We start from the raw sequence: 72,089 nt of genomic DNA, 5'->3' as shown, positions 1-72,089 counted from the left end.
CGATTTTTGGTTAACCTATAAACAACGAAAAAGTGTTTACATTTATGCCAATTTTTGCTGGATACTCATTTCATATTTTCCAATATCCTGAGTGTCTGTCACTTTTGAATCTTGGCACTAAATAATAGAATTTACATTAAATTTGAACATTTCTATCAAATAACAAGCGGGGGCGGGTAACGACTGAAAAAATGGATAGCTCCTGTCATGCTTTTGGGATTTCGTATTAAAGCAAACAAAATTTTCCTCGGGCACACACTCCCAACCCTTAAATCCGCCTCTAGGTGTAATACCACCAAATCATGGTACGTCACATCCGGTTGCATACGAAAGTAGGCCTAAAAAAATATTCCCTTGAATTTGACAGTTGTAGAAAATTAACCCTGCATTTCAATGCACTTAAATTTTTATGAGTCGTAAATATGTATGTTGTGTGTCTGAAAGCATCATTCTTTTTTTATTTGATGGTCTTATAAAATATTTTGGAACGTTACGGTTACATAGTTACCAAAGCAGGTAACCAGTAAATAACAGTGTAAAAATTGGGTTGTCTACACTCGGCGGTGGTTACTTTCTTATATGCAATGAAATGTAGTGTGAAATTTTCACTGTATCACTGGAAAGGATTGAACTTTACACATGCAAAGTATTTCTTTGGTTGAAATAAAGGTAAATACTGTACGATTTTTTTAAAAGTGCCAATTTAACAAAGACTAATAGGGAAAAATCAATGGTGGTATTACACCTATTTAGGGAAACTAAATGTGCACTCGTGACCCTATTGTACTTTCATTTTTAAAAGTTATTAATAAACCAGTTCATACATTGTAAACATGGACTATTCGGAATGGATTTAGACACAGAAAGTACGTTTGAGGTAAAATTGCATTGAAATGGGGGTTTACGGGTGTTTTCTTAGTCAAATGGGTGGACAGACGAAGCTGTATTTAGATTACTGTGTTATATTTTAAATTACCCTTACAGTTTTTGTTTTGTTTATACAACATGTGAATTTTTTATTTCAGTGTTAACCATGTTCTGAAGAGCATTCTGTTGAAAAATCTTATATGTGAATTGGTCTGCAGATGACACTTCAGCATTAAAGTATGTATCAACTATCATCATGTTTTTTTTTTGTTTTGGCCGCAAAAGTTTACAATTTGCCATTGTGCCGTCTACATTTTGCACAGACAATAACTCATCTAAACACTTATTTGTCCTGGATTTATAAACATCAGAATCCAGTCTCACATACTTAAACTTTATAATTCTTACCAATTTTTTTTTGTACCAGCATTCCAAGGGACATAACCCTTTTTAAAAACATTTTGAGGTATTTTTTTATTACTCTTTCTCCCCATTTTCTAATGTAAAATACAAGAAAGTGGACTTTTTGTGTAAATCTATTAGAAATATATTGTTATGAGTAAATAAAAAGACTTTGATACCAGTAGCAATAAATGATTGACTGAAAGGGAACCGTTATTTCTCACACTAGGGGAACAGACCAAAAACTCAAGTTACACATAAGGGCTTATAGAAACTTCCGTGTAGACTGTTAACATTTATAGAGACAGTTCTTTCAGCTAAAACACTTAAATCATTGATTTAACATTACATTTATTTCAGTTTTGTGGGAAAATAATCACATTTTTTTTATTTTTAGACAAAAGATATCAAGTTTTGATGAAAAAGGAAGGAAGGAGGAAAAATGGACCAAAACAGACCAAAACAGACCTTCAAATGAACTCTAAAAGGTGCAATAAAATTGTTTATCATCTTATAGTTGTCTTTTGTATTCTATTTAATTGTTTGAATGCATATATCATGAGTTTATGATCAGATATTAGTCAACACTGCATTTTATAATGATACACTGAAATTAGGATTTTTCGAAGAAATTGGACTGAAATTGCCGTAGGATATGGCCTTACATTATAGTGATTTTCTCTGAAACTATAGTTCTGACTGAGACAAAACTTGACAGTTATGCTTGAAATAACTTGCAATTGGAGGGGAAAAAATTGCATTAAGTTTATTTGACATTTAGGTGTTCTTTAGGGAAACTAAATGTGCACTCGTGACCCTATTGTACTTTCATTTTTAAAAGTTATTAATAAACCAGTTCATACATTGTAAACATGGACTATTCGGAATGGATTTAGACACAGAAAGTACGTTTGAGGTAAAATTGCATTGAAATGGGGGTTTACGGGTAATTTCTTAGTCAAATGGGTGGACAGACGAAGCTGTATTTAGATTACTGTGTTATATTTTAAATTACCCTTACAGTTTTTGTTTTGTTTATACAACATGTGAATTTTTTATTTCAGTGTTAACCATGTTCTGAAGAGCATTCTGTTGAAAAATCTTATATGTGAATTGGTCTGCAGATGACACTTCAGCATTAAAGTATGTATCAACTATCATCATGTTTTTTTTTTGTTTTGGCCGCAAAAGTTTACAATTTGCCATTGTGCCGTCTACATTTTGCACAGACAATAACTCATCTAAACACTTATTTGTCCTGGATTTATAAACATCATAATCCAGTCTCACATACTTAAACTTTATAATTCTTACCAATTATTTTTTGTACCAGCATTCCAAGGGACATAACCCTTTTTAAAAACATTTTGAGGTATTTTTTTATTACTCTTTCTCCCCATTTTCTAATGTAAAATACAAGAAAGTGGACTTTTTGTGTAAATCTATTAGAAATATACTGTTATGAGTAAATAAAAAGACTTTGATACTAGTAGCAATAAATGATTGACTGAAAGGGAACCGTTATTTCTCACACTAGGGGAACAGACCAAAAACTCAAGTTACACATAAGGGCTTATAGAAACTTCCGTGTAGACTGTTAACATTTATAGAGACAGTTCTTTCAGCTAAAACACTTAAATCATTGATTTAACATTACATTTATTTCATTTTTGTGGGAAAATAATCACATTTTTTTTTATTTTTTAGACAAAAGATATCAAGTTTTGATGAAAAAGGAAGGAAGGAGGAAAAATGGACCAAAACAGACCAAAACAGACCTTCAAATGAACTCTAAAAGGTGCAATAAAATTGTTTATCATCTTAAAGTTGTCTTTTGTATTCTATTTAATTGTTTGAATGCATATATCATGAGTTTATGATCAGATATATGTCAACACTGCATTTTATAATGATACACTGAAATTAGGATTTTTCGAAGAAATTGGACTGAAATTGCCGTAGGATATGGCCTTACTCTATAGTGATTTTCCCTGAAACTATAGTTCTGACTGAGACAAAACTTGACAGTTATGCTTGAAATAACTTGCAATTGGAGGGGAAAAAATTGCATTAAGTTTATTTGACATTTATGTGTTCTTTAGGTGTAATACCACCAAATCATGGTACGTCACATCCGGTTGCATACGAAAGTAGGCCTAAAAAAATATTCCAATGAATTTGACAGTTGTAGAAAATTAACCCTACATTTCAATGCACTTAAATTTTTATGAGTCGTAAATGTGTATGTTGGGTGTCTGAAAGCATCATTCCTTTTTTATTTGATGGTCTTATAAAATATTTTGGAGCGTTACGGTTACATAGTTACCAAAGCAGGTAACCAGTAAATAACAGTGTAAAAATTGGGTTGTCTACCCCCGGCGGTGGTTACTTTCTTATATGCAATGAAATGTAGTGTGAAATTTTCACTGTATCACTGGAAAGGATTGAACTTTACACATGCAAAGTATTTCTTTGGTTGAAATAAAGGTAAATACTGTACGATTTTTTTAAAAGTGCCAATTTAACAAAGACTAATAGGGAAAAATCAATGGTGGTATTAAACCTCTAGATTTCGGATTTGTGTCACTTGAAGAGAAGCAGATCCCGTAATATTAAAAATTTAAAAACAAATCTTTTTAAAGAAATTGTTTCTTCAAAAGCAGGGTTAAATATATTGTCTTTTCATAAACAGTTAGTTTTCTTAAATCGAAAACGGCATAAAACAATTACATGCCCTGATATCTAATTTTGCTTGTTTCACCATGTCATCCTTATTGTTTCTGAGGTAGTAGTTGAAGTTTTGAAATGATCCTGTACAAATCAATGCTGTTAAAACTCTTTTAAACTCCAAGCCATTTGCGTAAGTGTCTGTTGAACATTCGCTTTAAACTTTTAACTTTGGTAAGAGGCACTTGAACAAAAGGTTTTAAAAGAGCTGAGAGATGTCCACAAGGAAAGAATACAAATGCTGAGGAAAGCAGAGTACCTTTGAAAGAACCGAAAGGAAAGAGCAAGAAAGATATGAAAATTTACAGCTTATCCATTTGGCTTTGTAAAGAAGCTTCTCCGGTTAGCTATAGATTTCCCAAAAGAAGAGGTCAAACATTATTTTAGAGATACTTACAGTAATCCAGACAGACAAAGAATGATTGGCGACCAATACATATTGATTAATCAAGATGTGCCAACAATAGAGTTTGATGCCAGAACCCAAACTTCATGAAATGATGTCAACTGTTGAAGAAAAAAAATCAAAAGAAGAACATATTTTTGTGTGCAAATATTTTTGACAATGTATGGTTTGTTTAAAAGTCTATGCACACATCTAATAAACTCATCATAGATACTGGGATTAAAATTTTATATTTACAACAGACGCGCGTTTCGTCTACAAAAGACTCTTCAGTGACGCTGGAATAAAAAATGTATAAACAGCCAAATAAAGTAGAAAATTGAAGAGCATTGAGGACCAAAAATTCCTAAATGTTTTGCCAAATACAGCTAAGGTAATCTATTCCTGAAGTAGTTAAAGTAAAGCCTTAGATTTTCAAAAAATCAAAATTAATTAACAGTTAATTTATAATTATGAACATATCAAAGATAACTCAAGTCAACACAGAAATGCTGACTACTGGGCTGGTGATAATTGAGTCAGATATCTTTATTTTTATGATAAAACTTAAATATAAATGGTTTTTTTTGTTTTCTTTTTTGTTTTCGATTTGTTTTGTTTCTAATTTTGACTGAGGCTTATGGTTTAGTCCTATTACAAAGGACTTCGCATTATTATTCAACATTAACATTTTTATACTTATATTTACATTTTTTCATTTTATTGAATGCGAACATTGATAGTGAAAAAAATAAAAGTAGTGAAAGAAAGTATTAAAGGTCATATGTTATAGGACTAGCTTATGGTTATATCCATAGTATATACATGATTATAATATCTTCTTCTGGTTTTTGTTATACCGATTATTTGATTACCATACTAAATATTTCATGATAATTAGATAATCTAGGACTGTACTGTTGATTATTTAATTATCTTGTTTTAAAATGATTAATGATTACGTGATTAAATTTGCAAAACATTTGTGATTATGTGATTACTAGAACACTTCCATGAGACAAAACCTGAAAAAGTTTATCTTCAATCATTGCATCTGTTTTATGATTATATGCTATTTATCTATTCCATTCTATTTTATAGTTGCCAGTTTAACTTTTTATTTTCTAATTGGGGTGAAATATCATTACCTGTATGCTCATATATATTTAAGACGATGTTCCACACGACCATCATGACCTGAGGTTTAGTATTTGATTTGATTTCTTTTGAGACATGCATTTAGAGTGCCGTCGTCTTTTTTGAGCAATCAGAAATCTTTGGCCTATTTTTTTTTAATAAAACAACCAAAATGAAATCAGTTAAACACATTTATATGCCTATACGGCGTTATTTTCATTCAGGACGATAGATCTTTCTTTTGAAGAATCAACCTGGACGATACCAAGTTTCAATGAAATTGGCTTCAATGCATAAAATATTGACCTGTGTTTGGTTATTATTTTCCCTGATAAAAATTCAAACTATAATGTACTTTTACATGTAATTCATTTAATTGCTAAATGGGGGTTTACTTTTTAACTTTGTTAGATTTAAAGCAGAAACAATCATTAATGCTTCATGACACGGGTTATGTTCTTCTCATATATTTTATGATAGTATGATACTAAACCCCTAACGGGAGGGATTGTGCCTGATATGCATATGATGTAGACATAATCTTTCAATCAGTTTAATTGAGGTCTTGAGCTGGCATATCAGTTAACTGCCAGTAGTCATTTGTTATTTATGTATTATTGTCATTTTGTTTAATTTTTTTTTGTTACATCTTCTGACATCGGACTCGGGCTTCTGTTGAACTGAATTTTAATGTGCGTAGTGTTATGCGTTTACTTTTCTACATTGGCTAGAGGTATTTTGCGCCTGTCCCAAGTCAGGCGCCTCTGGCCTTTGTTAGACTTGTATGCTTTTTAATTTTAGTTTCTTGTGTATAATTCGGTGTTTAGTATGACGTCCATTATCACTGAACTAGTATACCTATTTTTAAGGTGCCAGCTGAAGGACGCCTCCGGATGCGGGAGTTTCTCGGTACATTAAAGATCCATTGGTGGCCTTCGGCTGTTGTTTGCTCTACGGTCGGGTTGTTGTCGCTTTGACACATTCCCCATTTCCTATTTGAGTTGCTTATTTGACTGAAATAACAAAAATAATGTGAAGTTTTGTTAATTTATCGCTACAATACAGGAACATTATTCAAAATGATTTAATAATTCTTAACTTTTTACAAAACTGTTAAACAAACCGGATTTAACACATTCGTGTGAAGGATTTTAAAAATTCATTAAGCTGTAGTAGAAACCATACTTTGACCTATATATTTGTTCCTTCCATAGGACATAACATATTTCTTTGTGGTCTTTAAAAAACTTCAAAAAACCTTCTGTCTGTACAAAAAAAGAACAAAGAAGCCAGGGCCGTAAATTACTTGGAGGCATTTAAGAAGTTGCCTCGTATTGCGGCCCGATAAAAAAAGGAAAAATAAATGAAAAAAATGGTTAAAATCATTAATTATTTTAATAACACTGGTGGTTAGTTAACCAACGAGGTGATTAATCATAATGGCATGGTGTGTTCGATATCTATATCTGGTACATGTAAATATCGCTGAACGGTACGCAACTCCTTTGAAAACGCAAATTTTTCGGCAATTTTGTGGCACGGGATTTTCCTGTGGCGCATTCTCGGGCAAAATAAAAACAAAACCTGCTATCTCGTCACATTAGTTTGAGGAACAAAATGCGAGGATGAAACTGGTTCTGTTTTTTTGCCACATTAAATGGTAAACATAGAAGAGTCGTCATAATTTGTACATTGACTAACCAATTATTAATAATGATATATTGGCTCTTAATAATGACGACTTCAGTATGTATACTAAAGAAATTTACCATGTTGAACTTACTTTAAATAAAGCTAATACTAACAATGACCACTGTCCTTCCCTCGATCTTGATATCTATATCATAAACGGAATTCTTAATAGTAAAATTTTTGATAAAAGAGATGATTTTTCATTTCCTATCAATAATTATCCATTTCGATTGTGACGTTCCCTTGTCACCATCTTATGGTGTTTATATATCTCAACTTGTACGATTCGCTCGTGTATGTAACAACATATTAGATAATAGTGAGAGAAATTTTAGGTATTACTGAAAAATTAGTACACCAGGGTTTTCGATATCATATACTAGTCAAAACATTTACTAAATTGTATCATCGGTATAAGGACATCATTCGTACATATAACTCAACATGCAGACATCTTATACGTTCGGGTATTTCACATCCAATCTTTTATGGTAATATTGTTTACAAAGCACAAAAATGTCAGTATTCACCTCAAAAGCTAACGAAACCTTTAAACATACTTATGTAGAAGGAATAAAGTTACAATACTGTTGTCAGGTCATTATAGATTGCATATGTTGGCTTTAATATTGATTCATTTATAGGGTTTTGCATCGGAATTTAACACATTTATTCCAAAACCCGTTGTTGGCATGACACGGGTTATCTTCGTCTCATATATTTTATGATGGTATAATACTAATCCCCTAACAGAAGGGATTGTGCCTGATATTCATATGATGAAAATATAATATTTCAATCAGTTTATTTGAGGTCTGGAGCTGGCATGTTAGTAACTGATATTAGTCGGCTGTTATTTATGATTACTGTCATTTTGTTTATTTTCTTTTGTTTCCTATCCTCTTAAACTGAGTTTTACTGTGTGTTCTGTTGTGCGTTTGTCTTTTCTTCATTTGCTAGAGGTATAAGGGGAGTGTTGATATCTCAAAAACCATGTTCAACCCCTCTGCATTTTTGCGTTTGTCCCAAGTCAGGAGCCTCTGGCCTTTGTTAGTCTTGTATCATTTCTAAATTTAGCTTCTTGGGTATAATTTGGAGTTAAGTATGACGTCCATTATCCCTGAACTAGTATACATATGTGTTTAGGGGCCAGCTGAAGGACGCATCCGGGTGCAGGAGTTTCTTGCTGCATTGAAAACCCATTGGTGGCCTTCGGCTCTTGTCACCTCTATGGTCGGGTTGTTGTTTCTTTGACACATTCTCAATTATAAGTAAAACTATTAATTGTATGTCAAAAGCCACGGTTCCATGACACATTGGTTTATATGATGATAATGACCGGTCCCGATCAGTGTCGAATGATTTCTCTCTATTCTCAGACATTTCCAAAAAATCGCTGTTATGTTCTCATTTGTATATTTGAAGTCCGCCCTTAATCCCGTAAATATATAACTCCAACCAAAATAAACTTGTCGTGTGTGGATGTATTGCTATGAGATCACAGTTGCTTATTACCTTAAAGTTGCTCGACAAGCGGAAAATGAAGAAACGGGAGACCTCGATGAAAAATCGGCAGCTATTAATCTAATCCCAAATGAAATTGTGATCGAAGCAAAACCTGTGCTAGCATACAGTAAAAAACAAGCCTTCAACATTTGAGATACTATTATCATCAATCGATAACATTGATCCCGTCCAATTTTTGAAAACAAGAGCTCTCTATCAGATAAAGATCGACAGAAACTATTCAAGACAAAATGGATACGAACATCTAGTTCCACACTAGATATATATATATATATATATATATATATATATATATATATATATATATATATATATATATATATATATATATATCGTGAAAGCTCTTTATAAAAGTGGACTTTTACTATCGGTTCCAGATCAGACCAGGCTATCTTTAGTCCAATCTTTTAGAAAAGCATACAGTGACAAGGTAGAAAAAACTTGAAATAGACTAAGTCTTTTATCTCTTATATACTTTATATTCACCCTAAGTACATTTTGAAGGAATTAGACCAAGGAAACATCAGAGGAAGATTGAAATTTCATGTTCTTTGTGAATCGGAAATCTTCTTTGGGCTTGGTCCTTATTACAAACAGAAATGTTCTTATGGTAAATTCTTGTCACCTTTGTCCCAGAAATTTCATACATTGTTGCGAATTTGAAATTAGAAGAAGGTTTATTCAGCCAGGAAAAACGACTACTGCCAACACTCGATGGACAACACGAAATGATACATTAACTTGGCTGTTGAAATACCATGACAAGATTCTTGACACTCTTGATGAAATGCAAAGCCAAACGGTCGGCAAGTCAGATGTTACATCTTACAAAACGACTCTTCTTAACTTTGACTGAATATATTAGTAGTAGCAGTCGCATTAGATTACGGCATTTCAAAATAAAAGCTTGATATTAAACAGAAAAAAAACATACAGTCGAGGTAGGGGTAGTTGAGAAATTTAGTGAAAGTTTAAACTCTTAGAAGTTCGGGGCATATAAACGTTGAAAATATGTCGCACATCCCCTATAATTTGACCTTTGAAAAAATATTAGTGCATATGAACTTTCCATTCTAGGATATGATTTTTTTCAAAACTTCATAAATAAAAAGTGTTACAGTTTTAGCCGTAAGGGAGTGCCTATGGGAAATTGCGTTGTCAATATTTACAGAAATGCAAGACGTTGTTATAGGAGCATTGATGTAACACTGCTATCTCACCTGCATTCACTCATGTTGAATCTTGCTGCCCATCGTTTTATAGATTCAATGGCTGTAATACTTTGTTTGGTTGAATAGTTCCAAACAGTAAACATATTTTCAATCTTTGGGCGAACTAGTGTCTTGTAACTTGGTTATTTACTGAAATGCAACACATTTTTTCATGCATTGCGGGATTAACAATTTCATTTTCCTATATGTTTGTTACAATATAGCTACATGATATATATACATTTTGTATGCCTTTAAAGGACCACGGGTAACTTAATATTATTTATGCATGTTTAATAAGTCATGGACAAAAGCTCACTGTATTAGAGCTTACCTTTAAAATGAATCTAAACTGGGGGTTTCCATTCTTTCATTAAACCATTAAAATCCCATGGAGTTCCACATGAAATTTTGTGTTTTTTTACATAACAATCCTAGATAATATAACTGTTGTCATTCAGTCAATGTATTCTTTGATTCACAGGATAGTCACATTTCCTAAACCCTACTTTTTCGGAAGTGTGAAACTTTATTATTTGGAAAGGAAAACTGCATCAATATGTGATATAATGGGGGACCTCGGGTCCAATTCGACATGTTCGAGAGATAGATATATTGTTCTTACTGCATACACTAACTCTACATGTGCATTTAGTGCATCTGGGATATCGAGACTAATGAGGGTCTTGCAGTAGCCGCACGATCGGTGCCGCGATGACGAAGAAGGAGGGGGTAACAACATTACTAACCATGAAAGTCTTTCACGGTCGGTTTGATGCCTTAAATTCCGAAACAAATATGAGCGTCCTGTATCCAAGTAATTTAAATGCTAACCAATCAAAATAAAGAATTTCTTCTGAGAAAAATGTAAGAAGTGATTTACGTGACATTTATCAACTTTTCAATTTAAAAATTTTACAACAGAGAATGCTAAATATAATATGATATAATATAATATAATAGGGTGTGTACAATCATTGTTATTCGGTACGAGTTTTAAGTTATCAAGGATTTAGGAATGATAAAACGAGAACACGTATTATAGTCAGAAGTTTAATTTTATTTTGTCCAATTTTACACGCTGAAACCCATACTGAAGGGATTCCTACTGTATTTGAGAAAAACCTACTTCACCAAACACATTGTAGGGAAATTAAAGGAATGTAACTGACGCAAATCAGAATAGAAAAAAAAAGTGACCGTAAAGTTTAGACGACAGAAAGTATACTTTCTTGTAGAAATACCCGGTTGTAGTTTGAGCTAAACATTGACACTTTAGACCCTTTATATATGGCCTTAGGTTCCATTCATATTTCAATAATAGTCTAATGTTGTTCATTTTGTGTTTAGGTTGGGAAAGTTCACGAAGAAGTGAAAACACTTTAGTGCATCTGGGATATCGAGACCATAACTGAGAGAGGTGGAAGTTCGTAGGTAAATATCAGACGAGGAAACGAGTTATTTGGAAGACGAAAGGAACCTTCAAGACGCAGACAGCGGAGCCGTTAGAAAGACAAAACAGGTAACATGGACATCGGGGAAATGATTCCAATTTTAGAGGAACAGCTTTGCAGTTTTCAAAGAAACTCTGGACATACCACAGGTATAAAACTTACAACTTTCACACGTTTTTTTGAATATGACGAGTTAATCTTTGACCAAAGTCTTACGTACATTTGTAAAAGACTGGACAGCTGAAACATTACTTTTTGGGAAAGTGATTAGGGACTGGTAATTTTCTTTCATTTAGGGGTGTTTCTCTACTATTTTACGAGTCTTCGCCTTTAGGAAGGAAAATAAATCCAAGATCGAATTCATAAGACAGGAAAATTCTCCCCCATCCCTTAATTTTTTTTTATCAAATACATTTATTTTTTATAACTAAATACATGCATGATTTCTAAGTATATGATTATTGTTCAATACAATATTGCACCAGTTATTGGGCGGAACAACAGCTTAAAGTAGGGGAAGTTGTTTCAGACTTAAGGAAACTTTATTTGGATACAATACATGCATATGAAAAGTATATGGCCGTAAGCAATTATAGGCCTACGCACGAAATTCAGCAATGAGAAAACCCCATGCTGTATACATATATAGCTATACAAGGGTTGAAATGCAATACTGTTAATTGAAACGACAACACTACCAGATTTATTTATAACAAAACAATTTACGAAAAACAAATACCGTACATGTATAACAGACCTGAACCAACAACAATCACTGTACTACAAGTCTCTGACTTGAAGAATGTGGCAAGGTTAATCACCCTCCTTAAAATGGGACAGCGGTGTTACATCCCAACATAGTCAAACTGTCAACAAAAATCGAAATTTGCAGCACAAAAAAAAAACGATAAGAGAACAAAACAATAAAAACAAAGCTTAGAAAAAATGTAACTTGCAGTTCGGTTAAACTACAACTAATAGATAAATCATGTTTTCCCCAGACTAAAGTATCAACCAGTACAAACCCAACAGATTTAGAGTAAAGACGTTATAAACAGTCTTGCAAGCACGATGTGAAATTCATTATCTCACCTTCAGAAGCATGGTATGGTCGCATAGACATTTATCACACCTTCATTAAATTTCAGAACATTGTTTATATGGTAAATAAACCTTTAGATAAAAATATATTTCTAGAAGAAGATTTTTAAAACTTGGATTTGAATCTTTAAAAAGCCTGAACAAAGATGTTTTTGTACCAATAACAATTTAAATTTTCTTTGTAGGTAGAAATGGGTCGCCAAATGTTTTCGAGTCCCAAAACCCCATCTAAGTACCCAAAAAAATAGACACTACTTTTCCATTCCCTAAATTTTTCTAGCCCTCCTACATGTTTCAAATGACCAATCCCTATACTACTCCCGATTGTATTCTAGATAGTAATTATTAGGAGAAAAAATAAATTATTAATGAATGAACGAACGAAATGAGTTAAATTGACCTGTGTAAAATTACAGTTTTGAAAAATAATAAATCATCTTTAGATGATACAAATCGAAAATCGTGTTGATAGCCTTTTAAACTATTTACCTGTACCGATTAGTAAATCAAATAAAGGTCGTTTAACATGTTTAATGATTTATATATTGATAACAAATAGAAGTGTTATAGGGAGATTATTTAGTCTGGTATTGGTTATTATCATATACTTAGACTAAATAACATATGATTTTTACCGTATGATAATAGCATTAAATTAAAGTATTTTCCATATTTTTCGAATTGGTGCTTAGCGGGCTGATATGAAAAGTTGATCACATGCTTCGATTGTTATCACATGCCTTTCCGTAACGTTATCACATGGCATTCCGGTGATACTCGGCAAATTCCGGAAAATACACCTCAATGCTACGTTTTCAGTGAAAAACATTACAAAGTAGTGTACAAAACAATTATTTGAATACTGGAAAGTATATTGTGTAAAATAATTAAATTAAATTAAAAAAAAAATTAAATTAAATAAATGCATTTTTTAAGTTTTTCTGAAACATAGTTTAGAAAGTTACTTTAAAAAAGTTGACTTTTCCAAACAATGTTCATTATGTATATTGTTGAATTATTTTTTTGAAGATTCGTCCATATTAAAATGTGTTTTTTTTTTCTCTGTTGAGGCATGTTATAGAAAGATTTCATATTGAATGTATCAAATTTTGGTCCGACGTCCGTGAACTTTTTACTCTTTCAACTTCTTTTCGGGAACCACGTAAAAGGATCAATATATGAATCTGTTATTTTTCTCTACTGTTGAAGCATATGATAAAAAGATCATAACATGTCATTTTTCATATCGCATGTATTATCAGCCCTCGGTCAATATCAGCCCTCGAGCCATGCGGCTCTTGGGCTGATATTGAACCTAGGGCTGATAATACATGCGATATGAAAAATGCCATGTAATAATCTGATAGTATTAAATGATATGAACAAATCAGCCATTAAAACGACAAAATCAGCATGTACAATACAGATGACATTGTTCTGTCAATATATAAATCGGGAGTTAATATTGCTTTTTAAACAGGGCCATTAGGGGCCCCGGGGCCAATACGGAAAAAGCCGCATTGGCCCATGGGCTAATACGGAACGTTTTTCTTTAGGTTTTCAATAGTCCTTCATTGACCTGAAGATTATCTACAGTTTTGCACATCGTGGACTATATATATATTTACAAAAAACACAAAAATAATTGAAAATGAATTTGAAGGGTGTATATTTTTCAAATTGTGGTTAAAACTATGTACATATGCTATTTAAAAGTTGAATGAATTTGTGGAGATAGCTGGTGTGAGCTGTTCTCTGAAGGTGTCGACTGTAGCGACAGCGACTGTATGGGCTGGCATTTATTCTACTGAGTGATGATCGTATCCGGAAAAAATGAAAATGTATACATCTGTTTTGGTAGATTATACTATGTTATGCACAAATAGTTGTTGGAGTATAGATCAAATATCCTACTTGGGGATGTTTAAAGCTGTTGAACTGCCAACACAAAGTGTTCAGCATTCATTGTTTATTGTTTAATAGTTTGGTTTTGTTTCTTTACTGAAAGTCAAATTTGTTGTTGGTATTGATCATACAGGTAGTATATTACACGAGTTGCAAACGTTGGCTTTATTCATTTTTAGTATTTTATATCTGATTTTACTTAATTATATCAAAAATGTATCCCGAGTGAGCATTTGAAAGATTTGCCAATATAAACTACACGAAGCTTATAAATTTGGGTTTACGAATGGTAGAAGTAGGCCTTTTCTTGTAATTCGAAACAGCAACAATAATTAGTAAGTCGTACTGTTAATAGGAATAGAAAAGACACCAATCATTTGATTAAAGAAAAGACAGAATACACATAAGTTATTCTGTAATGGCCTGATTGTTTGTGCTTTGGTCGCTTCTATTTAGGATAAATTTAGATGTTCAGTTTGTGTAATGCGTTTTATAATTTCACGAGGTTGCTAGAGTTTGGTTGAAGGCAAAATTATTACCTCAATATTGGCAACAGGAAATTTGAATGTTTGTTTTTTTTTATTTTTATATACAGTTTGTTAGTAAAGATGTTTCACCACTGTGTGTTTTATACTGTGTATCCTAGACAGCCTTACATGACACTGGATCGGAGAAATTCAGATGATACTAGACTGAAAACATTTAGAGGTGACCGTAGACACTCAGAGGTCATCAGACTGAAGGCATTCGGAGGTCACGGAACCATAGACACTCAGGAAGTCACTAGACCATTTTGACTTGATTATGGAGCTGATAATCTATGAGATATTTTTTTCATATATAAATAATGTTGGTCACTGGAATGGATCGAAATTATAAAGGTATGTATCTTTTATATGTCAATTTGAAGCTTTTGTAATCATGGAAAATCTTTTCTATTGCATTTTGGTCCAAATCATAAAGTAGTACACCCAGAGCTTTGTCTTGATAACATAGTTTATCGGCATCTGTTGCATGAGCTATATCTTCATTGGATAAATACAAGTTGAATTTTACCATCCAAAGAAAATGTTGTTGGTATTTATCTTCAACATTTGAAGGAATATAGCAAAGCATTTACTAAACAATCAGTATATTTAAGTTTACTTCTTATAGTATAATGTGGGGACACATTTAACTGGAAAACAAAGAAGTCACCAACCGCAACGGTTTGTGAGACTATCAAGAAATGGGAACCTGTGTTTTGTATATCATTCAGAGTTGTTGCTAAACTAAGACTCTTAGGGAACAACCATTAAACTTCAAGTGGGGCAATGGCTTTTTTCTAAAAATAAAAATCGGATTCCCAAATCTTAGATATAAGGAGATGTGATATTAGTGAGACAACTCTCCATCCAGGTCACAATTTGTAAAAGGAAACTGTTATAGGTCAAAGTATTGTCTTCAACACGGATCTTTCGCTCACACCGAACAGTGAGCTACAATGTATAAAAGGCTCCTATAATGTTAGATTTTGTACAAAATAATATTATTGATAGAGTTGATTTAAAAAATGTTCTGACAAACAAAATACACCCTTGAAGTTAAATGGTTGTCCCCTTAATAAAACACTCAGACTGCGTTCTATCAAGAACAGCATAATGGATGGTTAAGTAAAGGCAACTATATTACGGAAACAGGGCTTGGCTTTTGTTGTTCATAGACTTTTAAATGTTAAAGATGTAAGTAGTATAGATGCGTTATGTTTCTAGTTGAATTTAGATCGATATCGTTCTTTGGTCCCAAGTATGTTCATAAAGAAAGGAAAATCTATTGGTGGTATCCTAACTATTTTCGGGTTACACAGTGAATAGCTATATGATGTTTATTTTCAACCACTTTGTCGATGCCTCTGCTGGTGGAGATATATTTCCCCGAGGGTATCACCAGCCCAGTAGCCAGCACTTCTGTATTGACTTGAGTTATCATTAGTATGTTCATAATTATAAATTAACTGTTAACAAAACTATCAATTTTTGAAAACCCAAGGCTTATCACCTCAGGAAAAGATTACCTTAGCTGTATTTGGCAAAACTTTTAGGAATTTTTGGTCCTCAATGCTCTTCAACTTTGTACTCTATTAGGCCTTTTAAACATTTTTTTATTCGAGCGTCACTGATGAGTCTTATTAAGACGAAACGCGCGTCTGTCGTAAATATCAAATTTCGATCCTGGTATCTATGATGAGTTTATATGCTAGTAATGATACTGAAATATTTTTTTGCATGATAATCATTGGAAATCAGATAGATTTCACAATATGTGTTCGAAAATTTACATTATCTTTTATCAGATACTATGTATTTTGGAATATAGCTTCAACTTCGACTGCTTTCTTTGTGCGTCGAGCTGGTCACTGCGTCATTCAGTACCCACATTTTGTGTTTGTGTTTCATTGAATTTAGTCAGAAAAGGGAGCATGATTCTATGTGCTAAATTTTGTCGAGATGTTTTCAAAGTAGCTGGAACATTTTTGCACATACATAGATATGTTATATTTGTTTAAACGAAGATATTTAAAACATAAATACGCGTTATGCAGAACGACAGATTGTGCAATGATTATATTACAGACAGTTTAAACTTGTGTAACAATTGTTATTATTCCGTTTGACGGTCAGTATATAACATGTATGCACGAGTTTTCAGTTGAGTTGTTGAGGATTGCATCTCATTTGCAAGCAAAGGCCTTCGCTCCAGTTCCCTCCTCTTTATAAGGATAAAGGATGGGACATGGTCGTAATCCTAGGCTAACAAAGATGAAACTGCATGGGAAGTGACCAAACCAGCACACGTGTTATAGCAAGAAGTTTATTTATTTCTTTTTAAAAAATAGTTTATGTTTTGTTTTTTCCATGTTTAGTATCTTAAACAAGTTGTTTTTATGTTGTAGATTGTTTCGTTACAGAACACATGCAATATCTTTCGTATTAAAGAGGACTTTATTATTAAGATTGGACTTTGAAACAGAGGAGATGTTTTATTTATCTAAAAAATGTTTTGAGTTGGTTACTGCGCCATTCAGTACCTGAACATCGTGTTTGTGTTTCGTTGTTTTCAGAAAGAAATAAGTGAACATACTTGCATGTGCTTAATTTTGTCCTCATGGTTTCAAAGAAGCTAGAGCAACTACATCATATTTTAATGTTTTATCATGTCAGTATTGAATTGTTGTATCAAGTCTGAATTGAAAAATTTCAGAACAAGCAATAAGTAAGACTAATATATAAAGTTTCAAATGTTAGTATTTTTTAAACTTATGATATTAAGAATAAAACCACAAGTACATGTAAGCAATCGCTATCATGAAAGAAAATATTCAAAGTCATTGTACGTTTGTACGAGAAAATAATTTAAGTGCGATTTATAGTGTTTACAACATTGATGTGTGTGTGTGTGTGTGGTCTAGTGGTTATGATAGATGGCTACAGTGGTAATGGAGTTGGGTTCTAACCTGACCCGAGGCTCTCCCATTAATCCTGCGTTAGGATTTGTACATAGATACGACCCTCGTATATTTCGAGTAGGGTCCGAATAACGTAGGGTTCAAATAATTAATATATACAATAGAAATAGAAAAAATAATTGAATACTTTATCACCAAACACAATAATTAAAACATGGAACAGAGCCACAAAACAGACATGAAATGTGCAATTTGCAGAGACTTTATATATATACTTGAATTCTTGTGCATGAATTACAATTGCAAACACGTTTTTCATGAAGCATGTATCGAACGGTGGCTACAAGAGAAGACAACTTGTCCAATATGTAGGGCAATATGGACAAATTTAATCTGTTGATATTCAAAAGAGGGACGAAAGATACCAAAGGGACAGTCAAACTCATAAATCTAAAACAAACTGACAACTCCATGGCTAAAAATGAAAAAGACAAACAGAAAAACAATAGTACACACGACACAACATAGAAAACTAAAGAATAAACAAATGTACTTTAACACATTACAATCAAAAACCCTTATCAAATGGCAAAATCAAAAGCTCAAACACATCAAACAAATGGATAACAACTCATATTTCCTTATCCATGTTATTATCGCAATAGAAAACGGTGGATTAAACCTTGTTTTTTACCTAACTAAACATCTCACTAGTATGACAATCTCATAGAATTCTATTAAACAATGTATAAACGACAATGTGTGAGCAATAATATGTTCTTGTTTCATGTATATACTTGTTAATATTGTGGTATACTACATATGCTTCTGTTATAGTTTGTGTTTTTTGATTGACCAATGTCGGTGTAATTTGTAAATAGAACTATTATATTCAATGCATTTTGTTTTGGTGTATTCTATGTGTGTGTCTAGAGGACGGATAACCTTTGTATGGTAATTTAAAGATTTAAATTGTAGTTTATACGATTAATAATTCCTGCCTATGTCAGGTGGGATATTAATAGAATACAAATTGAGAAACCAGAGAGAGATATTTTTAGAAATTAATGAGAGAACCGAGATATTTTTAGAAATTACTGAGTGAACTGAGATAATTTTAGAAGATTGGTTAGCCAATCAGATAGGAGATATAAGTAAAGTATTAATAAGCTCGTTTTAAGCTGCCAGTTCATCGTAGCATATTTTAATTTTGTTTTTACAAAAAGTTATTATTACAAAATAGTTGTTTCAGTATTTAAACTGCTGTGCATAAACTTTAAGTGTTGGATTATTCAGACTTTATATGAACTCAAATAAGTTATCCCGTGTGATAAAATATATCAGGAAAAGGAGCATGGAATAAACTTTGAACAATCCACGTGTTTGTACGGCGAGAAGTCTTCATTCATACGATATATGCTCTATTTTATATTTGTTTTGGAGTTTTATTATTCATAGATCTGAGGTCTGTTTATTTATTTATTCACCTATATTGCATTTGACATTACATTTATATATACACATGCACGGACGCAATGGGTCCGATTAGGAAAAAGAAAAACAATAACGCAGTCTATAATCCTACATTACTTGAAAATTGGACAATTGCTAGACTAAAAGCAGAGTTAGAAAGAAAGAATATCGCTTTTCCTATAAATGCAAAACGTTTGACATTGGTACGAATTTTGAAACGATACGAAAATTCCGATAGTATCACATCAAACACAACAAACGCACGTGGAGAGGAAGCACGAGGCGAAGACAGTCACACACGTGGTGAGGAACCCTTAAATGGTAGTGCGGTATACCATCATGCATTGCCACAACAAAACGCACGTGTAGATGGGGATCCGCGATCCCAGGATGCACCAAACACTAACAATAATGAAAACACGCCCAGTAACGACAATCGTGTTTTGATTGGAATTGTATCAAAATTATCATCGACTGTACAATCCCTACAACAGAATGTTTCCGGCTTAACAGGAAAAGTTAATTTATTACTTCAAGCCAGAAATGAAACTACCAGTATTAGTAGAATCGCAGAAACACCAAATGCAAATGTCTCCGCTCCGGTGGATAGTGCATCCAATATCATCAATCATACTTCTACAAATTCAGGTCAATCTTGGTCAAATTTCAATTTACAGTCCGCATACAATGCATTACAAAATACACGAACTGCACCGAACGCAGCCGCAGGAAGCGAGGAACAGCTTTTAAATATGGGAAATTCAGGCAACATGGTGAGAACAGCACACGGCTATTCTGCAGAAACTCTACCGTTTGTGGAAACAATTTCACCCCAGTTACGAAAGAATATTATATCAGGTATGGACATTAATCTAACATCTTTACTGATTCCATACTATTCTGGTTCAGGAACACACGAGTTAAGCTTGAGTGAAGACAAAAACAATAAATCTGACCCTAGGAGTTCAAGATCATTGTCTCTGGGCGAATTTATTCAGGCTTTTGGTATTTATAAGAACATTATGTGTACAACATTTCCTCATCGTAGGAGTGAGCTGGATCTTTATGAACGTGATTTGGTTGATATGGCCACCAGGTATTCGGGTAAGGGATTTTACGAGTACCATAAACGGTTTTCTGCTGATGCGGCAGCTCATTTAAGACATAACAATATTCCTGTTGACTGGTCTATAAGAAATAACACTTTATTTTGCAATATTTTTGCGAACATTAAACCTAACACATGTAGCATTTGCGGTAGCACTTTTCACTCAAGTAGTTATTGTAATCAGTCAAACAATAGCAACAGGAATACGACAGGGTCATACAGGTCAGATCAAGACATACACGGCAGGGAGCGTTCTTACCATGGAGGAAAGGAAATCTGTAATAATTTCAACGGGAAAACAGGTTGTTTTAGACCTCATTGTAGAAATTTACATATTTGTCTAAGTTGTAATGGAGAGCACCCTAAAACAGTCTGTACGAGTTCAAAAAACGAGGCACTAGGATCCAACAAAATCGGGTCCAATATGCAGAGAAGAATGTAAACGATCAAGTTTCCCTAAGTTTAGGAGTATCAACACCCATTGTGATTAGTAATTTAGTTCATGAATTAGAAAATCATCCAAATAAGGAATTTAAGAATTACCTAGTTTCTGGGTTAAGTCAAGGTTTTTCCACAGGTATTACAACATTACCATCTAAGTCTATTGAGTGCAAAAACTTAAGATCAGCGTTATCTCAACCAACACACGTTTTAAAATTAATAGAAACGGAGGTAGAAAAGGGCTATTTAGAAGGACCATTTGATTTCATTCCATTTACACATTACCGCATTAACCCTATCGGTGTGGCAGAAGGTAAATACAATAAAAAGAAGCGTTTAATCGTAGACTTGTCAGCGCCTCATGAGGATCCAAAAAATCCTAGTTTAAACGAACTTATCGATAAAGATGAATTTTCTTTGCAATATGTTTCAATTGATGATGCTATCAGAACTATCAAAAGCCTAGGTTTTAAATCTTGGCTTTTAAAAACCGATATAGCCGACGCCTTCAAGGTTATGCCCCTGTCGCCAATGTTATGGCCGTTTCATGGAATCAAATGGGATGACAGATATTACTTTTTTAATAAATTGGTGTTTGGGTGCAGGTCTAGCCCAAAAATCTTTGACACTCTTTCACAAGCAATTTGTTGGATTGCTCAGAACAATTACAATATAGAGCACATTTTACACTTGTTAGATGATTTTCTAGTTATTGTACCAGAACAAGACAATGCTCAACAAACTATGAATACTTTTTTAGATATTTTTAAGTCATTAGGTGTGCCACTTTCATTTAAGAAAACTGAAGGACCATGTCATAAGTTAGAATATTTAGGGATATTTTTAGATACTATTAATATGGAGGCTTATCTCCCTTTAGAAAAGGTTTTACGAATTCAAGAAATTATAGAATATTTCAGTAAGCGCAATTCGTGCACTAAAAGAGAGTTATTAAGTTTACTAGGGCATTTAAATTTTGCGTGCAGAGTTATAGTGCCAGGTAGATCATTTGTTTCACACTTAATTAAACTGTCTACTACTGTTAAAAAGTTGCATCACCATGTGCACTTAAAAAGTTGTAAACCTGATCTTGTTATGTGGTCAAAATTTTTAAAAGATTGGAATGGTGTTTCCTTCTTTTTAAATGATAATATAACGAATGCTGCGGACATTCACTTGTTTACTGATGCTACACCTTCCTCATTTGGAGGTTTTTATCAAAATGAATGGTTTCAAGGTGACTTTCCTTATGAACTATTGTCTTGTGAGCAAACATCTATGGCGTTTTTTGAATTGTATCCCATTGTAATGGCATGCGTACTGTGGGGAGATAGATGGAAAAGGAAACGTATATTATTCAATTGTGACAATTTAGCTACTGTTGATATTATTAAAAAGGGTAGATCTAAGATTCAAAGCTTGATGAAGTTAATGAGAAAGCTCACTTATCATTCAGCAATTAATAATTTTGTAGTGCATGCCAAACACATTCCTGGTATAAAAAACTGTATAGCTGATTCTCTTTCTCGTTACCAGATGATGAAGTTCAGAGCCTTGGCACCACATGCAAACGCGATACCAACTCCTTGTCTGCATCCCTCAGAGCTGATGATGGTTTGAATTTAAAGATAGACGAATTATGGGATGCGTCTTTGAGCGAAAGCACTAGATTGACATATAAATCCGCTTTTAAATGTTTCAGAACTTTCCTGGTCATGAATGGTCAACCGTGCTCCGAAGTTAATCTTCCTTATGTAAAAGAAGATCTTCTAGTCTATTTCGTAACTTATTGTCAAAAAGCACTTAATCTGAAACACCAGACTATTAAACTCTATCTTGCCGGAGTACGTCATTATTATATAAGATTTTTAGGATATGATCCTATGGCGAATGCTATCAGATTACCAGTTATTCTTCGGGGTATTAAAAAATCTCAGAACAATGTTGTTCAAGAAAGATTGCCAATTACATCATCAATTTTGAATAAGCTTTGTGCTTTATTATCGAAAGGAATATTTTCACCAGTGCTAGACCTCATGTTTCAGTGTGCTTTTAAAATGGCATTTTTCGGTTTTCTTAGGTGTGGAGAATTTACCTGTCGGTCTTATAATGATAATTCATGTACAGTACTTTTGCAAGATATCACTGTGGATCCGACGAAACAGTTTTTCATTTTTCGCCTGCGATCATCTAAGCGTGATCCCTTTCGTCAAGGCGTGAATATTACTATTTATGAAAATGACACATTTAAACCAGTGGATACAATGAATAAGTATCTGTCTATAAGATATAACAATGGCGCTTTACCAAAATCTCCACTTTTTGTCGAGGATGAATTTCAATCATCGCCGTTAAGCAGGGAAACATTTATTTCTTCATTGAGACAACTATTAGACATACTTGGCTATAATACTGTTAAGTTTTGTGGTCACTCCTTTCGTATAGGAGCAGCTACATCCGCAGCAGCATGTGGTGTCGAGGATCATATAATTCAAACATTAGGCAGGTGGTCATCAGACTGTTACATACGATACATACGAACTGATGCCAAAGTATTGAAAAGAGCTCAGCATGATATGTGTTTTCATAACTAGTTCATTTGTTGTAGTTTAAAGCTTCAGAGAGATTATTATTGTTTCTTTTTTTGTAGTTTTACACACATGTAATTTTTGTTTTTGTTTTTTGTAACATTATGTGACATTTGAGTGGTAAAAAAAAAAAAAAAAAAAAAAAAAAAAAAAAAAAACCAAAAACATGGAGACCATTTTAATTCCATATTTTAATAAATTTAGGTTAGATTACATAACTAAATAAAAAAAAAATTAAAAAAAAATAATATTAAATCGCAATAAATGATGTATCTATCTTGGGGGCTTTCACTCATTTAATGGTATTAAATTCGCTTAATTTGGCCATGTTAATTTCGGGGAAATTATTTTTTACCCCCAAGTCAATTATACATCAGTATAGTATATATTCTTAATTATCAGTTCCAATTATTATTGTATAAGTAAGCATGGGATTATTTTGCATATCGTGCTGCTGGTATCCACCGCAGCCGATACCCCGCTGCTGGTATCCACCGCAGCCGAAACCCCGCTGCTGGTATCCACCGCAGCCGAAAAACCCGCTGCTGGTATCCACTGCAGCCGAAACAATGTTGCAGGTATCCACCGCATCCTATAGTTAATAGTTTATTTTTAGAATAATGTTTCAAATTATTGTTTAGATTAAGTAGATTTTTTATAAAGTGAGTAGCCCCCGAGAAAGCCAAAACATAGATACATTTATTGATTATATTGTTACATTTTTTACATGTTGTCATGTAGTTTTAGCAATTATATAATGGAAGTAGTATAGCTTGTTTTTATTAGTCTAGATAATAAATATATATACCACTATGCTATATTATGATGTTTGTTGTTTTGTCGTCTTTAGATATAATGCGAGGTTAAGAAGGGATCGGAATAACTATAGACAATAGCTTTTACTGATTGTCATTTAGAGAACATGTGTGCTTATATACAGTCATATAGATTTAACATTTGGGTTGTCGTAATTTGTCTTTGGTTAGTCGTTTTTCAAGTCACTGATACTAGAAAAGTATGATTGTATAAATGGTAATTTAAAGATTTAAATTGTAGTTTATACGATTAATAATTCCTGCCTATGTCAGGTGGGATATTAATAGAATACAAATTGAGAAACCAGAGAGAGATATTTTTAGAAATTAATGAGAGAACCGAGATATTTTTAGAAATTACTGAGTGAACTGAGATAATTTTAGAAGATTGGTTAGCCAATCAGATAGGAGATATAAGTAAAGTATTAATAAGCTCGTTTTAAGCTGCCAGTTCATCGTAGCATATTTTAATTTTGTTTCCCACCCGCCCTCACCTTTACCTCTTTAAAAGTGTATTCACATATATATGTATTATATATTGGGGCTACTTACTATTGGCCATGTTAATTTCGGGGAAATTATTTTTTACCCCCAAGTCAATTATACATGTATCAGTATAGTATATATTCTTAATTATCAGTTCCAATTATTATTGTATAAGTAAGCATGGGATTATTTTGCATATCGTGCTGCTGGTATCCACCGCAGCCGATACCCCGCTGCTGGTATCCACCGCAGCCGAAACCCCGCTGCTGGTATCCACCGCAGCCGAAAAACCCGCTGCTGGTATCCACCGCAGCCGAAACAATGTTGCAGGTATCCACCGCATCCTATAGTTAATAGTTTATTTTTAGAATAATGTTTCAAATTATTGTTTAGATTAAGTAGATTTTTTATAAAGTGAGTAGCCCCCGAGAAAGCCAAAACATAGATACATTTATTGATTATATTGTTACATTTTTTACATGTTGTCATGTAGTTTTAGCAATTATATAATGGAAGTAGTATAGCTTGTTTTTATTAGTCTAGATAATAAATATATATACCACTATGCTATATTATGATGTTTGTTGTTTTGTCGTCTTTAGATATAATGCGAGGTTAAGAAGGGATCGGAATAACTATAGACAATAGCTTTTACTGATTGTCATTTAGAGAACATGTGTGCTTATATACAGTCATATAGATTTAACATTTGGGTTGTCGTAATTTGTCTTTGGTTAGTCGTTTTTCAAGTCACTGATACTAGAAAAGTATGATTGTATAAATTTAAAAATACATATTTGACCATAATTATATCATACCATATATATGAGCAGTTTACAAACTGAAAGAGCACATCAGCAAATTGCATAAAACAAATCTGCACAAATGGAACACCGGGTTTACTTAACCTGAAAAGCCAACAGTGAAAAACAAAACTCTGATGATATTCGTAAAAGATTATGTGGCCATATACCCACAAAGTTCATTTCAAAAGACTGGAGAATGACCCTCACAAAGATGAAAATTCAAACAAGTTTCTGCACAAGGATAGCTGATATATACCATTGAAACACAAAAATAGCAATTATCATCCTTCCCTTCCGGTATATATCAACTTCCTGAACATCTCTGTAAGACTCTTTCACGTTAACGCGTGCAGAAAGACGACATTATTAAGAGTGCATATCTATCTAACACAAACGATACAAACGGTTCAGCGATTTTTATTTCTTTTCATCCTTTACGATATATTTACGCATGAAGATATGTTGTTGATTATAATTGCCGATTTCGTGGAAACAAACACCTCAAGACAATTTCCTATTTCACAATAGTAGTTTTAAAGATTATTCTCAACTTAACAACTATACCAAAATTGTTATGATGAGACACCTCATGCAACCTCCCGTCTGCCGCGCTAGTCGATTGTCAACTTGCTTTTATCCTCTTTCTGTTAATTTCCAGAGAGGATTTTACAACAATGATTTTGTTAAAGTTTGTAAAAGGTCATAAATTGAAGGAAGTATTATTAAATTAAAAATAATATCTGTACCGGATATGATAAACTGTTTTACTTTATAATTTCCAAATAATTTACAATACCAGGAAAACAAATTACTAGCAAAATATAGTTTTAAAATGGTATTGGTACCATATATTCCTCCAGATAAAAAAAAAATATCAGTCATGTTTGGGGAAAGGGATACACTTATTTTTCGAGTATTCACTGTCGTAATACTTAAAGGTAATTAGGATTGTTTAATTTTCTTTAAAAAAACGCAATAATACTAATATGTGAATGTACAACAGCATAAGAAAATCAGCTTTGCAATTGACATGTTAATCTGCATTTTAATATATTTAAAAGTTTTCATAATGGTTTGTTGTATATTTTGTTCACACTGAAGTTTATTGCGTTTTTCTTTGGCCAAAACGTTTGGTGGTTTAATTATAGATAATTTGTATTTTACTTAATATTTTTAAATTTTGTGTTTTGTTATATCTGTTTTGTAATGAAATCTAAATTTATAAAAATATAGGAAAAATTTAGTATAATAACGTTTTCATTACCACTCAAGCATTTACATTTCTTTCAAAAATAAAATATATTGTGATGTTGCATGTATATACTATTTATATCATATCATATATATGAACAGTTTCTGAAAGAATATAAATGTTAATATTGTCTTCATAAAGTTGGCGTTTGGTTTGATGGGCAAGATGTATAATTGTCAAAGAACTCCTCTGATCTTTCATAAAAAGATTCTGAATAAGTTGGGACAAAACCATTTAGAAATATCTTTCTTATATTTCTTCCCTCCAACCCCCCCCCCCCCCCCCTTTTCCAGTTTTCAATACACATTAGTGTGTCTTTGGAAAATGTAGTACTAAAATAAAACATAGCAATTAACTTAAACATATCGATTAATCTAAACATAGATAAAGTTATACTCAGATTTATTGAAATTATTTATTCGGTTTGGTAAAACGTTATGAGTTTGTATCGAAAATCCATATATTCTGTTTTATGAAACCTTACGGGGTTGTATCGAAAGTCCATGTATTCTGCTTTGTTAAACGTTATGTGGTTGTATCAAAAGCCCATTTATTATGTTTGATGAAACCTTTTGTGGTTGTATTGAAAGCCCGTTTATTCTTTTTTGTAAAACGTAATGTGCTTGTTTCGAAAGTCTATGCATTCTGTTTTGTAAAACGTTATATATGTTGTTGTATCGGACGTTTATTTATTCTGTTTGGTGAACCTTATATGGCTGTATCGAAAGCCCATTTATTCAGTTTTGTAAAACGTTATATGGCTGTATCGAAAGCCCATTTATTCAGTTTTGTAAAACGTTATATGGCTGTATCGAAAGCCCATTTATTCAGTTTTGTAAAACGTTATATGGTTGTATCGAACGTCTAATTATTCTGTTTTGTAAAACATTATGTATGGTGTATCGAAAGTTTATTTGTTTTTTGTTTTATGAAACCTTATGTGGCTGTATCAAAAGTCCACGTATTCTGTTTTGTAAAACGTTATGTGGTTGTATCGAAAGTCTATTTTTTCTGTTTTATGAAACTTTATGTGGTTGTATCGAAAGCCCATTTATTCTGTTTTGTAAAACGTTATGTGGTTATATTGAAGTTCCATTTATTCTGTTTTATGAAAACATATCTGATTGTATCGATAGCCCATGTTTCTTTACAATGAAATGTTGTGTTTTCAAACTAGGCGAAACGAATTAAAGAACGAAATATAACTGCTACATACCTTCATAGAAATATGTGTGTCAGCTGGTGCACTTATCAGCAGGATAGAAACATCATGGCAATAAAGTTGAACAGGAACAGGATGTTGAAATGAATTGAAACTTTTCATGAAGTTTGTTATTCAAATAAAAAGTCAACAAATGATTGTGTTTCACATGTACAGAAGCTCTTAATTTGTCATTAGAATGACCTTTTAGTAGATTACAAGAGTGTTCATCATCTCATTTTTGTGTAAATCAATGTTACCCTTTTGCCGACACATTTAGACTTTGGTGTAAGATGTATGGTAAAAAGGACAACACAGTTGATGTTTTTTCGATCTATGTCATTTTAGTAGATTTTTATATATATATATATATACATGTAAGTACTATTAAAAAAAATAAGAATCGTTATTGTTCCAGATTCGAATATGTTAGGTCTATATCCTTATCTACTTGTATGTATAAATATAACATGTATAGTATAAGTGGACGACCAATTATTATTCAGGGGAGGGGACAGAAGGATTTATTTCTGGTTTTTTTACTGCTATAGATGATGTGTTTCCCTTCGTTTTAGTTTGTAACCCGGCTTTGTTTACTCTAAATCGATTTATGACTTTCGGACAGCGGTATTCTACTGTTGACTTTATTGATTATTTGAAGTCGTGCAAAAATTTATTTGCACTTTTGTTCAGTATTGTTTCCTGCATTTTGTGTTGCAGGATATTCGTGTTCTCTTGAATTATGCCGGATATGTATTCTAGCTCTTACAAGGCCAGCTCAATATTCATTTTCATACCCCCAAGAAAATTAAATAGTTTTCCCACTAAACGAAAATAAGATAGAGGAAAGCACTCTTAATTTATAATGAATTATGAAACACTCATAATATTTTTTGTTTAAAGTTATGCAACATTATCATTGAAATTATTTTGCAGGAGCAATCGGTTTGTCAGAACCACAGATAAATTCTGTCGTTGGTGACACAACATATTTGCCCTGCATGAATATACAGGGAAACATAATAATTCAGTGGTTGCGTCTAAACGAGAACACAGAAACGGTAGACAGTACCTTTACTACAACATACACAGATGGTTGGACAGTTAATAGAAATTTACCACATCACGCAAGGCTTGGTATCGTTGGCCTCAAAGGTGGAGAAAAGTACGATTTAAAAATATCCAATTTAACTAAAGAAGATTCTGGAAGATACAGCTGTGCAGTTGATAATCAAAATGGCACTCAGTATTCCTATGTCACATTAAAAGTTGGAGGTATTGTATGCAAATTAACATTAAATCGATTCTGTATCATATCTTTGGATTAGAAACTACAAAATAGCATTTAATATCATATGAATGTGTTGTAGACTTTACACGTCGACTCCCTTTTATATATCTTATGCATTTATATATAAAAAAACGCGAAGTTGTTACCGTAAAAAAAAAAAAAAAAGTTAAAAATTAAACATGTAAAATCATAAAGGAAAAACAACCCAAAATTCTGCATGAGGGTTCATTTTTTTTTATATAAGGTCATCAAGCTTATTCTCAAGATACATTTTGCAACTGTTATAAATTGGCTCAATGTGCAAGGATCCTACAGGGAAAACACATTATGTAAATAGAAAGAAACGCAATGATAGAATTTGATACACATTTGAAAAGATAGAAATCACAAGAATTTTTTCCGTTTTCGACTGTTTCATTGAAAACTTTGATTAACTAGCAAACTGCTAAAAAAAGATCAGCTGAATATGATATAGATTACAGAATTGAAATTGTAAATAAATTTCTCAAAGGCGTTGTTATCCTTGAATGTTGAATTGTATCCATGTTTTATAAATTCCTTGCAATAATTATACAAATGTCCTAAAATCTCATGGACTTTACACAAATTCTCGGTTTTAGATATCAATTGTACTTGACCTTTCATCTCTATAGAGTATTATGATACAAATGAACTTTCATTATAATAAATCATGTCCAAACCGGAAATATATTAAGAGCTTCATACATTGCAAGGTAAAATCGTGTTTGATAAAAAATTACCACTTAAACAAATGTAAATCATCAAAATATTACAACTACAAAAATAGGTTTAAATATAATTCATAAAATTTATAATTCAGTGATTGTACGAGTATGCATTAAACATGTTAAAACACGGCAAATTATGATTGGCCAACCGAGATTTGTAGATTAGCTAGTAAATTATATCCTGGTGTAAACCAAAATTAAACTATGTTATATTTTTCATAAACCATTAAAAAATCGTGAATACTGGAGTCAAATATCTTATACGAATATTTACGAATAAGACACGTATATTTTAAAAACAATCTTTTAGTTCATCTATTAAATAATTATTTAGTGAATCCGTATAAGAAAAGGGGGAAATGCTATTATTATACACATTTTGTTTCATCTCAACTTGAAAAATTTATATAACATCTTATACAAACCTGTCTTTGAGCACACCATTTCACTGGAGAACAAAGATATGTAAAATAAAAACTATCTATTCGCACACAGACAAAATGGTTACATTGTACGTTTACATATTTGATTTTTTTTCAGACGTGCGGAACGATACGTATTTTACGACTGCTAATTACAAAGATACATCGAAAGCTTTATCGTTTTCTTCCTCAACAAGCACAGCATCTGATAAGATAACAACTGATACACCAGTTGATCATGGTACGTAGTAGCATTTCCAAACTGTAGAAAAGGGAGCAAGTATAAAATAAGCCATTTTAAGTAAAAAATAAAAAGAATAAGGCAGAAGATAAAAACAGAAGTATTTGCTTAATAATGCAAACAAAACGTGCGGTAAAAAATAAGTTTCAACATGTTTAACTTCGACACAGCCTATATGTGCAAGTCCTAAGTCAGGAGCATATTATTCAGTTGAATGTTAGAACACTCAATATTAAAAATTAAGTTTTGTTACATTATGGTGTAATGGAATTTATTTTGTTAAACACATTGTGTAGTTTCCGATAAATTGATAATATGATTCAGTATCATGGTTATACACGAGAAACAAGGCTCAATGATTATGTTTTCATTAAAATAAAACATTATTTGGTATGTTCGTCCCTGAGGGGATCACCAGTCCAGTAGTCAGCACTTCGGTGTTGACATGAATATCAATTATATGGTCAGTTTTTATAAATTTCTTGTTTACAAAAGTATGAATTTTTCAAAATACTAAGGATTTCTAATCCCAGGTATAGATGACCTTAGCCGTATTTGGCACAACTTTTTGGGATTTTGGGTTCTTAATGCTCTTCAAATTTGTACTTGTTTGGCTTTATAACTGTTTTGATCCGAGCGTGTCTGATGAGTCTTATGAAGCCGAAACGCGCGCCTGGCGAAAAAATTATAAGCCTGGTACCTTTGATAACTATTTGTTAGAATCTAAAATAGTGTTTATTCTCTTAAATCGGTGCTTTGTTTTTTTTTTTTTTTTTGCCTTTTAAATTAATTTATTATGTGCTTCGTGTCAATCAGATGAGCAAATTCAAGCCCTTTCAAACTGAATTGTACAGTTTTCATAGTTGTAACACCACTGTCCCTGGATTGGAAAAATTAAGGTTATACGCTCCGAAAATTATTACTCTGACATAATTTTATGTGCCTGTCCAAACTCACGAATCTATAAGTTCGTGGTTACTGCCTACAATAATGAATTTTGGCTTGTTATTTTTGCATAAATCAGTTATCTGATTTTTCGTTTGAATTGGTTCTCATTTTATGATGCCTTTAGTTTTTTTCTTTGGTGAAGCCCGAATTGACTGGTTTGCCTCTATTTGTGTTCAGAGAACGGTTCAAATTGTCTATGAAATATCTCTTAATATCGGCAAAACAATATACAATCCATTGACTGTAGGACAGATTGTCCGACTTGAATTGACTTCCGTTCTAAAGTTTGCTAACAGTTCGAGTCAGGTTTTGACTCGTTAATGACAAGATTCAAGAGAGTCCGGATGGGTTTTAATTAAAGAAGAAATAATACATAATGGTCCAATAATAAAGGAGCGAATTTTGCCGACGACTAAGGATACAGCAGGTATTTTGATGGATATCGATGAAACATTCAATTTAAAACAGTACGATATTCTATCTCTTAATACCCAGGATGTATACATTTGTATATATAAAACTCTTACTATACAAATCCATGTCAAAACATTGATTATTTCTGATCCTGTATTTTATAGGGCCATCATATCTACAGACGTACCTGATCATAACAACAGCCTGTATAGTTATAGTTTTCATTGGTGTAGCATCATTTGTTCTCTATCAAAATCAAAAGCGTTATATTGCTGCTATCCAGAATCAACTACATCACAGAGAAAATGCCAGAAGGCCTACAGCGCACAGTTCCTTAGTTAGAGAATCAGAACAAAATGAGTCAAACCATGAAACAATTCCAAAGACTCAATATGAGAAATCATCTCACAGTGACATTTTTAGTCGTTCTCAAATCGACATTCGTTTATCAACTACTAGTATTGTGAATACTGAGGTGAAAACGATAAAAAGTTCATATCAACCAGAACCTGTACAGAACACCACCGATTTACTATTTCTAGACAATCCGTCAAGTAGAATGAATATTGTTGAGATGAATCAGTACGAACAACTGACTGACAACTGGTGAAATTGTTCACCAGTTTACCAACAGAGTGTGGAAAGTAGTATAGAGATAGAACTGGAAAATAAAAAGGTAGATACTACTCCGCATATTTACGATGAATGTGATTCATCCGTCCCAAACTCTGAAGTTGATCAACCATTAGTGACAGAATGTACAGGTTCTGATCAGAGCTATCTTTAGTAAAAGGATGTACATATTCTGTTCAAAGCTATCTTTAGTGAAAAGGATTTACATTTTCTGCTCAAAGCTATCTTTAGTGAAAGGATGTACAGATTATGTTCAAAGATATCTTCAGTGCAAAGAATTTCCGATTCCATTCAAGGTTATGTTTAGTGAAAGGATGTATAGGTTCTGTTCAAAGCAATTGTTTTGTGAAAGGATGTACAGATTCTGGTCAAAGCTATCTTTAGTGAAATGATTATAGATTCTGGTCAAAGCTATTTTTAGTGAAAGGATAGTCGGAGTCTGTTCAAAACTATATCTAGTGAAAGGATGTTAATATTATGTTCAAATCTATATTTAGCAAAATGATGTCCATATTCTGTGCAAAGCTATCTTGAGGGAAAAGGATGTTAATACTATGTTTAAATTTATCTTCAGTGTAAGGATCTACACATTATGTTCAAACCTATATTTAGTAAAAGAATGTACAGCTTCTGTTCACAGCTATCTTTAGTGAACGGATGTACATATTTTGTTCAAAGCTATCTTCTAAGAGAAAATTATGCTTTTCGAGTTCAGGTATATGTCTCTTATCGATCAGTGTTCTTCATCTCATATCTCACAATTATAAATACACTATATATATGTTGTGTACCTGTTGTAATGTTGAACAAATTATAATTTTGTATATATATTATGTGTATTTACCTCGCCTTCATTAAACATTAACTAATTGCAAATGAATGGTTTAGCTCACAAAGTTAATGCAGAGTATTTAATGTGAAACAAATAAAACAATCATGTATGTATAGAACCACTAATTTTAAGGCCCACTAAGAAAGAACATACACAAGAAATGAGTTCAGATTTTCAACAAAATAATTCCAACACATAGCTTTGTCAATTAGTGGTTATAAACCGACTATGCGGTATGGGCTTTGTTCATTGTTGAAATCCGTCAACAAGGAGCAAAGCCTATACCGCATAGTCGTTTTATGATAACATTTAGATTATGTAATGTATGTAATATGGCATGTTTTCTATATGTCAGTCCGTATTTCCATATCGATACCAAATATTGGTCCTAACTTTTTACTGCACTTATTTGGTCATTATTAAAAGTTTACGAAAAAATGAGGCGAAAGATACCCCTTTTTTGTTGTTCAACTTGTAGAATAATGTCAACAGGTTCAGAAAAGGTATCACTCATAAGCATTGGAATTCTAGTTTGAATCAAATATTTGGGGGATATGATACATTTTCATCCCCCTTTTTGTAATATTTTATGGTAAATAAATGCAGAATGTTGCCGTGGATACACATAAAAAGGTATTATATTTCACCAATTTCAATCTATGGATAATACTGATCACATACATATGCACATGTATAAAGACACAAACAGTTGTATTAATGTATTAGAAAGCGAGGAATAGGAGATGATTAAACATTTTGTGGTTCAATTTTAATTTTATTTCCTAACTGGGAAGTGCTACTTAACAGTCTTGAATATAAAAAAATCAATTAAATGGTTTTAGATTACGTCGAAACCAGCCAAAAAGAAAAACTGGATTTGTGCCCTCTTTTTATGAAATTCATACAGGGTTTTCATAACCGTAGCCAGTTTGCTCTTGGTATAATGATTACCTATCAATTTTTTTCTATAAGTAAAGAAATGTGGTCAGTTTCACAGCTCTTAATTGAATAGTCTTTTTGTTATTCATGATTCTGATCTTCCTTTAATATACTAGTAGAATTTACACAAAGGGATATTTTGGCGATTACAGTTTTTGATGTAGCCTACATCTTTCGAAAAATTCCAACTATAAAAAATTATTCCCAACTCAAACTCTAGTTGTACCCAAATTGTTATGATGAGTCAACTCCAGCCTCTGAAATCCATCGCTAGTCGCTTATCAACCTACTTTTTACTGAATACTTTAATATCAAGTGTCGACTATTATAACACAATAGTTCACAGGACATCTTGAATATATATATATTGCCATAAATGTAATCATTAGTAGAATATGCCACGACCTTATCATTTCAACAGTCAAGATGTTTTCAATTTTCAGTTTTATCTATAAAATGAAGTGATAACATTGCTCTTTTTGTTAATTTCCAGGGGGATTTGATAAAGGTGATATATTTAATTGGTCGTAAAGGAGTATATATTTTAAAGGAAGTATTATTAAATTAAAATAAATAATATCTAAAACGGATATGATAAATTGTTATACTTTATAATTTCCACGGTATTTACAATACCAGGAAAAAAGCATACTAGCAAAACTTAGTTTTAAAATGGTAGTGGTACCTTATATATTCAAACTGATAAAAAGACATTTAAGTCATGTCAAGGGAAAGGGATACACTCATTTTTCTCATATTGACTGTCATAGTACTTAAAGGTATGGTTGTGTGACATTTCATTATAGTAGTTTGTGAATGAGTAACAACATAAAAAGATCAGCTTTGTAATCGACATTTTCACTTGCATTTAAACATATCAGAAAATTTTCATAATAGTGTGTTCTTTATTTTGTTCACATTAAAGTTTAATCGTTTTTTTTTTCGATTTTTAACCAAAATTATTGATGATATTATTGCAAATAATATTTAATTTTACTGATTAATTTTGTACTTTGATATTTCTGTTTCGTATGGAATTAAACCATATCGGCTGGTAAAAAGGAATTATAATCTCACTATTTGCATTTCATTAATGATTGAGCCAAAAAATTAATATTAATGAGCATTACTGACCAATCGGAACATGATATTGCAACATGTCAAGTGGAGGCTATACAATTTAACAATATCTTTCTGGTTTTTATTTCCCCCCGATATTAATGATCTTTTTTTTTTATTATTAAAAACAAGATGAAAGCATACTTTATTTATCTAAAGTCCATGTATTTTGTTTGGAGAAACTTTGTTGTGTTTTAAAAACTAGCAGTACATGACAGAGGAGGACAAATTAAAAGAACGAAATAGTACTGCTACCTTTATAAAAATGTGGTTGTCAATGCACTTAATCAGCAGGACGTAAAAATTAATGCAACAGTAACAGGATGTAGATATGAATTGAAACTTTTCTTTGTGAGTTACTCAGAAGTCAATAAATACACGGTAGGAAAGCCGTGTTTTGAAGAAGTTCAGCCATTGTTATGACTGTTCATCTGCAATCATTTAGTAGAGATAAAGGATTTTCATCATCTCATTTTTGTGTATCACAATGTTACTCTTTTGCAAACACATTTAAGACTGTATTGTCAGATGAATGGTCAAAAAGATATTAAATAGAGTTGGGTGTTTTTTTGGGTCAATATCATTTTAGTAGAATTTATTTTATGAGTTCCTTTCAAACTCAAAATAAAAATCTATAAAGGAGAAGAATAAGTATAAGTCAATGGTCAATTGTTTTCCAATCAATATAATGTATTAATATTCCTATCTATTGGTCTGTTTCTATATAGAATAGTGTTTACAATCATCGATATTCAACTAGATTCGATGTAATGTCTTTGTCTTGATATTTTGGGGAGGGGACAGAAGGATCTATTTTTCGATTGATTATTCTGGGACGCGAAAAAAAATAGAAAAAGGACCATTCTTATTTTATGATGAATTACTGTGGATTCATTATTATTCGTTGGATACCAATTTTAGTGGATTTCGTGGGTACCGGGAAACCACGAATTTAAATATTCAACGAGTTGCAAATTTTCTAAAGGAATATATGCATACTTTGTCAAAACCACGAAATTTTATATCCACGAATATGCAAGTTTTCCTCAAACCACGAAAATTAGTACCCACGAAAATAAATGAAAACACAGTATTAAACACTCTTAACATTTTCTAAATAATGAAACATTATCACTGAAATTGTTTTGCAGGAGCAATCGGTTTGTCAGAACAATACATAAATTCTACCGTTGGTGACACAGCATATTTGCCATGCAAGAATATACAGGGAAACATAATAATACAGTGGTTGCGTCTAAATGAGAACACTGAAACAGTAGATAGTACCTTTACTACAACATACACAGATGGTTGGACAGTTAATACAAATTTACCACATCACGAAAGGCTGGGGATCGTTGGCATAGAAGGTGGAGAAAAGTACACTTTGAAAGTATCCAATTTAACTAAAGAAGATGCTGGAAGATATAGCTGTACAATTGATAATCCAAATGGCACTCACTATTCCTATGTCACATTAAAAGTTGAAGGTATTGTATGCAAATTAACCGTAAACCGATTATGGATCATATCTTTGGATTAGAAACTGCAAAATAGCATTTAATATCACATATTTAAATGTGTTGTAGATTTTACACGTCGACTCCCTTTTATATATATAATGCATTTATATATAAAAACGTGAAGTTGGTACCGTAAAAAAAAAAGGAAGCGAAAAGTTTAAAATTAAACCTGCAAAATCATAAAGGAAAAACAACCCAAAAGCCTGCATGAGGGTTCATTTATTTAATATCAGGTCATCGAGCTTATTCTCAAGATACATCTTGCCACTGTTATGAATTGGTTCAATGTGGTAAAATCCTACAGGGATATACATAGTGTTATGTTTATAGATAGAACTTTGATATAAATTGGAAAAGACAGAAATCACAATAAGTTTCCTGGAACATTTTCCCGTCTGCTGTTCTAAAGAAAACTCAGTACTAGGAAATCGCAAAAAAAAAACCAAACAAAAAAGATTTGCTAAATAAGATATTACACAATCGTAAATAAATTTCTGAAAGCGTTGTTATCTTTGAATATGTTTAACAAATTCCCTGCAATAATTATACAAAAAATTATGAAATTTTACGGATTTTACCAGAGAAATCCTCGGTTTTATAAATCTATTGTATTTGACCTTTCATCTAGGTAGAAATTATGATTCAAATGAAATTTCACTGTAATAAAACATTTCAAACAGGAAATGTTTAAAAGTTTCAAACATTGCAAGGTAAAATCGTGTTTGGGAAAAATTAACCACTTCAAAAAATATGTCAATAAAATACTTTAAACCCTAAAAACCATAAGGTTTGAAATGAATTCATCAAACCAATTTGTAGGTCAGTGAGTGTACGAGTATCATTAAAACGCGGAAAGGTTTGATTTGTCAATCTCATTACTTGTAGATTAGCTAGTAAGTTATATCATGTTTCAAGCCCAAAATAAATAAATTTATATTTTATATCAACCATGACAATCGTGAATTACTGGTGTCAAATATTTCTTACGAATATTTACAAATAAGACACGTATGTTTTGAAAATAATATTTTATTTCATCTATAAAATAATTATTATGTGAATCCGTGTAAGAAAAGGGTGGAAATGCTTTAATTACACATTTTGTTTCACCTCGAATTTTATGTAACAACTTATATGATAAAAATACCTATCTTAATCACATAATTTCAATGGAGCAGATAGATATGTAAAAAAAATAATCTATTCGCACATATACCTCTCACATTCAGACAAAATGGTTAAATTGTACTTTTACATTTTTGCTATTTTTCAGACGTGAGAAGTGATACGTATTTTACGACTGCTAATTATAAAGATACATCAAAGGCTTTAACGTTTTCTTCCTCAACAAGCACAGCATCAGATATATTAACAGCTTCTTCATCAACAAAATCAGCACCTGATATAATAACAACTTCTTCCTCAACAAAAACAACAATTAATAGAATAACAACTGATACACCAGTTAATAATGGTATGTAGTAACATTTCCCAACTGTGGAAAAGGGACAAAGTATAAGATTAAGCCATTTAAAGTAAAAAGAAAAAGAATAAAGCAGAAGATAAAAACAGAAGCATTTGCTTAATAATGCAAACAAAAATAGAGGTAAAAATAAGCTTTAACATGTTTAACTTCGACACATCCAATATGTGCAAGTCCTAAGTCAGGAGCATGTTATTCAGTTGTTAAATGTAATGAGGACACTCAAACCGTATTAAAAGTAAAATTTACATTATAATGTAATAGAATTTATCTTTGGTAAACAACTCTTGTAGTTTCGGATAATAATCTGATTTAGTATCGATGGTTATACATGAGAAACAAGGCTTATTGATTACGTTTTCATTAAATGAAAACATTATTAAGTATCTTTCTTAGAATGATCTTTCAACGAAAAGAGTTTTTATTCTCTTAGATTGGTGTTTTGTTTTCATTTGTCTTTTTAGTTTGTTTGTTTGTTTGTTTGTTATTTATTATTTGCTTTTATCATGCCTATAGTTTTCTCTCTGTTAAAGCCCGAATAGACTGGTTTGCCTCTAATTGTGTTCGTAGAACGGTTCAGTTTGTCTTCAAAACATATCTCTGAATAATGTCCAAATAGTACACAATCCATTGTCTTTTTGACAGACTGTCGTACTTGTATTGACTTGAGGTAAAGATGGCATGCATTGTGTCTTATAGACAGCAGAGTTGTCTTTATGCGACGCTGTCTTGTACTCGAGGCTCTAAAGTTTGCGAAGGGTTCAAGTCAGGTTTTGACTAGTTAATGACCAGATACAGTAGTGTCTGGTTGCGGTTTACAGAAGAAAAGAATGATTAAATAACAAAGGATCGAATTTTGTCGACGACTAATGATAGAGCAGGTATTTTCATGATTATTGATGACAATTTTCTTTTATAGCAGTACAATTCTATCTATCAGTACCAAGGATTTGTATATTTATCTTACGAATCAAATCCATATCAAAACATTGATTATTTCTGATGTTGTATTTTATAGGGCCATCATATCTACAGACGTATCTGATTATAACATCAGCCAGTATAGTTATAGTTGTCATTTGTGTAGCATCATTTGTTCTCTATCAAAATCAAAAGCGTTATATTGCTGCTATCCAGAATCAACTGCATCACATAGAAAATGACAGGAGGCCTACAGCGCACAGTTCCTTAGTTAGAGAATCAGAACAAAATGAGTCAAACCATGAAACAATTCCAAAGGCTCAATACTATGAGAAATCATCTCACAGGGACATTTTTAGTCGTTCTCAAATCGACATTCGTTTATCAACTACTAGTATTGTGAATACTGAGGTGAAAACGATAAAAAGTTCATATCAACCAGAACCTGTACCGAACACTAACAGTTTACTATTTCTAAACAATCCGTCAAGTAGAATGAATACTGTTATGATGAATCAGTACGAACAACTGACTGACAACTGGTCAAATTGTTCACCAGTTTACCAACAGAGTGTGGAAAGTAGTATAGACATAGAACTGGAAAATAAAAAGGTAGATACTACGCCACATATTTACGATGAATGTGATTCATCCGTCCCAAACTCTGGAGTTAATCAACCATTAGTGACAGGATGTACAGATTCTGATCAGAGCTACCTTTAGTGAAAGGATGTACAGATTTTGTTCAAAGCTATCTTTAGTGAAAGGATATACAGATTCTGATCAGAGCTATCTTTAGTGAAAGGATGTACAGATTATGTTCAAAGTTATCTTTAGTGAAAGGATGTATAGCTTCTGTTCAAAGCATTTTTTTGTAAAAGGATGTACAGATTCTGGTCAAAGCTATCTGCAGTGAAATGATGTACATGTTCTGTTCAAAGCTATCTTAATGAAAGGATAGACTGAGTCTGTTCAAAGCCATCTTTAGTGAAAGGATAGACTGAGTCTGTTCAAAGCCATCTTTAGTGAAAGGATAGACTAAGTCTGTTCAAAGCCATCTTTAGTGAAAGGATATACTGAGTCTGTTCAAAGCTATATCTAGTGAAATGATGTTATTATTATGTTCAAATCTATCTTTAGTAAAAGGATGTACATATTCTGTGCAAAGCTATCTTTAGCGAAAGGCTGTAAATACAATGTTCAAATCTTTCTTTAGTGAAAGGATGTACAGGTATAGGGGGAGGGTTGAGATCTCATAAACATGTTTAACCCCGCCGCAATTTTGCGCCTGTCCCAAGTCAGGAGCCTCTGGCCTTTGTTAGTCTTGTATTATTTTTAATTTTAGTTTCTTGTGTACAATTTGGAGTTTAGTATGGCGTTCATTGTCACTGAACTAGTATATATATTTGTTTAGGGGCCAGCTTAAGGACACCTCCGGGTGCGGGGATTTCTCGCTGCATCAAAGACCTGTTGTGACCTTCTGCTGTTGTCTGCTCTATGGTCGGGTTGTTGTCTCTTTGACACATTCCCCATTTTCATTCTCAATTTTACACATTGTGTTCAAAGCTATCTTTAGTAAAAGAATGTACAGATTCTGTTCACAGCTATCTTTAGTGAACGGATTTACATATTCTGTTCAAAGCTATCTTTAGTGAAAGGATGTGCATATTCTGTTCAAAGCTATCTTCTTTAAGAGAAAATTATGCTTTTCGAGTTAAAGGTCTCTTATCGATCAGTGTTCTTTATCTCATATCTCACAATTATTATTAACTATATATATGTTTTGTACAAGTTTGTAAATATATTATGTGTATTTACCTCGCCTTCGTTAAGCATGAACTAATTGCAAATGAATGGTTAAGCTCCAAAGTCAATGCAGAGTATTTAATGTTAAACAAATAAAAACTATCATGTACTACTATGTATAGAACCACTAATTGTAAGGTCCGCTAAGACAGATCATACACAAGAAAGAAGTTCAGAACAAAATAATTCCAACACATAGCTTTGTCATTTAGTAAAATTTGGTATCAAGTGAAAGATTAAAGACCTGTTTTACACGAAATAACTGCCACTTTCTCTAACTTAGTACAAAGCAGCCATTATTGCTTGAATTGCAACATTTAACTTAGAAAGCAATGGGACTATGAATGAGTGGTTGTATTCCTATTATAATCATGTATTTTCTTTATGTTATAACCAATGTTATTTCAACTTACATCCCAGCTCCTTTGTTCTAACAGATCACCCTAGTTTGAGATTCTTTGTTATGCATGCTTTCCTTTGTTCTGTAACATTTTGGCGGGAATGTCAAATCCACTATAAAACTTATAATTAAATATACAATTATACGTAAAAGACTATCTATCAAAATTTACGTAGAAAAAATCCAGTGTATATGCTGGGATTCGAACTCAAGACTTTAATTAGCATATCAAGCCACGACACAACCACTACACCAGGACAACTGGATACGAACTATCTGTAATTTAACATACTTAAAGGAAGCAAGATTTTTTTTTATAAGTTGGGCGAGTTGACAGACCTTTATTCAATGGGGTTTAAACCCTTTTCGTTAATTAGTGAGTTGTCAGTGATTGTTCAGTTTGATTTTACACTTTTATCAAAAGTGAGGCGAGTCGGTAAACAAGAGTGGAGCGATTTTTTTCATAAAGTGGCGATATAGGTTGGGCCGATTGGCCAGTGGGGCGAGTTGACATTGTTTGGTATCTACTCATCGTGTTCGGGGGTCAAAAAGGGTATTAATCATATAGTAATGTATAAAGTATATTATAATTGTTGTGTGGCGTTCTAAACTAGATTTTATGAATTGTAAATGGTTTTTCGTCTTATCTAAAACAGCTGGGATGTAAAATAGTTATCCCACTCGGACTTGGTGTGTCAGTGTTAGATCACCCTATGGCCTCCGGCCATCGGGGTGATCTTACACTGACACACCAAGTCCGAGTGGGATAACTATTAATGATCGGGCGGAGCTTACGTTTCAATTTTGCATAAGGACAGTCCATTCGAAGATGTGTGGGATAAGGATGATTGCCGTTTTAATTATAATTACTGATTTCTAGTCACCTATAATTGTCACCAAACATAATTATATACAAAAGAAATGAGTGTACAATATGGGACGAATGAAATAATTTAAGATTAATAGCATTTATATGTGCAAAAGTAGGGTATTTTAAAGTATCGGCTATTATATTATTCTGTTTGAAACTGTTCTGATTGTGAGATTTATTTTAAACGAGATTTATAAAAATATATATATATATATATATAAAAAAAAATATTTAGACCCTTTTTTCCTTTTCTTATATTTGATCAATTCTATTTGAAATGTATCCCCGTCCAATACTGCACCCCTCCCCCACACCCTAAATACACAAAAAAAATAAATGCATTTGGAATATAAGTAAGAAAAAAAGTATTTCAAAACGTTATTGAATAACGACATATGCAAAAATTTAATTATGCATATTGTTCAACTGATGTCGTCATAGTTTTGCTTCATATCCACAAATTCCAAAATATGACAAATTTTACAAGTTTTTGATCTATGCTTTACAAGGAAAAAAACGACTGTGTCTAATTGTTTATTTTGCGAATACACGTATAGTGTTTACATATTTAAACCGGTTCAATGACCAAAACTGGACACTTCTTTAATGAGTTTATCCCAAAACACCTGTCTATATATGGACTGGTCTAGGATGAACGAACTGGTTAAACTCCGGTCAGTCAAGTGAAATAAATCAAGTAGTACTAGTTTTAATTCTTATTTAGAAATGTATATATCACGTGAAAATGATAACTTCCGATATTAGTCCGTATCTAAGCAAGAATTAAATAAAAATACCAAACTTTACACAGAAATCTTGACTTATACAGCTGGTAACAGTCCAATTCAAATTTTCAAGAAATGTTTGTTTGTAACACTTCTCGGTAAATGCCTTTAATAATTTCCTGATAATGATGATTCATTTTACATTGTTATATGTATATACAAGTCTAAATTGAAAACTACGTTCAAACCTATGATTGCATTGGATAAAAAACGCAATTTTTATACGTGTGCATGTAATGCAAATTACGTTGTAGAAGGGTCTTAATACAGTACAAACATTTTCCAAAAGACCAAACGGGGAAAAAGTATATTTGAACAAAATATATAAATGTATAAATTTTCTTGTTAATATTACGACAATAATGGTATCAGAAGTCTTCCAGATATCAATATTTGTGTTGCATAAAATAATGTGCATCAGATTAAAATTGATTGAGAAACCAATGCAATATAATATATTTTCTTGTACTTAGCATAATATAAAAGAGGCAGGATATACCAAGGGGCCATTCACAAACTCATTAATCAAAGATCACATGACAACACCAAGGCAGAGACGACAAAAGACAAACCAATCCACAAAACACTACATAGAAAACTATAACTGGAGATTATGAACCAATCTAAAAATGGGGGGGGGGGTCGTGTGATTTCATGTGCCCCGGTAAAGGTAAACGGATCCTGTTCGCTTTGTTGCTCGTGATAAATTACAATTGATGCCATAGTCGGTTGACAAGAGGAATGAACTCAAGTTAAGATAGTACTCATTCGTGCTCATCCGTGATAGTGACACAGATATCGAATAACGATAAATCAACAAGACTAAGTGGTATCGTCCGCAATGTTCGAAGTACTACAGTTTTACTACTTGAACTCATTGATTCAATGAGCTTTCTTGTAAGAAGCATTTAGCCCTCTATAGAGAAAATCATAATAGGAAGTGCAACCTCTGGAATATCGTATCAACTGGGAGATATATATACATGTACTTCATATGTAGGCCATTTTGGAATGTTTATAACAATTAAAAGTACCAAACTTGGAAGCTGAAATCATCTCTTCAGTCGTATTTATTTTGTCAATTTCTAGATGTAAACCTAGGTAAGAAGTGGACTAAACTTTATAGCTGACTTTGCAGTATGGGATTATCTCATTGTTGAAGGCCGTATGGTCCCCTATCCTTATTAAGTTCTGTCAGAGTCGGTTACTCGTGAAGAGTTGTCTCATTGAAAATCATACCACACTTTCTTTTTTATATTAACTGTATTGCTTGTATCGTTCATTTTATTTTTATTTTTTTGGATTGATGTGGTTACATAGTCACCAAAATGTAGTGAGAGTACATCATCTTTATAGCAGAAAGTTATGCTCGAATCTTTTTATTTTCCACCTGAAGCTAAGCTTTTGAATAAAGGAAAAAGTCGAAAAGACGTAGCGCATATGTAGTTTCCATAGTTATGTCGATTATTATTGAAAATCACGTTTTCCAAGAGTAACAATTTTGTCAATAAAAACATATCAAATAGTTTGATGTCAGTTTCAGAGAATTGTTACTTGAATCGGAGTTTTTTGTTTGATAAAGTATGATTTATCCTTTCCTATTTTGTTCTTAAAACACACCCATGCAACCACGCATGCCATATTGCCTAATAAGACTAAATGAGCTTTGGAATTTCTCGTTACCATCATCCCTCGGGTGGGTAGTATTGCTGATAAAAATCATGTTTATAGTTTATAGTTTATTGTTGCATTTTGCAGACACGACAGTATAAGTTAAACGTTGTTGGTGGTTGGTTAGGTCACTGATGTAATTTTTGTATCCAGTAAAGTGAAATGCCGTACACTGTGGTCGAAATCACAAATGGAAAAACGAAAAAACTTAGGATTGTTCAGGATTTCTCTTTATTAAATGTCGTGGGCGTATCCAGAAGGAGTATTCATGTCTTCTTTGTACGTCAAGCTCATTGACTTATTAATTTTTGTCACCAAGTTACGTCAATCTTTATTCCTATAAGTTTGCTGTCTGCTAGTTGAAACACCACTGAGTCTTCATAATTTTAAAGATATGTGCTACCAGCTCAGCTAATGCAGTGTCTTTCATCATACTTTTCACCCGAGTATAATCGTTTTCGGTCTCTGTTTGTCTGTTCTTTGCTCTCTTTCTCTGTTGTATACAGCAGCAAGACATACTTCATTTCTTGTGTTATGACATCACCACTCCTTGGTTTTGACCATTAACAGTTGTTTATCCTGTATCACTGTTACACAGTACAATCCACTTATTATTGTTTCAGTTTCATTGTCACCGCCTTTCTTAATGCGGATTATAACATGTTATTGGGAAATTTCTCAAGGAGACAACATATGTGTCGTGTTGATTGGATAAGCGCTTATCTACATTTTGTGTGTTTTATGAAAGATGTAGCACGAGTGTTCATAGACCAATTAAGTGTTTAGTTCCAATTTGTATTAAATATCCATTAGTCCGACATCCCAATAGTCCGACAACCCATTGATCCGACAGCCCAATACTCCGACAACCAATAAGTCCGACACTTATCAAGTCAAGTATCAGGATATCAGGGTAAAACAAAATTTGTCTTTCTGTATTATTACTTTTAGATATGTAATAACATATTTTAAGAAATAACTCCGTATATATAACATAAGGCTAAGGTAGTTCGAATACTTTCTATATACTAAATTCGAAATCTGTATATAGAATATAACAGAAAAGAATATTTCATTTTCCAAATTAAAGGATCTCTAAAAAGCATATGCATCAAGAACAACCATTGATGGTACGAGTTACTAATGACACCCCCGCCCAAATATTTCGGTAGACAGGAAGTTTTAGAGTTGTGAATCTGAAAAGCACCACACAGTATAACTGACTTAGATAAACCTTGAAACCACATTTCAGAAATCATTGTATTGTAGTTCCTGAGAAAAATGTGACGAAAATGTTCAACTTGGCTGTCATGTTATGAGTAATGAATTTGAAAACGCATCACACGATATAGCCGACTTCAATAGACCTTTCTGAAATCCTTGTAATGTTGTTCATGAAAAAGATGCAACGAAATATTTATGGGACGGACGGACGAACTGACGTATGGGCGGTTGGACGGATGGACAGACAGAGGTAAAACAGTATACCCCCCCATTTTTTCGAAGCGGCAGTCTAATTACTGGGTCAACATTAAGTCATAACAATAGAAATATGATTTAATTATCTTTATAGCACGATATTAAGCTTCAGTCAAAATCAGAGCCATGACAAAATGGAAAAAAAACCAACTAACACATTGATATCAAATAACAGTCAGTATCAAGACATGTACTACAGAATTCAAAAGAACTTACAATGAAATCATCATTTTCCACCCAATAATAGTAGTTTTCTTGTGTTAACACCGAAAAATTATCATATTTAACTAACTTTTTAAAGTTCTTACATGTGCTAGAAATATGGTGAAAGAGTTCCTCCCTCAAATTATTATGAAGTGAGCATTCGATTGAAAAATGACGCTCATCCTCAACTTTATCACCTGTACAATACGATTTTTTTTATTATTCTTTAGCATTTTCAATTCTTAATGCAATCAAAATATTTTTTTCTTCTTGAAAACAATCTTTAAATGAATAAGTGTCAAGTTTCCAACAAAATACATAATGTACTAAGTTATTAAAATTAGACAATTTGACAGAGACACAAGCGGGACAAGAATGTCACACATTGTCTTAGATTTTTTACTAGTTTGTTATTGGCTTTTATACTGCACTCGATCTATTTGAGCAGTTAAAATGCGTTGAATGTATATTTCTATGACATGTACAGTCACTGACCCGATATCACTTTTCCTTATGAATATTTAGATAGAAGTTGTCGAAATAATCATGTCCGTCATATTTGTTTTTCGTAATAAGTTTTGTTGTAAATCATCGTTCCTGCATCTCCACCAACCATAATAAAAGAACCATATTTTTCTAGATTTTAAAATAAGCTCAGGATATAAAATCGGTATTCCTACAATCATATTGAGTTTCATCTCTCAGACTATGTCTGATTATTGGAAGTGCTGTGTACTTTCTCCGTATTTCGTGGATTATCATTCACGAACATGATACCGTATTCATAATTGGAATTGCTCATCTTTTCTGAGCACATATTTTGTCCTATATATTTGTCTTCTAATTTTTAAGGATCTGAGTATGTATTTGTCTCTTTGTTTTTCTCATTTTGATTGACGCTTCATTAGTCCTTTATTTCTGCGACAAAATTAATTTAAATAAAACTCAGATGAATGATACAAGGAGAGCAAGTGTTGCGACCAAAGAGGGTGGGTAGTGTTATCCAACTCCGATATATTTATTTATGTAGTTGATAGTGGGGAAACCTCACTCCCCTGATACGCGAAAAAGGGGAACCGAAGATCTAGTGAAAGAAGGTAGATCAAGACACACATGCAAAAACTAGCAAACTTAGAGAAAATTTACCCATACACATATAAAAACGCATAGTCGGAATAATGGGCTGTCGGAGTAATGGGTTGTCGGAATAATGGGCTGTCGGAGTAATGGGCTGTCGGAATAGTGGGCTGTCGGAGAAATGGGCTGTCGGAATAATGGTTGTCGGACTAATGGGATGTCACCGTTGGCAAATATTAAATGTTTTAGAAAAAAATGTGTCTACGTTACATCATTGCCAATGCCAACAGGTCTTAAATAGACAATATCCGAGATGATGGCTGTAATTTCGTACTGGTTTGAAGGGAACTTGCATCCGAAATTTACAGATGTTGTCAGGGGAATGTTTCCAAATTGGCAGTTGATAGAGCTTGTAGCGGAGGTGATGAACGTCCATCTTGTAGAGTAGATGTTGTGTAACGAGTACTAATGAAGATGAAAGGACACTGTCATGTATTCTAGGATCATTTATTCAGTTGAAACCCGTCCTTTTTACGCTTCTCAGTATAATATGTAAACAATAAAACTGAGAAAGGAAATGAATTAAAAGGAAAAAAAAAAGAATAGAAATGGGGGATGTGTAGAGACAACAACCCAACCAAAGAGCAGAAACTGCCGAAGGTCACCAATGGGTCTTCAACACAGCGAGAAAATCCCGGCTGCACCGGAAGGCGGGCTGGAGTTTTCTCATTAATAAAAACGTGCACTTATCAGTGAAATGGACGTCCTTCTAAACTCCAAAACATATAAATAAACTATAATTAAAAATCATACAAGACTAACAAAGGCCATAATCATCAGACTTGGGACAGTCACAAAAAAGCGTAAGGTTTAACATGACATCTTCACCCTATACCTCTAACCAAGGTAGAAAAAACAAAAACACAGCAAAACTCAGTTCAAGTTCCTTGTCCGATGACAGAATAGGTAAAAAAAAAAAAAAGAAACTAAGCAAAATGACAAAGATACATAAATTGACAGAGGAAAACTAGCAGTTACTGACATGCCAGCTTTGCTCTTTGTTGAAAGCCGTATGGTGAACGATAGTTGTTTATTTCTGTCATTTTGGTCTCTTGTGGACAGTTGTCTCATTGCCAATCATACCACATCTTCTTTTTTACATATAACAAAATTTCTACACATCTTTTTTTTCTCTTGACAAAATTGTTTCTTATAAATACCTTAACAGCACCTTTTGAATAATGGTTCTATTCAACAATCAGAAAAATTAAAAGCTGCAATTTTTTAATCCTAGCTACCGTTAATATGACATTACAGTCAAACCTTGTTGATACAAGATAATTTGCTAGCCGAGTAAATCTCCAGAAGAGTCAAACAAGTAAAACTCCAGAACGGTCGAACTTGTTTTGAAATCTCAAGTACCAGGTAACTAAAGTACAATCCAAGGAAAATGAACATTATATAGCATGATAAATAAACTCATCATAGATACTAGGATTAAATTTTGTATTTAGTTCAGACGCACATTTCGTCTACAGAAGACTCATCAGTGACTCTCAAATCCAAAAAAGTTTAAAAGGCCAAATAAAGTATGATGTTGAAGAGCAATGATGACCAAAATTCAGGGAGATGTTTGTGTGCATCGTAACTTGTTTGTACAGCAGTAAGAAACTTTTTTTTTTATACTGTTTGTTAAACTAGCAACTTTGACAATTGTAATACCTATAGATCAAATTAAGACAATAGCAAATGAAGATAAATCATGAATTGATGAAAAGAGGGTAAAAAAAAAAAGCCTAAACTCTCAAGGTAGCGGCTAATGAAAAAGTTGAATAAAATCATCTACCAGTGGCCTGTTTTGTCTAATATGTACTTCTGTGTATTTATACTGACTGTTCATCAAATGTCATTTTATCTTTTAATAAAAATGTTAAAAACGTTTTTCATGCAAAAATACAGTGCTCAATAGTTGTTAACTTTTACATCATTTGGTCTCTTGTAATAAGGCGTCTCATTGTCAATCATACATCTTATTTCTGTATACCAGACTAGCAAAACAAGGCACAGATTTCAAACAGGAATACATGATGTAATTTTGGACTAGATTCAAACCTTAAATAAGTTTAATGATCATGTCCAGTCTCTTTGATCTTCATACCAACATGACCAAATAATTGAGAAATTTCACAGATTTACAAACACAAACCATATAGAAGGAGAGTTTAGAAGATTTGTAATGAATATAAATAAGACCAGCTAACGTCCATGAAGTTGTACTGAAGTGGGTTTTACACCAAAGAAAACTAAAAGTAATGGTTATGGCAACTATCAAGTAAGACAAAAAGAATTGTCACTTTCATATCTTTATTTCAAATACTTCTTTACATTTTTTTCTTTCTTTTTTCCTCCCTTTTTTAAAAATCAATTTCTTTTTATTCCTACTTTTTTTTTAAATTAAGATCACCAATGTTTTCCTTTCTTTTTTTTTAATTTGTCCCACCCTTATTTTTTCTCCCTTTTTCTTTCACCATTCAGATACTGCTTTTCATTTATATCTCATTCTATTTTTATTCTTCTTTTAACTTTTTTTTTATTCTTTTCTACTTTTCTCTTTTACTTTTTTTAACCCTCCCTCCTGGTTTTCTCCTAGTCTAAATCCTTTCCAAAAGCAAGGCATAACATTTCTAAAATTGGAAATTATTGCACATTAAAAACAATTACAAAGTGGATGCCTTGCTGTTGGAAAGTAACACAACCAACAGATTTTGCATTGCTGGTCAGCTTTGATGGCGGCAAACCTGAAAAAAGAACCTGTCAATCAATGAATCAAGACAAGTTACACTTTTATATTTGACTAATCAAATTCAAACATGATATGTCAATCAATTGAAGAATGTCAGGTCCATGCCTACAAGGTTCTAAATTGAGTTCCCATATCAAATTGGTTCCAAAGTATTAGGGACTTCTCATTTGACAATTATTAACCAAAATTACTTGAAAAATAGAAACGTCTAAGGTTCAATTGTCTTTAATGTTTAATGTTTTTTATAGACCAAGGAAAAGGTTTTTTTTATGTTTTCTTTTTTGTTGTTGTTCATACTTTGAAATTTGTATGGAATCTTTTTATAAAATTTTAAAATATTTTTGATTCTTAACCCATTTTCTTTTTTTTTCTTTGCCAGGGTTTTATAAATCTGCCATTCAATTTTAAAATTTAAAAGGGTAAAATATTTCTTTTTCTTTTTAAAACAATTAGCCTTTTTCTAATGTTTAAGAGCTGTACAACAGTTTTTAATATGATAAAATGTTATTTATACGAAAAATGATAAATAAATTTGGCATCTTCTGGACTGGTAAAATGACCACAATTTTTGGTTGCCGTAAAATATGGTTCTTCAATATGGGGAGTAGTATGTTGCCCTTCTGAAGCGACTGAAAAGATAAAAACATTAAAGATTAATACACATAACACAAGTTAAAATCGTTTATGAATCAAATTGAAATCATTTCAAAAATTCTAAACTACTCAAATTAAATTAATTTAGCAAATTTCAAATATTCCAAAGGTTCCATGAGTTTACAAATCAAAAAGTCAATGCCATGTACTTTTCCAATAGAAGTTTGTATATTTTTATAACATAAATAAATAGATTCCTATTCAATTTTTGAACACACAGTGGAATCTTCATATGTTCAATAGGTAAGATTGTAAACCAAGATCCTTTCTAAGTCTAATTTTTTTTATTCCTCCGTCTACTTCAATTATCCAAGATTTCAAGAAAGCTGTCAACTTAGTTTCTCTCGCACATTTATACCCTTTAAGTTAAGGACCACCTACATGTACATTATCCCTGTTTGATTCAAGTCGAAGACAGGTATGCCATTGCATCTTTCAGTGTTAACACACCATCACTCATTTCTATACAATTACATGCGATGTCCTGCTAAGCATACATCCACTCATAAAATTATCAGATAACTAGAAGTAAAGTATCTCTCAGAACAGGAATGCACACACATGTAACAAATCACAATTTTCAAGCGGCCAACTATATATATACAATATGAAGTAATTCTGTCAAGTAGTACTTGGGAAAATGCTGACAAAGTTTTAAAGTTCTTTCAACCTATGGAAAAATTTAGAGTATGTGCAAATTGGAAGCAGTTGCCTGACAATCTAGAAATAGTGGTCACAAATTTCAACTTGTCAATGTCAAGCAGCTGAATTAATATGAAGTATTACAAGAAAAAAGTGAGACAGAAATATTTGTCAGAACAGACAAACAAGATGAATACCAGTGTTCTCCACAGGCCGATATGACGCACTGCAGCACCTTCACAATATTTTCGTAAATCCCGCAGCGTCTTTATTGGCCACTCTCCCTTAATACTTGATTCCTCAGCGTGTTAATTTTCACATTTTCATTATAAATGTAGGTAAGAAATTGTCAAGTTGCTGATCACCGCTGAGAGGTCGGTCATTGTTACGCAATAACTGATAATTAGTTTTACCTGAGCCACGCTTATCTCAGCCTTATCAGACTATCTTATCATGTAATAGCGTAAATGATCATCAAGAAGATAGATATTTTTAGAAGAAAATTTAAAAATTTAAAAACTTCAGTGCAGAAACTGAAGAAATAGATCTCAAATACATTGTATTTACGCATCGTGTGTGTGATTACTTGACCATTTAAATAAAGAATTTTTTCATTGGTCGAGAAGAAGAATCTATTTAAACATGACCAATGAACGTGTTCAATACACATGATAAATTTGAATACACATTGCTAAAGATATTTACGATGAAAATTATGAATGAGAGTATTTGTACTTGAAAAAAATAAAATAAACTTTGATTAAAGATAACGAGGAGTGATTTATTTAAATATTTTAAAGTGAAAAATGCTTGCAAGGTAAATTCGTCTCAAACTGGACATCATATTTTTATTCTAAAATGAAATGATCATTGAACATCTATTGATCTTGAATTCGTGCGTCGGGACTTGTGTGACAATCAACAATACTTAATTGAAACGTACACTTATCAGTGAAAATGGACGTTATGTTAAACTCCAAAACATAAATAAACTAAAATTAAAAATCATACAAGACTAACAAAGATCAAAATCACCAGACTTGGGACAGTCGCAAAAAAAGCGGCAGGTTTAACATGTCATCCTCGCCCTATACCTATAGCCAAGGTAGAAAACAAAAGCACAGCAAAACTCAGTTTAAGTTCATTGTCCGATGTCAGAATAGGTAAAAAAGAATCTACGCAAAATGACAAAGATACATAAATTGACAGATATAACTAGTAGTTGCTGACGTGCCACCTCCAATTAAATTGATTGAAAGATGGTCTTCATAAAAAATCAAGGACAATCACTCTCGTTTGGGGTTTAGTATCATTCCATCATAAAGTATATGAAAACATAACCTAGCAACTGGTTTTAGAAAGAAATGAGTTTATTTCCAATGATTAGACACGGAGTGAATCAATATTGATACAAACTTATACCATCTTTAATGAGCTGACAACAGTATCATAACTATATTCTTTCTGGATAAGTCATTTAAAAGGTTTGGTTAGCGTTTGATGTCAATACCAACTTCTTTTTTGTGATTTGTAAAGAGTATGAAATGATGTGAAATACCTGAACCTGAAAGATTTAAATTGTCAGATGATGTCGTCCGATGATAAAATTGAGTGAACATTTTGACTAGTTTGTGATATTTATATTTTGACTTCTTTAATTGACTGAATATAAATAACGTTTGTGTTTAAAATCAATTTTTTTCACATATATTCTTGTAATTCATTAATACTCTGCATTATTAAACACTCAACACAAAGCATTATAATTCATATTGCAGGTCATGATTTATGACTGTTTGATTCAGATCACAAAAGTTCACTATAAAAAAAGAGTTACGTGCCCTTGAATTTTGCGTCTTAAAAAAATCCTGGGGAGAACACTGAATACAATATGTGGCAAAGATCTGTCTCAGTAAGAAGTAATGAAATAATAATCAAATCTGCGTTTTTTCTGCATTTAAAACTTTGGTTTTTATTTTTTCAAATTTTCTTTCGACTTTACCAGTAAAGGGGATCAGCTTGTGCAAGTCAGAGGCAATGTTAAAAGTTCAAATGCCTTATATGTTGGACTTAAATATACATACACATGAAGGGTTAGAAGTGATCATGTTGATTCATTCAATAATATCATTTTTATGAATTCCCTAAATACTTAAAAGACCCTCCCACAAATAAACAATGGAATACAAAAGAAGAGCCTGCTATTCATTATGACAAAAGAAAATCATGAGAAGGTTCATATTTAAATCAAAATTTGCAATTTCTTTATTTAAAACTTAAAAACCTGCCTTGGTTGGCCTTGACTGTAGAACCCTGTTTTTTTAATTATTCAGATAATTCTATTTGGATATTAGAATTAGAAAAGAATTGATGAATAAAATTCAGAGACAGATATTTTAAGTGGTGCTACCTTCTATATATGATAAATGCATATACTTTGCTATCTAGCTAGGGCCCCCCTTTTTTCTGGAAATCCTGGATCTCCACATGAAATTTCCCTCGTTTGATTTATGTTCTCAGTGTAAAATTGTTTCTTTTCTGCTGTAGGAAGACAACATTGTCATTAAAATTTTTAAATAGGCAGGAATATAGGAGGTTACACTAATTGAAAGTAGTCTACAGATTTCTTTCTAGGTCATTTATAGGTAAAGAGAGATAACTCATGTTAATTTGATTCTTTGATTTTAGCTGATTTCAAAATCCAAATGAAATTGGGAAAAAAAATGCTGCAAATTACTTCCATAATAATAATTTTGTTTGTGCAGTAGAGATAAGAAATGATGAAAGAGAAAATAAGATACCATAATATTGGCTGGAAAATTATAATTTATGAAAATAATTCACTGTGAAATTAAGTTAGTTTTGCAGTATAAATAATTCTTAAATAAAAAAGAAAACTTGTACAAGAATGTCTAAATGTTGTTTGGGTGTGTAATTGTACCTGAATCTGCCTCTCGGTCTTGGTTGATAATATCCCCCTGGTGAACCTCTATAACCCCCTCCTCTACCACCTCGTGGTCGTCTGTTGGTTGAACTGATACCTGGTCTGTTGGTTCTTTTAGCTGTTACCTATAACAAATAAAGCACATAAATAGGTAAATTTAAGTTACAGCTGTTTGCATTGAATGTGTATGTAAAGGTAATATCTGCTGTAAGTTTGCTTGATAGCTGAAAAGTGGTCATTAATAGGTAAGGTATACAACCCTTCTGTTGTAGTAACCTAGTTCTACAGTAGTAAAGACAGATAGGTTGGTTATCTGTTGGACTAGTCAACTCTTAAAGGAGGGTAGTTTATGCAATTTATAATTTGTATAGACTGTATGCACTTTTTATGAAATAATGTCTCTGGGCGTATTGGCCATATAAAGCCTTGCTTGTGACATGAATTAATTGATACAATATGTTTTTTTTTATTCCAAAAGTTATAAAAGAAGGAAGACAGGTTTTAAAATTTTAACACTGTATGCTTCAGAAATATTTAATGTCCAAAATATTTAGTTTTGAGTGTTGCAGTGATAAGAAATTAACCATACATTTATCAGTTATAAGATTTACATGTGCTCAGCAACAAACAGGACTGAATGCATGACGAACCTTACATACATGTATAATATATCTATCAGTTTCAAAGGCTCATAAAAATTATTAATTTTGTCCCGAGACAATGATTTGGTTATTCTTCATAAATTTGGTAATATAACAAGATTGATAATGACTACCTTTCAGTACAGGGTATATTTTATTCACAACTTGCTCAATAAAATAATTAATAACTGTACATTCCACATTTACTTACTTTTATTTGTCTTCCTCTAAATAAAGAATCATCTAATGCTTGAGCTGTTGTTACTGAATCCTTGTCTGCAAATTCTACATAGGCAAACCTTCAAAATGCAAATAATAGTTCCAATAAAATTAATACCAAGCAAATACTCTATACATAAATATTCAAAAACATGAACTAGGAAAACAGAGTCATTAAATCATCATAGCTAACCAAGTCATAAAATCATCTTAGTTCATAACTCTTCCACTGACTTGTTATGATCATGGATATTTAACTTATAATCATTTTTTCTTAGAAAATTATTCAATTATTGAAACCAATTTACACTTAATGGACGACATCAAAAGTTCAATGTAGGATAAAAAAACTTAATTCATATAATTTGTTCACTGACCCCCCTACAACCCCCCCCCCCCCCCCTTAAACTTAATTTGGAAAAAATTGATTGACCAATAAGGATATATATAAGATTGACCAATAAGAATATATATAAAGTCAATGTCAATTAAACACAAAAGTTGCAGCAATTTTTACAACTCCCCCTCCCATCCTCAAACTATTTGAATTAAGTTTTTTATCCTTCATTGAATTTTTGATATTGTCCCTCAGACAGATCATCTTAAAGCAGTGACAAGTTATACTAAATTGTTGACTAAACCAACTAAACATGCAAAAACAATGTATTACAAAATACATTGACTGCTCTGTTTGGACTGTATTGGTATGACTTAACATATCAGATTCCGATTATTAAAGAAACATGTTCCATAGCATAAACTTAAATTAGTATCATGAATACATAAAGACAGTATTTACCCTTTGGGATGTCCTGTGAATTTATCACATAAAATAGTCACTCTGTTTACTGAACCACATCCATGGAAATGTTGTTCCATTTCTTCTGCAGTGGCACCATAATCTACCTGTAAATAAAGAGTTGAATAACTTTAAAAACATGTCCGTATACAACTATATAGTCGTAACTTCAAACATCTAAAATTTTAAAGTTATATCTGAACATACATCTTTCAAATTAAATTTCTATTCACATCCACACTTAATTACAGACACTCTGCTAAGCTTATTGTATTTAGATACCAAAAAAGATTGAGTTTACATTTTTCTTAATATCATGATTACTTTCAACCATTTATCTTTTACTAAAGATCTTGAAGTTACAACATAAACACATGACTCTAGTTGTCTTCCGCTTGATGTTCATGTAATTTTAAATATTGGATCAAACAATCTCACCACATCTTGAAAATTGACACATGGTTAATTTTGTTATGTATTCTTGAGTTTTGAAAAGAAAATATATACAATGTACCAAGATGACGTACTGCTTGCAATATTCAATATTTAAGTTTTATGTTAAATAATTTTTTTTTTTAATACATTCAATACATGTAAAAACAAGAATGTGTCCCAAGTTTAGAATGCCCCATCCACACTATTATTTCTATGTTCAGTGGACTGTGAAAATGGGATAAAATCTCTAATTTGGCATTAAAATTAGAAAGATCATAATATAGGAAACGTGTTTACTAAGTTTCAAGTTGATTGGACTTCAACTTCATCAAAACTACCTCGACCAAAAACTTTAACCTGAAGCTGGACAGAAGTACAGACGAACAGATGGACGCACAGACCAGAAAACATAATGCCCATAAATGGGACATAAAAATCAAAGCGCTGTAAGCGCTGAAGGCAGTTAACCAAAAACCAAGGCAACCGTAATTATGAAAACTGTTGCAATGTTGCCTCAACATTAAACATTCATATATAGTACAATCATGTTTATCTAATGATTTATTTATTAAGGCAAATAATTTATATGTTATCAAGGTTTCAAAAGCAATGCATATATCAATGTATATTTTTTTATGGTGAGTCTGCAGTGGTACAAGTTCCCAATGATTGCAGTTGTTCTACTTGGTAGTTAACCTTGGTTTTATTTGACTGCTAGAAGTTCAATTTGACTTAGTATGAACATGTAATAGTATGAATGGACTGGTTTCCCTGGAAAAAAAACTGAGTTTATGTTCTATAGTACAAAAGTTATGAGACACGAATCAGACAAATGTTCACTACAACAGGGATCAAAGGTGAGGTCTGACTGACTTGCCCATAGTAAATGTAAATGATTTGTTATTTTGTCCCATACATATGAATATATATAATTTAGGGGTGGGGATCTCAACGGTTTTCAAGTTCTCAAACAGGTAGGGGTAGGCAGAGGATTTAGGGGGCAGGGGGCCCGCCCCCCCCCTTTTTGGGAAAAAATTTGTTTGCTTATATAGGGAATCACTGAAGCGTGACTGGAGTGGCCCCCTCTTAGGTCAGTCAGTGGGCCCCACTTATGAAAATTTCTGGATCCGCCACTGGGGGTGGGTGACCCTAGGGACTTCCCCTACATTTCATTTTATATGTTATATTGTCCCATACATGAATATATATGGTTTAGGGGTGGGGATCTCATTGGTTTCCAAGTTCTCAAACAGGAGGGGTAGGCTGACCCAAGGGACTCCCCCTATATTTCATTTAATTAGTTATATTGATCCATACATGAATATATATTGTTTTGGTGTGGGGATCTCGACCGTTTCCAAGTTCTCAAACAGGAGGGTTGGGATGACCACAGGGACTTCCCTATATTTCATTTAATTTGTTATATTGTCCCATACATGAGTATATATGGTTTAGGGGTAAGGATCTTGACCAGGAGGGTGAACAGTGACCTCAGGGACTCCCCCTATCTTTCATCTGATTTGTTATATTGTCCCATACATGAATATATATGGTTTAGGGATGGGGATCTCGACCATTTTTAAATTCTAAAACAGGAGGGGTGGGTGACCCCTAGCGACTCTTCCTATATTTCATTTGATTTTTCATATTGTCACAAACATGAATATATATGGTTAAGGGGTGTGGATCTCGACCGTTTCCAAGTTCTCAAACAGGAGGGGGTGGGGTAACTCCAGGGACTCCCCCTATATTTCATTTTTTATTTATCATATTGTCCTATACTTGAATATATGCAGGGGCGGATTCAGACGGGGGAGGGTTGCGGGCTTGCACCCCCTTAAATTTGCAAAGTATGGGTTGTTCTCAGCTTAATAAAGAATATTCCGATAATTTTACCTCAATTTTTTTTAGCCTCGCTCTGCTCGGCGAAAATTTAAGTTTGCGCCCCTCCTAACCTAAAATCCTGGATCTGTCCCTCATATGGTTTAGGGGTGGGGAGCTTGACCGTTTCCAAGTTATCAAACAGGAGGGGGTAAAGTGGCCCAAAGAATGCCACCTATATATCATATGATTTACTTACATTAAGGTATATATAATATAGTTGCATTATTTGTGAAAATAAAGAATGAAACTTTAAGCTACTTTAATTGACCCTTCAAAATTGAGAAAAAACAAATAACCCCTCGAAATTGCAGTAATATGTTTACACTTTAAAAGCATCTCACATGCATTATCATCATTTATCATTTATAAAGAAAATTTAGACTGTGACCATGAACATGTATATTGTTAGATATACTGTTCCCAGCTGTCACGTTGCATTGGATTTTTAAATTAAAATTTGTCAAAAAGTAATTTTGAGTTTCTGAATAAAATATTTTTCTGCTTTTTCTTTCTTGTACATATATCTTTCGGTGTACAATAATAGTGTTTATATTCATTTACCATGCATAGATGTATTTTTTCACCTGCTTGGATTTATTTTGTAAATGATCGCCAAACCCGGAATTACCCTTATCCGCTTCCGGAATCGGATCCGATTTTGTAAAATTTTGTCTTCACGGCCGCCATTGTTATGTGTTTACAATGTTGTTTTTGTCAATCAGATACGATTTTACTCGAATCTATACAATATTTGTCGGTGATTTTCTGTATAAAGCTAGCGGTTGAACAAAATGAACATCGCCGTCATGAATAATAATGATAAAAATAAGTTTTTAGCTCGTTTAATTGGAGACTTTGGTGAACATGGTGAAAAGGTTTGCAAAGTAATTTCTTATTTTCTTTCAAATGTATAAAGGTGACTACGTCGGGCGTAGCTAGAAACCAACTATCCTAGTCGAAATTCCGCTTGCAAAAGTGGAAGGTCGCGGAACTCTGACCACCGCTAATTTGCACACCTGCCTCCAAATTGAAAAGCTACGAAAATTTCTTTTTCTAATTTGAAATTGCCGCCAACAGCATGAACAGTTGAACTTATTATATAATAGACTACTGACGTAGTTGTACTACGTATTGATGACAAACAATATTCCTACGACTTTTGTCATTTGGGAAATCTAAACTACTTGTCTTAAGAGATTTTCGGCGATTAAATATTTCATACAATTGTTCTTTGACATCTTAGCTAAAAGCACAAGTCATAATGAACTACACAATGATTCTTAATAAGCACTACTTCCTATGTGTAACTTTAAAACTTTTGGATAAATCGACGATCATTTAAGGTTTTTCTGGTCATTTTTTTTGTAATCCAGAATAAAAAGTATTAAAAAAGTGTTCAATTAGTTATATATAACATAGTAGCAGGCTAGATAATAACAATGGCAAGTATTTCAGGATTTATTGGGTAGAACACAAATCTAGGGTGCTCGCATAATGCAGCTTAACTGCATAAAAAATTTCGGAACTGTTTCATGAATTTTACTTTTAAATCTTAAAGATCATATAGTTGTTCATATTCTAATACTCTTCCTTAACATTATCTTGTTGTTTCATATCATATGTTCTTTTTCCAAAATAACGTATATTTGTTTAAAATATTAATACATTATCCAGAAAGTTCAACACTTCAATTTTTTACTGTAATTCAAATTAATTGTAGTCCAGATAGAGACTAAATGAACTATATGTTTATTCCAGTCTGCACGGTTAGCCACTAGTCCGATGCCCCAGACTAGTAAAATTTCATTCGGACTAGTAAGTTTTTGCAAAATTTTGTTTGGCCCAATAAGAAAAATGTCAGAATATTGGTCTTCGGACTAGTAGTTGAAAAAGTTTTTGGTGCAGACTGTTATTCGTCAGGTACTTTCTAAACAACTTACATTACCAACATATATAGACCTTGCATCTGCATCTAATTTTTCTTCTACTGTTGGGAAACCAGCTAAAAAATAGTAAATTAATATGTAGGCAAAGTTTACATATTCTTAAATTAGAAAACAAAAACGTATTATATATAAAAGCTGACATATCTGATGTTAAAATATTCATGTCTTAACATGCTTCAAGGATCATTCTCCCCCGTGACTATGTTGAAAAGATTACACAATAATTGTGGATGTGAATTTCTTCAGGTTAAGATTCAGGTTGTGAAATTACAATGATATCAATGACAATGATATGTATAAATGTATGTATTTACTGAATATTTGGTTGAGCAAAGAAACTAGACTGTGTTTGTAAAATTTTAGTTTAAAGATTGTCTGTTTTTCCTGGATGGCATCAGTGTACATACATCAGAAACGTTTATCAATGTTGATGTCAGAAATATATACATGTATGCTGTGTTAAAATGCATGAAACAGCATCATATTATTAATGTCACCTTACCATAGATATTCAGTTGAACCAGGGATCAAAATAGTACATTGTTGTTGAATATATGATGTTAAAATCTTTTGAAATCTTTCTATTTTTTTAATTTGCCTGTGAGAAAACTAGGACTTATCACTTTTTAATGTTATGAACCTACAATGTACAAGATGTTTATAAACATCAGGGCTTCCAAAACGGTCATATATTCCGGACATTTGATTAATGTCCGGTAAAAGTCCGGCTGGGCAAAGCATGAAACGGTCATATACATTTTTGTTTTCAAGGCTTTTTCGGTCATTTTAACATAAGTCACGATCTGTTTGACCCAACCTTTTGCCTTTAACATCTACACATTTCCGGTCATAAAAGTGACATGATGATAAATTACTATCAAAACAACCCCTACTTTAATACTTTCTAATTTTAATCAAGGCTAATTAGTTGTTGGACAGGTGATATCTACCTGTTCAGGTGACAGGTAAACTATGTTCATTACCGGACATCGTATAAATTGATCAGTCTATTCACAATTAGTTTCTTACATATCAGCGGTTTGTAGCTCATTGATTTAGTCCAAAAGATTAAAATTATAAGAAATTAGTTTATCTACATGATTTGATAAAAAAAAATTTAAAAGGTTTAAATGAAAAATCGTCAGAACTACGTCGAATGAACTAGAACACGTGTGCGCATGTGCAAAGGTGGGAAATTTAATTATGCATCCTTTATTTCTTCAAAATGCTAAAATTATCATTGATACCTGTATCTTAACGTTCATTTCAAGCATTTTGGTGAAGAAATAACATGGAAAGAGCTTCTTCACTCAGTCACTCATGCTTTCAAACGTACACGGATTTTACGTATCCGTTTACGGTCCATGTTTTACCATTGTCAAGTCAACATCCGGTTTTAGAAAAACGTGATTTTAAAAACGAAAATGAAGTTTTTGACATGTCATTTTGCACAAATAAAGAGTCTATGGCAGATATGAGCACCCTGATGTGCACACTTTAAATGATGCACTGCTAATTTAACAGTTTACATCCAAACATCCAAAACAAAGTATAGTTTAAAATCGTTTTTTTAATTTAATGTCATTATCATTGGAATGGCCATCTGATTACCAAAATTGCCTTTTGTGACTTAGTCTTAAGGAATTAAAATCGGGATCAGATATAAAATGTCCGGCTGGCTCAAATGTTTTTTGGAAGCCCTGATAAACATGTATCTATTTCCAAAGGCCATCTAATTAACTGAACTGAAAATTTTAGACTGACAAATAATTACTTTGACTATAATGATATTGGTAGTATAAATCATAATAATACATATATAGAAGTGATAATATTATAACTCTACCTGGCTGTGCTAACGTAGGTGAAGTCATCTGCATTTCTTCATCTACAGATTTTTGCATTTGTTTTAACTTTTCTGCCTCCTCTTCCATTTCTTTAACTCTAGCTTTAATGGCTTCTAATTCCTTAAAAGAAACAATTTCACATTTTGGTAACAGATACATAATTTATAATTACAATTATAGAGTACTAGTGTGATAACATTTTGTGAGGGAATTCTATGTTTGTTATACATGTACCACTGTTCACTTCATATGTTTCAAACTTTTTATGACAATACCACTTTACCAATCAGAATGAAATTTTTTGCAGTGTTTTTTAAGAAATGATTTCACTTTGTAGTCACATATTATTTGTGAAACACCTAATTATGTTTTAAAAGGGTAAATTTTTATGTATGATTGTGTACATTAACATAAATGACCTTCTTACTGGACACTGGACAAATATTAATCCATACAATATTTTATCAATGAATTTAAAGGTATAGTGAAAATGGAACCACCAATATATTTTTAGCTTAACTGTGATATTGTTAAAGAATAGAATTTTCCATGTACAGTACAACATGCGACTTACTCTTAATAATGGTCAACATCCAATAGTGGCCATTTATTTGGGGTCATCAAACCTGGGATTTCCCTTTATCCTTGACTAGTTTTGTGTATTAACTAATCAACAGGGAGTATAATGATGGACATAAGGGCCATCATGGTGAACATAGTTTTAATGGCCACCATTAATTAGATAATGACACTTACTGGATCCTCCACCGCACTTTCTTCCTGTGTTGTTGTAGCATCTCCATCCCCTCCTTCAAACTGGTTTTCACCATCTAAATCTGTCAGACCTACTTCTTCCTGGTCTCCTTGTAAGTTTAACAAAGCATCTTCTCCATTCTCTGGTGTATCAGCCATCTGAAACAAAGGAGAACTTGTTTAAGAAATTGCTACATGTACATAAAATTGAGAATAGAAATGGGGAATGTGTCAAAGAGACAACAACCCGACCATAGAAAAAACAACAGCAGAAGGTCACTAACAGGTCTTCAATGTAGCAAGATATTCCCGCATGTTCATTCAAATTCAACTTTTTAAAAATGTTAACACCTTTACAAATGTTCTGCTAACAACAAACAGTTTGCCATTTTATTGACACCTCCAGAGGACAAAACATCTTCTATGTTCTCTTGCAATCTAATACAAGTTTAAAAAAAGAAGAAGACATAACAGAAAAGCAGATTTAAAGCAGCCATTAATTTAGATTTCTCATCATATCTAAATGTAACAGTATGTGTGCCCAATGGAGTATAAATGGTAAAGTTGCTAATATACAATCAGTGTTCTCCCCAGAAATTTTGGATAGCATCACATTTTGCGTAAATAAAAATAACTGTATTTTTTTTTAATTTCGTTTGTCGCGTCGCGATGATGCTCTATTTCCTTAATATGTTTTAGTTTATATTGTTCAATTCATAACTGAGAATACAATTAAAACTATAACCACAAAAACAGTTGTTTCAGTTTATGTTTTCTTTATTCATTTATAGTTACAGAATTATTTTTTTCCTCTTGTGCCAAATAAAAATAAATATGTGGTTTCAGTTACCCAACAATAAGTCAAATGAATGAATGGTTCATTATAGATCAACCTGTATATAATCTAGTACACAAAATTAACTATTTTTTATAGTATATCAAGTAAAGTTAAAGTAGCTAAAGTAGCAAAAAAAAAATCAATTTAAAAACTTTTTTTATCATGTTTATGAAATTCATGTTCCAGTTGTTTTTTATTTTTACATTAAAATGATATGTATTTTTAACAAAGTTATCTAAAAAATAGTCTGTTAAAGCGTGGTTTTCTCTCTTGGTATATTTTTACTGTCCATCTGTTGTCATTATCGTGAAAATGCGGATTTTTGTCATATCTGGTCCGGTTCCGATCCGTAGTTTACACAAAAATGTGCAATGGCTGCCGTAGAAAAAATTACGAAAATGAGTCCGAGAATAAACATAGTTTGACAAGAGATTGTGAATGAATAAGACGCTTTTAATGCATTAAATGGATTAAACATAAACTTAAGCCAATTATGATAACTTTTTAAAGAAGTATTAAACTTATTTAAGCTTTAAACCAAAATTCTCGCTCTCGTATTACCGAAAGAGAAAGAATGTAATTTTTGGAGAGTTGCACAAATAAACGACCTTTTTAAAAAAAAATTAAAATCGTTTCAATCTTTGAAGTTTCGTAATACAAAACGTAGATTTCGAATTGTTTTGTGATTGCATTTTTGCATGTCGAAATTGGTTATTGCAGACACGTGGTATTAGTCATGTCGCAAGTGTCAGCTTGGGATATTCGCATCCAAACAGTTATCACCCTGAGGGCAATTAACACCTAGCTATTTAATCTCTTAATTGCCTTTAGTGTCCGACTTAAACGGATTACAATTAAAGGTGATATAATTTTTATGATCATAATCGATAATAGATGAAAGTTCAAAATTGAGGACAAGTAAAATAGCATCTTCAAAATAATTATAGCGTCGCAGGAATAATTATAGCGTCGCGGGAATTATTATAGCATCACGGTGAAAAAATATAGCGTCGCGGTACCGCGACGCTAAAACGGCCTGGGGAGAACACTGACAATGTACATGTAGGTCTGCATTTATATACATTTGTACTGTACACATGTACATGTACATTGAACCAAGAACCTGGAAAACAAAACCTTCAAACTTCTTTAATCATTAGGTTTTTTTTATTTTCTTGCTCTTTTGTACAAAAAAGTTGCAAGGTTCTGTAGCTTGCTATTAATATAATAATAATAATAAATACTTTATTTAAAGAGGGTAAAATCAGTTAGTACAATACTAATCTCCCCATAAAAATGGTAAAAAATCCTGCATTCTGGGGGTCTCCTGGACCCTTATTCAGACCACTGTAAACATAATTTTTTAATGAAGATAATGTAAATGATTAACTATTCAACTAGTCCCACTAAAATACTACACTAGAGTCAAGTTGTCGACTGTCAACTCATACATTTTTACCACTGCCAATTAAGACCTACTGATGGAAAATTGTACAGGGTCCCATCCCCCTTAATCAGTATCCGATTTGGAGACAGAAAAAAATGTCTGACACCACTTAGGAGAAGTGATTGTAAATGTTGTATCAATGTTAAATACAAAATGTTCAATGTACAAAAATGTAGTTTAAATGTTTCAAATTCTCAAGGCAGTATATGATCTCTCACAGAATTAATTTGTCTATCAGCTCACTACTGGTGACTTTTGTTTTTTTTACATGACTGTTTTACAAGTACAGTAACTGCTTTTCCCTTTAAATTACCGGTAGAATCTATCATGTCTCTACTACAAAAATAACAAAATCCCAGTTTTTCCCTAGCATAAAGTTGTAACGCCATATCAAAGAATTCAACTTCATAAATTATGTAGAATAATTGTGTCAGATCAAAAATTACACCATTCCAGGCCTCTCTGTTTTTTTAAATTAATTATGAATATAACCATTAATTTACAATTCCGGATCCAATCTGTTATCAATAACAACATATGAACAATAGTCAATAGTCAATAGTACACGTACATGCCACATGCACAAATTTAATGTACTAGGTTCCTATTGTAGTTTGTTTCTGGGCAGTAAATGATAATACACAAGATTCCAATTTCGATTTTATGATGAAACCACAGGCACTTGTTTTGTCTGACCCACGTGCACTTAACAAGCCCCTGTGATGGGAGGGTCAATTATCCATATGTTTACTAGTCACCCTTCCCATGAATAGAAACAACAAGTGCCTGTGGATGGAGCTGTCAGATTGCATTTGTGTCATTGTGTGTGGGGGGTTGGACGGGGGTATATTGTTGGACATATATGAAAGATATGCTTTCTGGAATCAATTTTCTAGGTAAAAGCATAAGACAAATGACTTACATGTAAGGGGAAATTGGGTACCACACAGCACAGTCGCTTGAATTTTAGTGATATATATATATGAAAAAATAAATAAAACTTTTTAATACATAACAGTATTTTTTTATTTATTTTCATATATATACATATAACAGTATTTTTTTATTCATTTTTTCATATATATATATCACTTAAATTCAAGCGACTGTGCACACAGTTTGGCCAAATTGGGATGCAATTTAATTTGGGAACATTATTGAAAATGTGTTCATTTGTTACTCTTTAATTACGGACATAAAAGTCAAAGACCTCAATTTGTTTCAAAGTTTTGGTCATTATAAAACGTTATAGGGAAGCGACTAGTCCAAATAATTATGACGTCTGGCAAGGCTATTTTATTTTTTTTTCTCGGACGCCTTCCTACAACGTCTTCGGAAGGCGTCCCAGAAAAAAAATAGCCTTGCCAGACGTCATAATTATTTAGACTAAGAAGCGACAAGCATACATTGTAGTGAAAAATGCTTCACCGGAAATATCATTCATTCAATAAACCAAACATATAAAATGAATTTATCATTAAAAAATCATCAGATAAACTATCACTCTTTTTCACCTTAGTATTGTATTTTCTTAAAAGTATGTTTTTAATCCCAGATGGTACTGGATTATTTAAAGTGCAGATATTTTTTGGCTCTTTGTTGATTTTTGCAGATGGACTAATCGTATCTTCAACAAAGGAGATTTGGTATCACTCAATACCAGTTGCGATTTTAGAATATGATATGAACAAAAAAGCACCGTACAACTAAAATAAAAACACAAATACATCTTACATTTTTAATTCAATTCAAATTTGTTTTCTAAATCGATATTCCATAAACTACAAAAACACGAGCGTAAGGGAGCTTTTCAAATCGATTGAATAACAAAATATATACACACATACGAAAAGTCATGCCGATGAAAACGAGTTTTAAACACACCGTGCGTGCACAGTAAGATACCATAGATGCCATATATATATGATAAAAGCATACACAGGTGGATTTAGGGATAGGCCAGGGGACCGCCAACAGTGGCGTATTCAGAGGGGGCGAAGAGGGCGTACGCCCCCCTTTGCTCGGATTTTTTTTTTTTTTTTGTAAAATGATCAGTTATCAGACTAGACTTCGTGAACTTTGCCATTTCCCGTGTATTTAATTTTTATACGACAACTCTTTACTTATAAAGATATTTTCGCTGGTATTTACTGATTGTCGAAGTCATGTGATTTGCTATGGTGGAGTTGACCATTGCGTTGAAACTGAAAAGTCACTCGGTCATTTTGAAATTCAAATTCAAGTACAGTAAATTAAAACATTGCTAAGGTTGAGGATGTCATGACATGTCATGACAATCACGAAACCTTCAAAGCGACACACGATTGAGCAAGAACGTATTTACTTCTATTTTTCACTATTCCACCAAACATAAAGTAAATTAAAGTAAATACTCTATAGACTATTACACTCATGAAAACATGTTCCACCATATTATTTACCTACGAAAACATGTTTAACCCCAAATGCCCCAACCTATTTTATAAATAATAAAGTTTGAATAATGATCCCTAGTCAGTATTTATAAGCTCTAGAAAGATTTCAAGTCTCAGGTACGAACCATTTAATTTGAGGTGGCAGTATGAGATATTTGAGAGAAACAAAAATTGACTCTGATTCTTGCCTTAAACAAAACTCAGTTCTGGCCGTATCTGGATTGAAAACAATTAAATAGTCTTGTCCACTTTTTTGCTATTAGAAACTTAAATTTCCAACAAAATTATTTAGCATTAAATGAACATGATGAATAAAACGGGCGTATTTTTTTTTTGTGGCCGGGGTTTGCCGCTGTCTGATCGGAATGTCTGTTTCCCCGGTCTTACATATTGAATATTTTTTTCAAGACCAGACTGTAACCTGCCTGCTGGGTGTTGCCTTTATGTCTCCATTTGCTGACGACCGTCATTCATAAACTCGTTATCATTTCAGACTCTTTCGTAGCCTTTTGTTGATTTGGAACCCCTCACTTCCCTTAGTTTTGTTGGGTGAAACATATCAACCAAACATTTGGATAAAAACTGCATGTTTGTCTTTTTATCTCGTGTCGGTCGTATTGTAAATTTCATTGAATAGCCCGGCGTATATCTTGTTTACGACAAGAAATCTATGAGGTTATGATAGAATTTCCATGTCTATTTTTTACTGACAAGTCCCACATCAAATATATCAGTACATAGCTTTGGATCCATACTATTATTATATGATAGACAATTAATAGGGAGAATACAGCATAAAAAATGTCCAACCTTTACACTTTACAGCAACTATAAAGGCTCACGCCAGGAAACGTTTAAATAGTACATATTACACTTATTTTATGTTTTTTAGTCCAAAAGAGGTCCCAAAAATTATACCAAAAAATAATAGCAACTTAAAAAGCTAAAATGTAAACAATTTAAATAGACACACACAAAAATAAAGACTTGATAAAATAAAAAAAGGTATAATTATAAACAAACTTTATTTTCATGCACTGCACTAGAATGACTTGTTATTTGGATCCCATGTTTGTACCAATTTTTTAATTGGTCAAAAGATGTTTCCATTGGACAATCGTTCGGCAGCTCCGATGATTCCAGATTTTTGCAGCATTATAGAGAAATTAAACCATACCTGGTAGTTCTCAGTCACTCTCAGGCGGGATTACTGCTGTTTCCTGTGATCTTAAATCATACTTAATATTTTTTATATTAATTAAATCATGAAGATAGCTTGGACTTTTTTTATGAATTATTCTAAAAATTTATGTTGCAATATGGTCACAGTTTATGTTCTTATTTTTAAAGAAGGTAATTTTGACTTTTTCAATCGTCTCATACCACACTAAATTATTTCAGAATATGAATTTTAAAGTGCAATTTATTGAAATATTCCGAAAAATGCATCACGAATCAATCAGTTTGTTAACCACTTGTAAGAAATGCAACAATGGCACTTATAACGTTGTAAAGGGGAAAAAGGCTTAAGAAACTGAGCTGCATGGTGTTGTGGAATCGATTACATGTAAAGCGATCTGCTCTTCACTGTACTTTTTCAATTTGGGATTATTTTTGTGTTTGATATGGATCCAAAATCGCTGAACAGTACTCTAACTAATTTTGGTCAGACAAGTCGCAAGAGCTTTGAAAACATTAATTTAAGGTCAGGGTATTTTAAGGTTTCTGCGAATAAATCCAAGAGACTGATTTACTTTTGATCATGTTAATGTCATGGTATATAATGTGTTGATCCAATTTTAAGTTAGATTGGAGAGTAAGGCCTATATATTTTGTAGAATCAACTTTCTCGAGTGAGTGATTGTGTAATTTGTGAGAGAAGTCCAAAGGTTTTCGATTTTGTGTTACACTGAGACTGTTGCATTTATCAGAGTGAAAATGCGTGAGTCAGTTTCGCTCCCATCTGTCGTCGCTTCTAAATCAGACTAATATAATACATACATGTTTTTCTCATTGTTGAAGCCTTCAAGGTCATACGGTTGCCCATACGGTTGCCTATAAGTTGTTTACAATTATTTCATTTGAACTTTGGTGGATAGTTGTCTCATTGGAAATGATTCCACATCTCCTTATTTTTATATTAACAACGTATTTTAGGGTTATATTGGTTTTTATTGTCGCCCTTTAAGTGTATTTATAGAATATTTTTTCTAGCAATTTAGTTACTTGAAATATTTATAACATATAGAACTTGAAGTGTTTAGTTAAAGTCATGCTGCTGACACTTTGTATTAAATGATTTTTTTTAAAACTTAACCGGGAAGTCTAATTATTAACCAATTCATCCCTAGGAAATGAGGGACTCCACGAGTGGGTTATCTAACTTGTTTATTTACCGTACCACTGGCCTGTCAATACATATTGTGAATTCAAACCTGTACGTGGCAGGTGCTTTCACAGGTATATACAACAGCTACCTCGTATTAAAAAAGTTTTAAAATATTTCAATTAAATAGAAAATTTCTTATTTGTAAATTGAAAAAAAAAAACGTTATATATCCCCTGGCTAGTCAATTAACATTTACATGCGCGGATTTTGATGCTCAGTATTTTTGCCCCTCTATCTTCCGGATTTCTATCAATGTGATAGTAGTTACGATACATACCCCAAAGCCAATTACATGATATTATTTGCTTACTTCATATATGATATAGTGATGGCATAACAAAAACCACGATTTAATGAAATTCCAACGAAGGTATGTACTCAGGTTATTTTAATCAATAATACGGATTAATTTTAAATTTTGGTGGGCAGGGTGAGTCTGGAAAGGCGGTGGACGGGGTTACTAGAATTGGAAAGGGTGGACGAGGTTATTGGAAATTGTGCATGGGGTTATATGCTATTTGTTTGCAATCAATTTGTTTTAGTTGTGTTTTCCCTCTGTGTTTCGATAAAGTTTATAGCTAGAGAAACAGCGTTTCTGCAAATAAATACCAAAAACCCTCTAGTTAAATCAATGTAATTCTACTGAAGTTATTCCCTTGCATATATATATACGCCATGTCAATTACATAGACAGCCTACATTGAAGATTAGAAACAAACTTTTTCAATGAACTTGACACATTTTGTAAACCATGCAATTTTCCAGCAAGTTTTGGTTCTGAAAAAAGTAGAATAACAAAAAAAATCGAGCTCCGAGGAAATTTCTAAACGAAAAGACAGTTAGCAAACGGAAAAAAGCTTATACACATCAAACGAATGGATAACAAATTTCATACTTCACTTCTCAATTGGTTACGGTATTTTTCTTATGTAGAAAATGGTGAATTAAAAATGGTTTTATAGCTAGAATTTAACACACGATAGGCAACATTTCCTTATATTTAGCTATTGGTCAGGTAAAACAGAATACAAGGTTGCCTTGATTTCATTTTCCAGACCAAAATATTGAAAAACACATCATTCTCATAGAACACATATATCAAATTTATGAATGTGAAGTTCAATACTGTGTTTTGGTTAAGAATAAGAAGTAATACTTTTAATGTCGATATTGCATGAAATAAAGTATACCTAAATTTGGAAACAAGGAGGCTTATGAGTTTGCCTTACGTGCACCGGAGACAAAGTTGCAATTTAATGAAATTTACCCTTATTGTTAAATTCATGCACAGTGTATACATAGTGCACTGTATTGTTTATGGTGAACATTGCGCATTTTGTTTATCAAATGGATATAGTGATCTAGGTTACCTTAACCACAAGACACATCTTAAAAGGTTCAAAGCAATAACAAATACATTTTACACTAAACAATTTGATAGTCAGCGACAGAAGAACGTCTTAAATCATTTAACTGCAAAACAAAAAGTGAAGTAGACAAAAATATAGATATAAGCAAAAAATTGTCCGTTAGTTTTTCATCATAAAACTGTTACATTAAAATATGAAAAATAAGATAACTT

At 32.4% G+C, this 72,089-nt stretch overlaps 4 protein-coding genes and 1 long non-coding RNA gene across 7 annotated transcripts; 4 read left to right on the top strand and 1 right to left on the bottom strand.

Annotated features, from left to right (window-relative positions):
- Positions 1-520: 520 nt before the first annotated feature.
- LOC143080501 (uncharacterized) lies at positions 521-3,095 on the top strand. 3 transcript variants are annotated; one of them, XR_012979729.1, is made up of 5 exons: positions 521-669; positions 1,026-1,104; positions 1,667-1,757; positions 2,334-2,412; positions 2,977-3,095. It is a non-coding gene; the product is annotated as an uncharacterized LOC143080501 (long non-coding RNA). The 3 variants fall into 3 exon arrangements; XR_012979731.1 differs by lacking the exon at positions 521-669 and adding an exon at positions 696-866; XR_012979730.1 differs by lacking the exon at positions 521-669 and adding an exon at positions 696-877.
- A 17,782-nt stretch (positions 3,096-20,877) lies between these two features.
- LOC143080500 (uncharacterized) lies at positions 20,878-24,281 on the top strand. The gene has a single exon (XM_076256364.1). The coding sequence runs from the start codon at positions 22,591-22,593 to the stop codon at positions 23,467-23,469; it is 879 nt and encodes a 292-aa protein (XP_076112479.1). The 5' UTR covers positions 20,878-22,590; the 3' UTR covers positions 23,470-24,281.
- A 2,121-nt stretch (positions 24,282-26,402) lies between these two features.
- Positions 26,403-33,551, top strand: LOC143078353 (uncharacterized). The gene is made up of 4 exons (XM_076253240.1): positions 26,403-26,508; positions 28,960-29,298; positions 30,604-30,726; positions 32,253-33,551. Exons 1-4 carry the CDS (start codon positions 26,403-26,405, stop codon positions 32,696-32,698), a joined length of 1,014 nt encoding a protein of 337 aa, XP_076109355.1. The 3' UTR covers positions 32,699-33,551.
- Positions 33,552-35,135: 1,584 nt separating this feature from the next.
- Positions 35,136-40,695, top strand: LOC143080499 (uncharacterized). Its single transcript, XM_076256363.1, has 4 exons — positions 35,136-35,271; positions 36,763-37,101; positions 38,408-38,608; positions 39,636-40,695. Exons 1-4 carry the CDS (start codon positions 35,214-35,216, stop codon positions 40,259-40,261), a joined length of 1,224 nt encoding a protein of 407 aa, XP_076112478.1. The 5' UTR covers positions 35,136-35,213; the 3' UTR covers positions 40,262-40,695.
- A 9,674-nt stretch (positions 40,696-50,369) lies between these two features.
- LOC143080498 (polyadenylate-binding protein 2-B-like) lies at positions 50,370-67,320 on the bottom strand. Its single transcript, XM_076256362.1, has 8 exons — positions 67,198-67,320; positions 63,402-63,557; positions 62,645-62,765; positions 60,793-60,854; positions 56,534-56,640; positions 55,727-55,814; positions 54,872-54,999; positions 50,370-51,263 (listed from the first exon to the last, which is right to left on the bottom strand). Exons 2-8 carry the CDS (start codon positions 63,555-63,557, stop codon positions 51,227-51,229), a joined length of 699 nt encoding a protein of 232 aa, XP_076112477.1. The 5' UTR covers positions 67,198-67,320; the 3' UTR covers positions 50,370-51,226.
- Positions 67,321-72,089: the final 4,769 nt, after the last annotated feature.

This window comes from Mytilus galloprovincialis, chromosome 6 (genome assembly GCF_965363235.1).
Source record: "Mytilus galloprovincialis chromosome 6, xbMytGall1.hap1.1, whole genome shotgun sequence".
NCBI classification, from domain to species: Eukaryota; Metazoa; Mollusca; class Bivalvia; order Mytilida; family Mytilidae; genus Mytilus; species Mytilus galloprovincialis.
This window is presented reverse-complemented; position numbering and strand designations above follow the sequence as displayed.

Excerpts from the sequence above, each read along its gene's own strand:
- LOC143080500 (XM_076256364.1), top strand. The coding sequence starts at position 22,591 with ATGAATGGTCAACCGTGCTCCGAAGTTAATCTTCCTTATGTAAAAGAA.
- LOC143078353 (XM_076253240.1), top strand. The coding sequence starts at position 26,403 with ATGGTATTGGTACCATATATTCCTCCAGATAAAAAAAAAATATCAGTC. Across the intron at positions 29,299-30,603 it reads TGTCACATTAAAAGTTGGAG|ACGTGCGGAACGATACGTAT; the intron begins GTATTGTATGCA and ends ATTTTTTTTCAG. Across the intron at positions 30,727-32,252 it reads TGATACACCAGTTGATCATG|GGCCATCATATCTACAGACG; the intron begins GTACGTAGTAGC and ends TGTATTTTATAG.
- LOC143080499 (XM_076256363.1), top strand. The coding sequence starts at position 35,214 with ATGTCAAGGGAAAGGGATACACTCATTTTTCTCATATTGACTGTCATA. Across the intron at positions 35,272-36,762 it reads GACTGTCATAGTACTTAAAG|GAGCAATCGGTTTGTCAGAA; the intron begins GTATGGTTGTGT and ends ATTGTTTTGCAG. Across the intron at positions 38,609-39,635 it reads TGATACACCAGTTAATAATG|GGCCATCATATCTACAGACG; the intron begins GTATGTAGTAAC and ends TGTATTTTATAG.
- LOC143080498 (XM_076256362.1), bottom strand. The coding sequence starts at position 63,557 with ATGGCTGATACACCAGAGAATGGAGAAGATGCTTTGTTAAACTTACAA. Across the intron at positions 62,766-63,401 it reads AAAGTGCGGTGGAGGATCCA|GAATTAGAAGCCATTAAAGC; the intron begins GTAAGTGTCATT and ends GTTTCTTTTAAG. Across the intron at positions 55,000-55,726 it reads TTAGAGGAAGACAAATAAAA|GTAACAGCTAAAAGAACCAA; the intron begins GTAAGTAAATGT and ends TATTTGTTATAG.